Source organism: Saccostrea echinata, unplaced genomic scaffold (assembly GCF_033153115.1).
Source record: "Saccostrea echinata isolate AGI-Se365-2 ecotype Australia unplaced genomic scaffold, CSIRO_AGI_Sech_v1 ptg000027l, whole genome shotgun sequence".
In the NCBI taxonomy this organism is placed as follows: Eukaryota; Metazoa; Mollusca; class Bivalvia; order Ostreida; family Ostreidae; genus Saccostrea; species Saccostrea echinata.
The window spans coordinates 9,029,772-9,101,860 of record NW_026889776.1 but is presented as its reverse complement, the minus strand read 5'-3'; the positions used below and the strand labels follow the sequence as shown (position 1 = coordinate 9,101,860).

At 33.7% G+C, this 72,089-nt stretch overlaps 4 protein-coding genes across 4 annotated transcripts; 2 read left to right on the top strand and 2 right to left on the bottom strand.

Moving 5' to 3' along the window:
* Positions 1 to 2,820: 2,820 nt before the first annotated feature.
* LOC133193356 (thiosulfate transporter TsuA-like) lies at positions 2,821 to 17,570 on the bottom strand. Its single transcript, XM_061329296.1, has 11 exons — positions 17,221 to 17,570; positions 10,847 to 11,167; positions 10,088 to 10,171; positions 9,623 to 9,780; positions 5,667 to 5,715; positions 5,284 to 5,386; positions 5,054 to 5,177; positions 4,866 to 4,926; positions 4,243 to 4,412; positions 3,886 to 4,037; positions 2,821 to 3,737 (listed from the first exon to the last, which is right to left on the bottom strand). The coding sequence occupies exons 2-11, from the start codon at positions 11,106 to 11,108 to the stop codon at positions 3,590 to 3,592; spliced, it is 1,311 nt and encodes a 436-aa protein (XP_061185280.1). The 5' UTR covers positions 11,109 to 11,167; positions 17,221 to 17,570; the 3' UTR covers positions 2,821 to 3,589.
* A 6,519-nt stretch (positions 17,571 to 24,089) lies between these two features.
* Positions 24,090 to 30,724, top strand: LOC133193165 (uncharacterized). Its single transcript, XM_061329135.1, has 6 exons — positions 24,090 to 24,159; positions 25,385 to 25,436; positions 29,479 to 29,597; positions 29,844 to 30,017; positions 30,361 to 30,404; positions 30,580 to 30,724. The coding sequence occupies exons 1-6, from the start codon at positions 24,090 to 24,092 to the stop codon at positions 30,634 to 30,636; spliced, it is 516 nt and encodes a 171-aa protein (XP_061185119.1). The 3' UTR covers positions 30,637 to 30,724.
* Positions 30,725 to 39,522: 8,798 nt separating this feature from the next.
* On the bottom strand, positions 39,523 to 66,735 carry LOC133193472 (E3 ubiquitin-protein ligase arkadia-B-like). Its single transcript, XM_061329434.1, has 15 exons — positions 66,647 to 66,735; positions 66,410 to 66,545; positions 66,073 to 66,159; positions 65,592 to 65,795; positions 64,210 to 65,437; positions 62,891 to 62,961; positions 61,964 to 62,256; positions 61,519 to 61,774; positions 61,059 to 61,235; positions 59,859 to 60,051; positions 56,097 to 56,262; positions 55,541 to 55,666; positions 49,607 to 49,702; positions 44,259 to 44,341; positions 39,523 to 43,477 (listed from the first exon to the last, which is right to left on the bottom strand). Exons 1-15 carry the CDS (start codon positions 66,728 to 66,730, stop codon positions 43,351 to 43,353), a joined length of 3,327 nt encoding a protein of 1,108 aa, XP_061185418.1. The 5' UTR covers positions 66,731 to 66,735; the 3' UTR covers positions 39,523 to 43,350.
* Positions 66,736 to 69,511: 2,776 nt separating this feature from the next.
* LOC133193354 (uncharacterized) lies at positions 69,512 to 70,917 on the top strand. Its single transcript, XM_061329295.1, has 3 exons — positions 69,512 to 69,657; positions 69,908 to 70,013; positions 70,712 to 70,917. The coding sequence occupies exons 1-3, from the start codon at positions 69,564 to 69,566 to the stop codon at positions 70,839 to 70,841; spliced, it is 330 nt and encodes a 109-aa protein (XP_061185279.1). The 5' UTR covers positions 69,512 to 69,563; the 3' UTR covers positions 70,842 to 70,917.
* The last annotated feature ends 1,172 nt before the right edge of the window (positions 70,918 to 72,089 follow it).

Sequence of the window (72,089 nt, the reverse complement as noted above, 5' to 3'; positions counted from 1 at the left end):
TGCCTGAGAAGCGGATATCGTTAAGTGTAAAATATGTAGATTCTAGTCTCTTGGCATTCGATAAAAAGAGCAATAACTCGAGTAACTGAAATGGATCTCTGGAAATCATAGCGCTCACAGTCAGGCTCCGTGGCCGTAAAACTTATGATAAAACTTATCATAGATGAGCTCACTTTTGATCTGTCTCATTTTTCCACAATTAATTACTTTTGTAAAAGTGGGACGGACCAAAAAGTGATTCAGGAGTCAAGTCACACGTTACCGACCGCGGATCACATTATGGGTATTTAACAGAAAAAGTATGTATGAAAAAACTGAATTGAGATGTACGGTGAATAAAAATTGATTTAATACTGCCCATGAAAAGATGGAAGAGGACAATGATGACAGGGCTTTTGATAGAAAAAAAAATTCAGAGATTTTGCAAATAATTTAGGGATTTCAAAAATAACTAGAACACATATTCATTAAAACACTGCGTCCGTCTTCTTCCTATAAACAAATCATCGTCAGTTCAAACTTGTACAAAAAAAAATGACGTGGAAAATGCATAACACAAAATTGGTGTTTTATTTATATTTTATTCTATATACATATTGGACATTTAACTTTACATGATAGATATTTCCAGATTTTTGATGTCTGTTCGTGAAATACCAAACTCTGTCAGGTCGATATTTGAACACTGTAGAATGTTAAGTAAAGTCATTCCTAGACAATAAAACGTATTTCCATGATCCTCCTCCAGGAATTTGTTCTCTAGAAAATGAGCCAATTCATGCACAAAAGTACTAAGCAAATGAAGGTATCCAAAATGGCGGGCGAGGTTCATCCGGATAATGGCATCCTCGCCAAGAATTGTCTCCCCTAAGTCTTCTTTGCAATACGTTAAGTCTAAAATCAGGAATTTGTAGTCTGTTCTCCTAAATCCGATACATTTTCTATAAAATTGCCATACATACGCAGTCATTTTGCTTGCTTTGTGAATTTCTATATTTTCATTGCGGAATACAGATTTGTCCTCGGCGTATGAATACACTGTCCGATGATAAATATCGGTGATACATGACGTCACTTCCCGGTTTTTCTCGGCACATACTGCTCCTCTCTCCAAAATCTGGATCAGCTGAAGTTTCCGGAGCACTTCATGTCCTTCCCCGCTCCACAACAGGAAGTTTACAGAGTTCTTGGAGAAAAGAATTACCTGTAAAAGTAATAATACAAAAATACAACGTTTTCTGAACATGGCTGAATTGTATTATATGATTATCATTATGCCTCTTCACGTGATTGTACTACTTAGTATTTATACCTGTAAATGTACTACATAATGATAATTATTTCATTCACAATTCTAGTGATATAGTGATAAGTTCTGCTCTTTTTAAAAAATTTAAATACAAAATAAGACTTGGAACTTTGCATAAGTAGAGATGATTAAATATTTGTATAAGGTGGTACAGTAAATTAGTTGTATAAATTCTCTCTCTCTCTCTCTCTCTCTTCAAAATAAGGATTTTTATAATCTTTAACAGAAACCACACTGCAAGATTTTTGCATGTAAAATATATCATTATAATCCATCTTCATTATCAAATAACACAAATAATTCGTTCAAAAATATTTATGTCAACGTCTGTATATAGAAGTATAAATATATATAAATATATATGTATGAATAGCCTCACCTTTTTACTGTTAGTATGACCATTTTTAACATTATTAATCCAATGTATAGAGGGTAGACCAAACAAACAATTAAATTTACTGTCCACCCTCATGGTTAAATACAAATATTTACAAAAAATAAATAAATAAGTATTTATAGTGTGCCCTACTCCCATTATACATACCTTGATCAACATTAAGGCATATACCCGTGTTCCGATATTTTCAAAACAATAGAAATTAACATTAAGATTTCGAATCTACATTTCTTTCTCTTTTTTTCTTTTGATCGTCAATGCTATGAGCTGAGATTCAATAATTGTCCAGAGTTGATTAATGGCGTGATAGACACAGAGAAACATGTCCTTATGCACATCTAAATGCACATTAAACACCTGTTTTTACATCGGATACCTGTATGTTCCCGCTGATTCTCTGAATGATATTATAAAGATTTTATCTTCAAAAATTGTAACTGTATTTTCCGTCCGATGATAATAATGTCCCGGGGCAATGATATGACACATTTAACAGTTATATGTATATAGTAATTATCTCCTAATTTATGAAAGTCCTGTACTAAAGATGAATGTTTAAAAGAACTTGAACTTAAAGAACACAATAAGTATTTTACCTTACAAAGTTTAAATAATAGTTTTAATCATTCAGTTTACACTGATACAGAGAAACTTAATCAGTTTATTGTCAGCTTTCACTCTAGAATTTCAAATCTTTTTAATGCCCCTACATTGAAATGGTCTTTGGTACGTCGTCAAAGTTTTTTTTTTTCTGAATTGAAAACGAAGGGTAAGGGTTACGACATTAGTTACCAAAATAAATAAATGAAAATAAAGACTACTATTTTCTTTTTTGAAGTCGGATGTCTGCCCTGTCTCTCTCATTTCAAATAAGAATGATGAAGCCGAGTGTATAAGCTGATATACAGTGTCTTCTTGGAATTCGGCTGATTATGGAGGCAACATTATTATAATGATTTAACTAATTTCTTGTTGATGTTTTTTTTTTTTTAATTCAGATCAATCCTTCAAAAAGATAAGACTTATTATGGACCGTAAATACACAAATCAAGGAAGAACTGAATTCTCATATAACAAAGATTTATAAAGGAATCCATTTTTAAGGTATAACAACATAATTTATGAAACAAAAATATTCTTCCAAATACATATATAGTGATTATATAAAAATCAACAATTGTAAACAAGGGATACATGTTCAGTGCTATGCACATCAATTGAAATACGTGTTTATAAATGACATATGATATTGTACATGTATAGACGAGTGAGTATTTTGAACATTTTTCTATATTTATTATGTATTGATATACATTTATCTGAGGGAGACAACTCTTTGCTGAGTTTAAAGGAATTTAAATTTCTGTGCTTGTCACAATTTTCTACGAAAAGCTAGAGAAGTTAATGAATTTTAAACAAATTAAGTAATACGTTTATTGTACTGGGCAAAATTTTAGATTCCTGACAGTTGATTAAAAAGTTCTTAAGGAAACATATTGTTTAACAAAGAGTTATTTCCATTATACCGGAGGGTCGTTACCTCCCTTGACAAACAGTTGTTACACCATAAGTTATATCTTAACATCATAAAATATCAAACTACTTAACGATTTTCCAACAATATAAATTGGATTTAACTCCCTTTTTACATAGAATATGGCACCATTTTAATACTAATACATGTTTGTACGTGTATAAGAAAATTACTGATAGTAATGATGTATTGCTATGATGGTTTTTATTTAGATGACAGACCAGGGTGTGCTAGAATCACGGTGTGGTTGACAGATAAATCAAAGAAAATACAAATGTCATCAAACCAAATCAATCATTGTGTAGGGTTCGTAACGAAAATACATAATAAAATAATCCTATCTAGGAAATCACACTGCACCGGTGTAAGTAACAAAGTTATCTTTAACGCCCGTCAACTTCATCAGAAAAGCAGTTGAAATTCCCCCGGCAAATATGGAAGGCACTGCTAAAAGTGACAACCAGGCGAAAAGGCCCATTCCTGATATCCCGTGACCGCTGAAACGGAGAAAATCACGTCAAAAACTGAACAGATTTCTTTTTAACTAAAATCTTCTTTTCAATATTAATTTCCAGACATTATTAAATATGTTCCTCCATTATACGAAAGTTCACAGATGATTTTAATTTATAGTTGTTATAATACCTTGTGCACCCGGAAGCAAATCGTGATCCCCACAGCATGAGAACCCCACCAATTACAGCATCAGGAACGCTTACGCCCTCAATACTTCCGATTGACGATGACAGTCCCGCAGACAAAACAGCGCCACCTGTTACTCCGATTACTAGGAACACCTAACAAGAGAGTAAAATAAAGTAACGCAAAACAAGTTTTTGTGTTCATTAGGAGATGTTGTAATGAATATCATATTAAATAGAGAGGTACAGAATTATATGCATGTATTTAAATACCCAAGTCCTCTACATCTGAAATAGTTCGCCTGGTGCTGATTACATACAGAGCGCCTGCTAAATATTAGTTTTAAAACAGGTGTCTTACCTGCCACCAATTGCCCATACCGCCCCTACACCTGGCCAGGTAAGGAAACAGTTTCTGTAGTCTCTCCGTGATCACCCACTGGGATACTATAGTAGCATAACAAGAGGATCCGCCCAGCGTGTCACAAAGAACTAGAACCACCGGAATCTGACACAGTCCAACCAGGACACCTGTACAAATATTCAATTCAGACATTATTTCATTTTGATGAACTTAAAGGCACACGACAGTATCTCAGATAGTTACTATTCGTTCATCTTGCACGAAAGTATTTCAAGACCCAAAAGTAGGTTGCTGTGACCTCATTTTAGAATTTTATACAAGGAAAATATTTGACATCAATGAAGAATGCATCCTATGTGGTATTCGGCGCGTGTATTTTACTGTTTTTTATTTCATCTGTTGAAATTCTTTCTATCTCCTGTCTTGCCCATTATTTTACTAAATAAATCAGATATTATTTTACAATGATCTCTCCACTGACTACTGAAGGTTATTTGGCATTTTTCTCTATTTTCTTCACAGAAAAGATTATTTATTTCATGGAACACTAATAAAAACAAAACGAGAAGCCTCTACCCTTTACTTCCTTGACCCAGTAAACTTTCTTGTTAGAAACTTACCTGCAGCATATGGCGGCCAGGCAATCTGCTGCATGAAATTTTTGTCTGAACTAATTTCAATCTAGAAAAAGGGAAAAATAAATGAATATTAATTTTTTGACCAAGCATAATTAATTGCTAATCATGATAACGATTTTCAACAAAAGGAGCTCTGATAGTTGGTATTTAATTTTTGTTTCATTACTCACGTTTAAATTATCTAGGTCTTTACTCATTGGCCACAGCCACTCAAGAACGGCAACTCCTCCAGCCAGAAAAACTGCCATTGGAAGAGCTAGCACTACGTATGGCAGATTGAATTTTTTATAAACTCTACAACAAGTTTGAATCTTTGTTTTATTTTGTAAAACTCTCTAATGAATAATAAGTCACATATGTAGCTTTTTCCGGTTCTCTTTGAAAATATTGTTCTACATACTGGTGTACTGCAAGGGGTTTCTTTGGCTTGGTTGTTTTTTCTATGTATGGAGCAATAAGTCCGTACGTCAGAGCGCCGAATAATCCGCCGATAAGAGAGAATACTGTAAACAGAATAATTTTTGATATAATGGTACATACATAAACATAATGTGAAACATATGATGAGGCATAATAAAGCCTTAATCTCCCTCCTCCTTAAAATAAATCCGCTTTTTTTACATTTGTTATTTAATCTTGATTCTATATAATTGTGACTAATCATAACTTTTTAAGATCATAAAAGCCTTTTAAGCTTTTCCTCTTCAACTTGTTCAGATTTCAATTCTTTATGAATTCTTTCTGTATTATATTACAGAATTTAAAAAAAACGTTTTGACGCACCTGCGTTTGGTACAACACTGCCTATCTGCGCAAAGACCATGGCAGGACACTACAACACAACAAAAATTATAAAGATTGGTGACCTTTAGGTCATCATGAATAATTAATCTGACTAGAATTTATTGTTACAACAACGACAAAAGAGTGAAAGATCTCTGACTAGAGTGTCGTACATCTGCACAATTTGAATGAACCACGTAATTGATTCCTGAGGGTTGGAGACACCTGTAATTACTTTGTCGCCAGGTATCTAATCACATTCTGAATAATACCTGGTTGATGATGCAAAGTTTTTGCAAGTTCACGAGAGTTGGATTTTCACTCGAGTCATTCAGAGCGAGATGATAAATAAAACCTATAACCTACCTGCATTGTTAATTACATGAAAAAACTCTTTTAAGTTCTTTATCAAAGAGAATTTAAATACCTCTTAACATAAATAATGAATTTAATTTCATAAAAAAAAGTTGTTTTTAATGCTTCTCTCTTTCGAGCAGCGTCATTCAAGTGACTAGAAGAATGTGCGAGATTTACATAATGCACCGATATTTGATGAATGGGGTCAAACTTTGTAGGTTAGGAGTCTTTTTTGGGCTCAAGGTCGGAATGCTGGTTAGAATTATAAAGTGGAGGTCAGTGGCCAACAACGAAACCTAGGACTTTAAGAAAGAATCGTCTTCCTTACTTTCTATATATTTGTCATGGCTATAAGTTGTCAAATTTGAAGATGTAAAAATTTGCAATTTTCCTTGAAAATATTTAAAGAGATCATAGAACATATAACTGATTCAAGTCGACAAGTCCTCCAGAACCAGTGAACCAATTTTCAAACAAACCTGCTTCTTTAAATTATTGGATAAGAATTTAGTTTCCAGTTGCACAATTATAGGGCCAGGCTCCTATCAAGAAATGTAAAAGAGTGTTTTAAAAAATTTCTTGAAAAAAGGATTTTTTCAAAAATGAGTATAAAATTTGTATAAAGCATTTAGTTTGAATCATGAGTGCGGGTAGGATTTCATATTTCAGGTGTCTCACCTTTTACATGTGATGAACTAAGGGAACAACAGAGCTCTAACACGGTCCTTGGTTTACATACGAGAAATTAATTTTATTTTATGCTCTGCTGATTAAGGAGAATTATTTTATCAATAAATTTGAATGTTGCCTGAGCAAAACGATTAATAATAGAATTATTGGTGTAACTTTCTAAGTATATTACTATTACTATTTCATATTCAGGTAAACACAGTTATAATACGATGATTTCATTATTACAAGTAATTTTTTTAGTGTCTCCCGCTTTCGCGAAAGCGAGGCGACATTAAACTTCCATCATTCATTTCTCAGTCTGTCCGTCTGTCAGTTTGTCTGTCACAAAAAGTTTAACCTTGAATGAGAACCTCTCCAAATATACTATGATTTTTGACCCTTGACCTTGACTTTGAAGTTTGACCTACTTTTCAAAAAAATTTTCATTACTTTTACCTTGAACATGACTTTTGAATAAGAAGAGATAGGGCTTCATTATTTCACATGTGCATTACCTGTGACAAGACCTTTCCAAATATGATACGATTTTTGACCTTGACCTTAAAGTTTGACCTACTTTTCTAAACGTTTAACATTGTTTATAACTTTTGAGCGAGAGAAGAATAGGGCATTCATATATGACGTGCATAACCTGTGATGCTAACGTTTCCAACAGGCTATGATTTTTAAATTCTTGACTTTGAACTTAAAATTTTACTTAATGTTCAATATTTTTAACATCGGGAATAACTTTTGAATGAGAAGAAATAGGTGTTCATATTTGACAAGTGCATGACCTGTAGCAAGAAGTGTCCGAATGTGCTATGATACTTGACACCATAATCTTGAAGTTTGACCAACTTTTCAAAACTTTATCATTGCTGCTAACCTTAAGAGGAGCTAACGAAGGGTCTTCGTATTTGACATATTTGACATTACCTGCCACAAGACGTTTCCAAATGCACTATGATTTTCACCCTCATAACCTTGACCTTGAAGTTTTACCTAATTTTCAAAAATTTAACATTTCAATAACTTCTGAATGAGAGAAGAAAGGGCATTTATATTTGTCATGTCTATTACCTGTTTCAAGACCTTTCTAAATGTACTTCTGTTTTTGACCTCGTGGCCTTGCCTTAAAGTTTAACCTACAGTCTTTTTCATTTTTTTTACATCGGTAATACCTTTTGAATGAGAGAAAATAGGGCTTTCATATTTTACATGCACATTAACTATGACAGCTCCTTTCAGAAACATATATCATGTTTGATTTTATGACCTTGTCCTAGAAATTTAACCTACTTATCAAAAATTTTAACCTTGGCAATAACTTTTACTCCAGAAGAGAAAGGGCTTTCATATTTTTTTTTTCACATGTATAATTGTATCCCAATTACCGAGACACGGGGGACCACAATTCTTTGAATTTGCTTGTTGTTCTTAAAAATGAAATTTCTAACATATTTGAACTTTGCTCTTTTTTTCTCAGAGATCTTTCCCGTGTAAACCGGACCCAAAACAAATACAACGAAAGAAACAACTCACTGGGTCTACTTGTTTACTCTCAACACACGAGAGGCAGTAGTTATACATGAAGAACAACAAGAAGTTTGCAGTTTACATAGATTACACAAACACATTTGAAGGTTCTAAAATAAAGGATATCTTTGACATATGTAATGGTGTGTCAGCCTGTTGTCGGCCAATTATTTTAAAAGTCAGTCTGAATACAGAAAATGGCTCTGTTCCATAATTACGTTTATGTAAAATCGATATGTGTGACATTTAAATAATATTGTTATTGACCTCGATCGACTCAATATTCCTTTTTTATATTTATATAGTTTTAAGCCTGCAAATAACAATACATATTTGTAGTCTTTCTATCGCGCGAAAAAATATTGATCATTTACTCCCAGAATTTGGAGATTTTACCGGAAAATATGAATAAAACTTGATTCCAGTTTTATTTCTACTACAATGGTAAATCTTGAAGAACTGATTCTTCTGAAGAAATAAATAGATTCTTCTTCCCTTTTGCAAAAGACAAACTATGTATAATCATTTGAAAACGGACTGTAAAACGTAAAGCCCAGTACACCTGTTAACAAATGTACCCTTTTGATTGACGTATGAAGAATATACTTGGCATAGCTCGGTTGACGAAGACAAAAGGACTGTGACTAAATTGTCTTTTTATTATCAATATTTATTCAATCAAAACCAAAAATAATGTTTCCGAAAAGTAATATAAGCTATATTTGACAAGTTTCACAGGTTCACTAGAATTTTTACTTCAGATAAAATGGACCTTAAATAATTTCTTTATATTTTTCACAACCAAAACACCCCGAACCATTTTTATGTTAAAAAGAGTGTCTGAATTATTTTCAATCGTTATATATTTGAAAATATTTCACAGTAAAAATATTTAACAAAAAAAATTATAAAGCAGAAGCTGGAATTCTTGGACCGCTTGACTAAGCTCCTTCTAAAAACTGATAATTTGTCCATAAACCAAACATGTTTCCCTCAGTCAGTCCTCCAATTTTGGCAATAATCTTCCATCAGGTCCCAGAAATAATTTGTCGCCCTCATTTTCAGTCAGTAACTATATTACAACATAGCTGGTTACATACACTGTAGCCTGTCCTGAGCTATGTGTACATAACTTAATTGTACGTTGTACGCTACATTTGTATATATATCAAGATACGTATTGTAACCTTCACATCTAAATACGTATTGTGTAGTAACATACACCTTATTTCGATACATATTGTATCGAAATCTAGGTATCGATGACATGTACTGTTATATATCATATCGTGACAACTTTTTGATAGGAAATATCGAGTTCATGGAATATTGATGTTGCTTTAGTGCATGATCTATATATAGAACAATTATAATGGTATGATACTTACAGCACCACACAGGGACATGCCAACTCCGAAAATAAACGAACCCAGTACTGTAGAAAGAATCCCCTTCTGGACAAAGCAGGCAACAAACTGTTCAGACGCCCTCTCAAAGTACTGCTTCGTCTTAGGGATTACTGATATTATGGACAAAACTATTTGACCTGAATAAAAAAAAATGTAAATTACCTGCTGTATTTAAAATAGATTCATGTTATAAGTATAACTCTTCTATAATACATGTAGTCTTTGATCAGTACAATACACTGGTAAAACAGTTATTCGTGATATCATTTCGAAGGTAAGCTATATATCCTAGACATTCAGGCCTCTTAAATTCCCCTCCCACCCTCCCCTTGTCTACTTGATGAGGAATCTTGTTAATTTTTTCGGTGATATTTTTTTAATTTAGCAAGCTTGTATACATCTTCCAAGACTTAAAGCAAATTAAACATAAGGACAATACAGTACCTGCAGCCACCGCAGACAAGAACATCTTCAGCATGGTGAAACTTTCAAACACCATCTGATTCCGGACACTCTTAGGATCAAATACTGCAAAATAATTAATTTCTTATAATTTTTATAACTCAATTCTCTCATTTAAATAGCATATTTACCAACAAAATGAATTATCTTTAGATTCCCTATAAGCAAAATAATATTTAAGGAGGAATATTTGTTTTTGTTTTTAAGTGAGAAATTTTGGTGTGTTTGATTTTGTTTAGTTTTCTTTCTTCAAAATGTGATTTCGTTAAGGAAGCTCTGAACAATTCACACTAAAGAGTCCCAATCAGCCGTTAAAGTGATCCCCCGTTATATGTAAATTATAAGAAAGGGGAATCTACTGTTAATGACACAATTTGTAATAAAGATATTTTTCATTAATGACGACTCCTATGTTGACGTAAAAATGACGGAGTGGAGCGTGAGCAATCTATCAAACACTCTTCTGAGTACAACTTAATTTACCTGATCGTTCGATCAGTTTTTAAATCCATCAGTAACAATTTTCTGAGTACGATCGTTCGATCAGATTTTAAATTTATCGATAATAATTTCTGAGTACAATTCAATTTACCTGATGAGTTTTTTTTTTAATCCGAGTTACCTGTGCCAGTGGTCATAATTGTATTGTTAAAGCTTAGCAAAACTCCGCCAGGAAAAAGAATATTATCAGCCATTCAATTAAATTCAAATAAAATTAATATAAATCGACTGCACCATTACCTCGGGATTTCTCCAGGGCTATTCCTAACAGGACACCACTTAACAGGCCAGTCGCTATCTTAAGCATCAGGATTCCGCATTTGGAGCATGCTGATTTGTTTGGTGTCCGTCCATCCGAAATTTGCATGTTCTCTCGATCCGCTTCCGGTGGAACTTGAACTTTAAAGCTTGGACATGATGGAGTGTTCGAAACGTCCGTATTTCCTGTACATGTTGACGGCTCGTCATAGGATACTGAAGATACTGACACTTTTGACGGCATTTTACGATTTCATTGAAGTCCAGTTTTCCTACCAATATCTAAGTAATGACATTCAGCACCTACAAAAACGTCACAGTAGTATTATATTTGTTGGATATATACATCGTTAGTATGATAAAAAAAATGTAATTTCTCGCGAATAATAGAGTTAAAATTGTACATTGACATATTCACCCCGAAATTAAGAAGTACAATATTGATGATAAGTTTTAACGTCAATCAGTATGCTCTAAACTTGTCAAAGATTGATATTTATATACATTGTTGATAAATTGACAAATAGCAGGTTTTAGGAATCATTTTACAATAAAAGGTGACAGTTCTAAATAAACATTAATTCACCTAGAATGAGTCCTCGGTTCCTTGCAATTTCAATCAAATACTAAATTGTCGCTCTTCTGGTTTGTACTTATTAATAACTTAAGCACTTTTGGGTCCATTGAATTTTTTTTTAGAATTGTGTATTTTGCCATATTTTGCAAACATTTATTAATCAAAGCAAAACTGCACGACATTTACATGTACTTCTAAAACAGTTTCATAGATGATTCCGTTTTAGTAGACATCAAAACATCATTTATTAAATACTTGAAACTGATATACAGAATATATCATGTATCAAGAAGTAATTAATCTACTTGTGTAATTAGTTTTAGTTGAAATCAAACCAAACTTTGGGAGGATTACCATTTTAAAGAATATCAGACATTATTCTTTTCTTGGTTACTTTGACAACATTGATCACCAGAATTTGATGTCGATTGATAAAATTTTACATTTTGTATATACGAAATTTTATTTAAATCAGACCAAAGCTATAAGAGAAAGAATTTTAAATATATTCACGGAAAATATACATGTATAATTTCAACAGGCAATCAAAAACAGCGTTTTGTGCATTGAATTTCTAAAGATAAAGGATATTATAATCCACGGTGTGTTTATCGAAATCAAAAACTGATAAATAGAATTATAGATATTGGTGTATTCCAAAGGGTGTACCAAGCTTTAATGAAATAGGACCAAAAAGAAGGGCAAGTGTTTTTAGAGAATTCTACATTAATTTTATTTTCAGTGAATCAAAGTCAAATAATTGATGATATCTTTAAATATTTGAAGAAACATGTATCATCAATTCAATTATTGTCTGTATAAAACCAATTCTTTCTCTCATTAATTAAACTGGTATGCTCATCAATATTCAATTGATGAGAGCAAAAATTAATTTGATGAACTCAACAATTCAATTGATGCGCGCATCTGTCCGACTCTCCAGCACCAACATTTACAGTATACATGTATATATTTTAATTCCCCATTAATTACATGAAAAAATAACTATAATAATAAATATAAAAAGTCAATTATTCATTATTTCTTAATCTCTTTGCATGATGAATGAATTTCCCTGACCCAAGTAAAACACCAACATTATGACAGCTGAGTAAGATTGTACGTATTTGGAGACCTGAAATCATATGGGTGGACTATATTTTTTTCTTAAAGAGCCATATACAGGACATTCAAACAAAAAATTATATTCATCTTCGATACACTGATCATTACAAATTTGACATAGTCTACCGGTATTATACTTCTCTCTGTTTTCTGATATCTAGCTTTTTCTATGTTTAAGCAATGAGAAGAAATCCTTAGTCTAGAAATATACTATAGCGCTTCTTCAGCCTAGAATGAATAGGTTTTGTCAAATAGGCATGGATTGGGGGGGGGGGGGGGCGGTGTCACACACAAAGTGCTTATACAAGAAACATTTAGCTGAAATTTCCAACAACAAAAATTACAATCATAAAAGTAGATTTCCAATAGTTTTTCATTGCATAAAGATATACACTGTGTTGGATTAATAAAAATCTTGATTAATCCAAAAATTCCCAAGTCCCATTTGAAACAACTCTTGCCCGCTTAAATTTAGAATGTAATTTATTTTCAGCATTATGTAATGATAAAATACAATATAATACATTTTGAAATTAAGAATAAGGAGGCAATGTTTATCAGAAACTCCAATGTGTGAATATTGTACTGACTCTGTTGAAGATGCCTATCACTTTTTTGTATGTCCAAAATGTACAATTCCAAGAGATGTACTTTTCAATCAATACATAATATTATAAACTAAGACAATCTTTCTGAATATGAATTGTTATTAAATGATAGTCCTAATCATGGACTTAATATCAATATTCCAATATTTGAAGCTGTATATACATTTATAGCAACAAGAAAACGATTTATATAAACACTGGCATAACATGTATACACGTATGTTATTGTAACATTTTTGAATATTTCCAAATCGGTACTTCTTTCTAATCTTGCCTAATTTTCTCTGTAATTTTGATTACTTGTTAGTTTTCTTCTCTTTTTTTCTTCTTTGGTACATTATTACTTTTTGCTTTGTTTCTTTAAAAATTTTCATCTGTGACAAATTGCATAATTAATAATTTGAATCGGCAGAATAAGTTATCAATTTTTAAATGTTTGTTACGAAATCTCTTTTTAATAAACCTTGTGTGCAATACACTATTGTACATTAAAATAAACTTTTTAAATGCGCAATATCTATTTTGAACTCACATATATCGACTTCAAACTTGAAATCATTTAATGTATTGCCTGTTTTCTAAACGAAACCCATCGTTGGAAACCACAGTCTCGTCTTGTGAAGAGTAAAAGCGATCACCCGTGGGTATCCGATGATGAGCAAAACCTCGTTTATTCGTATTGAGAATCAAATTTATAAGCTAAGTGGCCAGGATGCGATTTGAATTTACTACCGTATTTTACCCACAACATTTATTTAAATTTATCTGCGATTTCGATTTTTAATCTTTTTTAAAGTTTTCCACGCAATGCTTTTGTTGATTTTATCGAAAAAAAATAAGGAAATTGAAAAAAATATCAAGCAGTAAATCAAGATAAATAATTGTCATTTTTACGTTTAAATTGATTAATTATTAAACTAATAACTATTGATCTTTCGTTAAAACCGTATGACACAAAAAATTAAAACGCGGAGTCATGGTATCGTGTTTTACCTCGGGAAGTACAGCAATTTGATGTTCGATATACCTATACTATGACAATGTTTTGTGAAAATTCCTATCCCAGAGGGCATATCAATATCACTAATTACTAATCAGCATCTCTCTCTCTCTCTCTCTCTCTCTCTCTCTCTCTCTCTCTGCATGGCATACAGAATTGTTGAAAATGAAGTACAGGGTACATGTAGATATAAAATAATCCATATTCATTAAAGAAAGGATCATTCATCTTCATCAGTTCATATATATATATATATATATATATATATATATATATATATATATATATATATATATATATATATATATATATATATATATATATATATATATATATATATATATATACAGAATTTCTTTTTAGTTTGTTCACATGTATCCATGTGTACTGTATTTATTTAAATTTTCCTTTTATATATAAAACACTTTATGCTTCACTCTGATATATAGAACTATATAAATATGAATGTGCACTCAAGGTAACGAAATGAGATGAGAAAGGAAAAGATTAAAGTTTTTTTATCAAAACAATTGAGAATAATTTCAAAATAATACAAGGTCATATTTTTTTTTCTAAATGATAACAATCAGGTCGGATGTAAAAGAAGAAATATCAGATTTAGTGTATACCAAATAATTCCGACATTTCAGAAACAAAGGTATATATTATTGCTTACTCATATTTTTTTATTTTTAAATGCAGATTTCAAACAAAATCCTGTTATATCCACCTTCTCCACTTAAAGAAAGAAATTGGAAAAGAAAATTGATCAGAATCTATACAATGCAAGAGGCATTATTGGTTAATTCATCGTAGTTATTAAAAAGTTCGGAAGAAAAAAATCTTTTATAATCTGCAGAGGGATCCAATAGACAGATCAATATCTAGGCTGTAAATCATAAAATCTTTCTATCAGAGAATAGTGGAGCTTTATTTTGCCTGGAATGCTCTGGACAACTGAATATTGAATTTTCCTGAAAACTAAAATATCTAACATCTTAAGTACCCTTTTTACTATGTCGAAACACTTACCCCCACCCCCCCCACCCCACCCCTCCCCAAATCGATTATAATTATGGTATACTTACATTCAAATTGTTTAAGAACGATCCTATAGGAAACCTATCCAAAATAGATACATTTCATTTATCAATGCCAGAATTCATTCAATTTCCCTCTAGAGAATGGTTTGTTCACATATATATAATCTATCTAAAGAATTATTTAATATAGATAATATCTTGCTGTTCTGAGGTCACGTTTGCGATGGCCTTTTTGGCGGCATTGAGAATATGACTCCAAAATTTCAATCCATGTTCGCTTTACTTTGTTCTCGCTCTACCCAGCAAATCAATACGACACAATACTAGAATTTTAAGTCGCGGCTAACGTGCAGTCTTCTGCATGCACCGCCCAAGTAACAATTATTAAGCAATTATACCCTGTAAAAAGAAAGTTTTTTAATCAAATCCATGATTTATTTGTATACAACTAGCTAAATCGTAAACGATTAGCTTTGATACCGGTATTGAAAATAGCCAATACACATGCGCACGCCAGCAAAACAAATATTACCTAAGTTCTGCAAATCCATTTACTTTTGTTCTGAAGAGCTTTTGGCAATCTTTTATGCGCATTGATATCCTAAAAGTTTAATCAAACACTGCCATCTTTAATTTCCCTACCCTAATAAATGGCAAGATGGCAACAGATAAGCACTATGATTGAGAAATGTCTGTCAATCCATCAAGTACTTAAATGCAAAAACAAAATAACATATTAAGAAGATTTACTAAAATTAATTTATTAAAGTGACTATTGATTTAATAAAAACAACGACGTAAAGTACTGGGAAATAACAAAAATGAAATGCATTGATTAGTTTTTGATTGAGGAGGCCTTTGGGGGTGGTATATTTCCTTGAAATGTTCCTAACCAAACATGCTGAAGGTCTTAAGTCTTACAGTTTTATTGTCAAGTATTATTTTCAACGTTAAATTTGAAATGTCGTGTTAGCATGTTATATTTTGCAGGCTGTGGTCGAGTAAACGTGCAGACCTAAGTCTGGGAAATAGAAAATTGAAAGAAAGGCCATTAATCTTTGTTACATTGGTAGGAATGTAAGTAAGGGTGTTTTCATGATCATTAAAAAACGGTACAAAAACAGCCCGGGCATATCTTTTATTGTACCATTAATTTACAAAAAAAATATTTTTTGAGTGTTTTTTATTACAAAAGGATAAAAAAAATTTTTTTTATTTTCACGTGGTCCTACGGCCTGTAGGTCATTATCACAGTTTTAGGTCATATCTGGTCATATCTCTACTGGACACCACGGATAGGTGACCGCTCTTTGTTACTTACCTGAATAACCCTTGAAGTTATTTTTATTTCATTTATTTTATTCTGTTTTTTATTTTTAATTATTACCTTTATTTTACCATTTTGTTTTATGCAAAAATATGCAGCACCTCGCGTTAAAATACTTTTTTAATCAATCAGTTCCTTACACATGTACATGCTATATTTTCTTAATTTTTCAATTTGTTAATTGATATATATGTAGGTCAAAAAGCAAAACTTGAAAAACGATTACAATTCTACAATATAGGATTTAATTAATTTAAAATGATTAGAGAGACAGCAGAAAGTTATATCTCGACCTTAACAGAGATAATAATGGAACACAGAAAGTCTTTGACTCGATTTTAAAATGATGACATATATATATTTTTTTTAATTTTAAAACAAACCAAAAATAAATAAATAAATAAATAAAATAACAAACTAAACAAAAACAAACAAAATAAAAGCTAATTAACTGATCAGGAACTTAAACGTATAAGAAATAGGACAATTTAGATTGTTTGTAAATTTAATAATTGAAAATTTAAAAAGCAATATATAGGAATTTCACCGACGAACGTCACCAGTGATCAAAAGAATAACGGTAAATAACATGCATTTAAAGTACAATATAATATAATGGAAAATAAAATAAAGTTTGCAAATAACACTGCAGCAAAATAATTAAATTGAAACTTACATGTAAGGAATTAATTGTCCACAAATTTTACTGCTGATGCGCTCGATACACCCACACTTCAACAACGTTCGATAGTTTTCTGTGTATTGGAGTTTATGTTGCATAGAATCATTATTTCACCGCCATGTGACTTGTAACAATAGTCAATGAAGGTCTTCAGTAGCTCAAATAATGAAATATGCACACTAATTAATAGAAAAAAAACTTTCTCTTTCTGTATGACTAGGTATTTATATGCCTCATTTACGATGTGTGCTATATCGTTTGTGATCTATTTCTATTTCACGAGAGCTTAACCGAATATTTTTTTTATCAAAGCTTTGTGCCTTGTCATGTTCTTCTTGAATTCCTTCACCTTATGAATGAAGGAACTAACTATGTTTATGTTTTCAAGGTCGTAACGCATGCGCATGTCAATGTCATTGGCACGTCTGCTTGCATAGCAGTGATACAGCAAATTTACCTGAGACCAGCCGATCAATTTCCGTAAAAACTAAGTATAAAAACATTATATAGAAGCAAAAGTCAAGCAGTGAGACATTCAATAAGTTAGCGGGAAAACCTTTTAGCCTTTCTCGGATCGGAGATTCACTGAAGTGGACTGAAATTGAGGACCATGCGAAAACTTATATTTTTCCCTACTTAAAGTTTTAAAATCCTTTTTTTAATGGACTTGGTATGCTAACGTAGGGATAGCAAGAGATATATATACACACATTTAAATTCTATATAAGCAATTGATATGACTGTGTATTGGAGTTATTTTTTTAAGATGAATAAGTTTGACGTGTTGTTTTATTTAACCCATGTAAATAATATGTTCATTTTGGAATGATCTTTTAATATGTATTTTCAGCAATATTCTCTTTATTAAAAAAAATCAATTGAAAAGTAAGGATAGAGCCGAATCTGAACCCTCTTTTCAAGAAATCAAAATTCACTTCTAAAGTTTTAAATGAAATACCATGCGCGGATCAAGGGGGGGGGGGGTTCAGGACCCCCTGGAATTTGCAGAGTTATAAAAAGTATACACTGAAGCAGAAAAAAATTACTTTGGACCCCCTCCCCATAGAAAACGTGGACTCCACCATTACTACCACGAAATAGGTGTTTTTCACGTTTGGGAAATGGATTTTACGGGGGGTTTTTTTGTTTTGTTTTTGTTTTGTTTGTTTGTTTTTTGTTGGTTTTTTTTGTTTTGTTTGTTTGTTTGTTTGTTTTTCTTTTTTGCTTGTCAAGAAATTTTTTGGGTTAGAATTTTTTTTTTTTTTTTTTTGGACTGGGATGCATGGACCCCCTGGAAAAAATTCCTGGATCAGCGTCTGAATATGGAGATATAAAAGTTCATAATTTAGAACCCTTTGATTTAAACATATTTTATTGATACATAATCAACTGAATTGGACAAAAGTTTTTCCAACTTAGATTGTCCTTTCCAATGCAAAGAAAATGAACAATAAATACACATGGTGAAGAAACAAACAGATGTACATAGATACATTAGGTGCAAGGAATTAAAGGGAGAGAAAGAATGAAAAAGAGAGAGAGAGAGCAGAGAAAAGGGAGGGGAGAGGGTTGCAGAAGATTGGAATGGTTACGCTGATCATTAAAATCTTTTCGTTTTTTTTTTTTTTTTTTTTTTTTTTTTTTGATGACGTACTTGTGCACAGCTTCACCGATGTTTTGGTGGCCCACATTTGGGTCCCCAAATAAAATTGTTTCAAGGGCTAATATTCCTTTTATTCCTTAAGGTGAGGAATAAATCTGATCTTAATTTATATGTGGATTAGTTTCAACCATGATTTTCAGCCACAGGGGGTAAAGAATTTGAACATTTTCTTTCAGACTTATTTTCATTTTAATGAATTAAAAATTTGTGATTACTTTTTAAAAGACACAGTGACGCAAGAAAGCGAAAAATGAAAAAAATGTAATTTTTCCATGACCTATGCAGATTTTATTCAATTCTTAAAAGTAAAAAGTTTCATAAAATTTCTTATGAGGAACTCTGAAACTCTATTGTTTGGAGAAAAAATACTTATTGTGTGGCCCATGACGAAAACATTGTTAGTCTTCTTCCTTCTTGTTGTACTCATACGCAGAAAACATGAGCAAGTTACCACAGTCCCAAGTCAAAAGAAATGGAATATTGGTAGACGAAGGATTTTGAAAAAGATAATCATACATGGTGTAAACGAGTTTTCGCTATAAATAAAAATCACGTGACGTTGATGTTTACGAGAGCAACAATGCGGTAAACACAACCCTTGCTTTTCCGGTACTTATTAGTTTACATCTACTTGCTTTACAGGGCAGTTGAGTTTGTTAAATCTTAGCTATACTAATATATTCGATGAATCTTTCGATTTATGTTACAAATATCATAAAAGAAATATGTGATTTTGACTCACTATGTCCCTTTAAAAAAAAGAAAGAAAGAAAGCTCAAAATAGCATATCTGAGATGTTTGTATACTAGATTAATCTAATGCTATTGTGTAAACTTTGTAAATGTAGTAGGCTAAACATTTGTATTTTCTAAATCTATATTTGTCGATTATACATCCAAAATTGCATGAAAATGCAATAAAAATGAAAACATTTGAATTTAATTCTCTTTTGCATTATTATACTTTTCCTTTTTTTCATGCATTACATAGTTCTAACGAAACAAAGTTCACGATTTTTTAAATGAATATTCTTTGTAAATGATCTGTGTAAAATTCTCCTATATCTGTTCTAAAATTGTCCAAAGTACGACAGTATCTAATGGATTTCCATGCATAAGGATATTGAATTTTCCTCTCGCCTTTTAATTTTTTTTAATGTTACACAAAATACTTGCATCTAACAGGATGTGACCTAATATTGTTCCACATAAAAGTATTGTAGAGTGACTTGAATCAAAGGAAAACATTAAGGCCTTTCTATTTTTGGTGTTTTTCTTGACTGTAAGTAATAGGCCTTCAACACTCGGGCAGCGTCAGAGGACTTCCGAATACTCTGAACAGAAAAATGGTTAACATAGGTCTAAAAATTCTGATAGGAAAAATGGAGAAGGTGTACATGCATGAGTATTTGTGTGTTTTAATTATAGTCTGAATTAAATACATCTTCGCACATGTGCAACAATGGAAAACAAAATTATATATATATAAGTTGAAATTAAAATAGTAATTTTGACGTTTTTTGTCTATCACTTCAAAGTAAATTTATTCTTTAAGTTTGGTGATAATGCAGTTTCTTTCTTGTAATTAAAATGCATGAACTGTAATATTGCTTTTCAACTGCAAGCATGGAAACATTACAATTCTGAAAGCACTTTATATTGAATATTAAGCATATTTTTGATGGCTAAGAAAATTTATTGTTTTGTGAGCTGAACTTTCGTCATCATGGAAAAAAAATGTACATCGCTGTCAATCAAATAGAAAAAAAATCCTCCACCGCACTGAATCCTATTAACTTTTGTAGATAAAACAAATTTCAAAAAATTATAAAAATTAGTATGGATAAGAGATTCCTGGAGTATAGGAGTGGAATATTACATTAGATTTACTAACAGAAAGATTTACTTATAGAATGTACAAGAATTTTAACGTCAGTAACTTTTGGAGTCGGCTTCGGGAATATCTGACGTATATTGCTCAGCACTGCTCCTGTTACATATTTAACTGGTCAATTAAAAGATTTTCAGTTCGAGTTTTACAATGCCCAAAACGTAAGGGGTCCTAAGTCAACTCAGGACCCCTGACGTTGTAAGGAAGGAGTTTTACATATTGCTAATTATGCCCCCGTATCGAAGATTCGGGGTTATATAGTTTTTGCCCCGTCCGTCCGTCTGTCTGTCTGTCTGTCTGTTTGTCCGCAAAAACTTTAACCTTGCCCATAACTTTTGATTGGTTGAAGCTATCGCTTTCATATTTCACATGTGTATTCCTTGTGACAAGACCTTTCTTTGGATACCACCATATTTGACCTTTTGACCTTGACCTTGGAATTTGACCCACTTTTGCAAAAATTTACAAAACTTGAACCTTGGCCATATCTTTTGAACGGTTGGTGCTAGGGCTTTCATACTTCACATGTGTAATCCTTGTGACAAGACCTTCCTTTGGATACCAACAACTTTGACCCTTTGACCTTGGAGTTTGACCTACTTTTTGAAAACTTTAACCTTGGCCATGACTTCTGAACGGTTGGTGCTAGGGCTTTCATACTTCACATATGTAATCCTTGTGACAAGACCTTTCTTTGGATACCAACAACTTTGACCCTTTGATCTTGACCTTGGAGTTTGACTTACTTTTGGAAAACTTTAACCTTGGTCATAACTTCTGAACGATTGATGCTTCAGCTTTCATATTTCACCTGTGTATTTCTTGGGAGAAGGCCTTTCCTTGGGCACCATTAATTTTGACCATTTGACCTTGACCTTGATGTTTGACATACTTTTGAAAAACTTTAACCTTTTCCATATCTATTCAATGGTTGCTGCTAGGGCTTTCATATTTCACAGGTTTATTCCTCGAGACAATGCCTTACTTTGGGTACCAGCATATTTGATTTGCATTTGAGAAAGTTTAACCTTTGCTCTAAGTTGCCATACGGGGGCATCAGTGTTTCACAAACACATCTTGTTTTTTTGTTTTTTTTTCAGTACTATCACTTAGAAAGCCTTAGATTTAGGACACTTTCCTTACAAACTTTTATTTTTTTAACGAACGCTTATCTATGATATTCTTGATCGGATGATTCTAAGTCTATACATTTTTTGTAGGAATTATTGAAATCATAACATTGTTTAATGCTTTTCGGTATAGGAGAAGAAAAACGGTATCAGTTTTCATAATATATTCTTTATATGGCTTTTGCTCACAAGCTTTTGGATCGCTTAAATCCGACTTTAAAAAATTTGGGGTGTACATGTATAAAAAAAGATATTTTTTAACACCCAATTTTTTTGTATGTTGGTTAAAGCGATCTAAAGGCCTGTGCTTTGACTGAACTCTCTTCATCACGTGAAACATTACCGTTCACCTCTGTCATTAATCCAAAATTGTTATTTCTTCATTACTGTCCCTCGCTCTCGCGAAAGTGAGGTGACATTTAATCTCATTCATCTATCAGTCTGTCCGTCTGTCAGTCTGACATAAAAACTTTATCCTTGATCATAACTTTTGAATGAGAAGAGATAGGATTTTATATTTCATATTTGTAGACTACCCGTGACAAGACCTTTCCAAATATACTCTGATTTTTGACCCCTTGACCTTGAACTTGAAGTTTTGAAAGAGAGAGAATATAGAACATTCATATTTGACATGTGCATTACCTGTAACAAGACATTTCCCAACATGCTTTGATTTTTTATCCCGTGACCATGAAGTTTGACCTAATTTTCAAAAATTTTAGCTTAATTTTTCTCTTATTCATAACTTTTGAATGAGAAGAGAGAGAGAGGACTTTAATATTTCACTTGTACATTACCTGTGGCAAGACCTCTCCAAAGATACTATGATTTTTGTCCCCTTGACCTTGAAGTTTGACCTAATTTTTCAAATAATAATAACATTGTTAATAACTTTTGAATAATAAGAGATAGGACGTTTATATTTGACTTGTGCATTACCTGTGACAAGACATTTCCGAACATTTTATGATATCTGACCCCGTGACTTTCACACTGAAGTTTGACCTAATTTTCAAAAAATGAACATGGGTGATAACTTTTAAATGAGAGAAGAAAGGACGTTCTTATTTTTACGGGTGCAGAATTAACCTGTGACAAAACCTTTCCAAATGTCTTATGATATTTGACCCAGTACCTTGACCGTCAAGTTTGACCTAACTTTAAAAAAAATTATCATGGCTGATAACTGTTGAGGGAGAGAAGATAGGGCATTCATAATTATCATGTGCATTACCTGTGATAAGACGTTTCCAAACTTACTATGTTTTTTAACCCCCTGACTTTGATCTTGAAGTTTGCCTAATTTTCAAAAAAATTAATATCACTGATATTTTTTGAATGAGAGAAGATATGGAATTTATATTGATATGTGCATTACAATATGCTATAAATACCATAAATAGTTGCTTCCCAACCAAGACACGGAAAGCGGGGGGCCACAATTCTTTGAATTTGGTTGTTACACTTTAAATCAAGTTATGAAAAGATATGTTTATTTACACCTAACCTTCCAGGTAAATTGACCATTGTTTGTTTTCTTTTTTTCCCCTGTGTACACTGATTGGATCAAAAGTCGAATGATCAAGAACTTTTATTTTTATTTTGGTTCCGCCCTTGTCACTGCGTTGGGCTAGGAAAGCAGTCAAGATATCGATGGTAAGGTTTTCTTAAAGAGATTGTATCATTTAATCATTGATTAAATCATGTAATAAAACAATTATTGGGTTTTTTTGTCAATAAGATGATTTAGCTACCTGAGGAAAATAATATTCACCAAGCCCTTTGCTCCAAGGCAAGGCCATGTTAGTCGTATTGATAATGGAGCATCCCCATGGTGTGTGGATTCAGATACCCCTTAAAATTAGGATGGGGCCTTAATATGGGGTCACAACTTTTCAAGGGAAATAAAAAATCTTTCAAAAATCTTCTGAAGAGCAGCAGAGCTTAAATAATTCAGGTGAGCGTTGTGGCCCATTGGCCTCTTGGTATAATTCTGATGGAACAGATATCTAGCAAAAATTGACTTGCCCATTATTTCTATAATGTTAGGGTACCAATTTCTGCAACTCCTCCTACACCTGAATAAAATTTCACAATCTTTATTACATAGTGCCATTATGCATCTCCTATTTAAGGTTTCGATATGACAGGTAGTTTGTAGTTTCCCAAAGCAAAACATGGACTTTGCCACCGAGCGACAGAGATCAGAAGAAGCGGGGGCATCATTTAGTGAAGTCAGTGCTCACAGTATCTCTAGTTTTGCATTATATTCCATACTGCCTTAAATACGTAACAATGAATGGTGGACTAAGGTGCGAACAGCACTATTTATTGCATGTTAGCAATGATAAGATTCTCAAGGTCACAGTCAATGTCATTTGAATACAATTTCTATTCAGGTAGAATATATCTGTGACAAAATATTTTATTTGTTCGAGACAAATCAAAATCTCAAAATCACAGAGAGAGAGAGAGAGAGAGGCCGAGGCCCATGTGTAAATTGTTTACATTGTTTATCATACTTATCGTCATCATCACTCCCTTTTTCGTCAAATTCTCAACTTCTTTATTGCCTTTTTTACCATACTATACATGTAATTACAATCATTAATCTCTTAAGAATTATAGATACATGTAATTCATTCTCCTAATGGAGGTTTGACATCAATATTTTCCGAGATTGCAAAGTTGTTTTTTTTTTTCATTTTCCATGTTTTCCTTTATATGTAGGTTTAGAAGCACATAAAAAATTGACATAGGTTTGTCAATGTCATGCACATTTGCAACAGGTGGACAAGTCTCAGGATCATGAAGGAATTTTAGACTGAAGTTAAAATATGTATACTGTGATATAAGAATGAATCATAAACAACATACAAAATTTGAAATGTATATTTTCAATTGTTTCCCTTTCATGTTGTTCATTTTCATTTAGTGTAATTTTACAATAAATATTCATTTTATGATCGAAAGACTGAAATTTTGTCATACGTCCAAGACTCCTTCATGATCTTGAGTCCAGGGCCATGACCAGAAAATTGATTGCATGGGTTGTAAGAAAAACCAAGCAGGAACTGTCGTGCTCGGTCTCCTGATTAACACGTGTAAGCCCTGTAACAATCTGCACATAGACATACGGACGACACAAAGATAAGCGTGTCCTGTTGGAGGAAAGACTTCAAAATGTGTAAGTAATAAATGAAAAGTAGAAAAATAAACATTACATTAGAAAGTTTTCTACATGCTGAAATATCAAAATAGTAAGGATATTCTTCAAAATTGATTATTGCCAACACAATTTTATTTTTTTCTTCTTTGTTTCAATCTGTTATTCAAATGTTTTAGTTAAACATGTTAAATATAATAAAATATCATCCTTTCACAACGAATTAAATTTTGAAAAAATAACGAAATTGGTCTTAATTCTATTTACTATAGTAATTGAAAGTTTTCATTATTCTTTATGTTTCAGTGGTCCAGATTGTCACTGCCTGTGTCTTATTAATTGTCCACGAAGTCCTTGGGTCAGTGCCTGGTCAAGAATATTTTTATTTGTTTGTAATCCCTGAACTAACCTTCCATCAGTTAAAATCCCAGTACTACACTTCAAACAGTTTGTAATCCCTGTACTACCCTTCTAACAGTTTGTAATCCCTGTACTACCCTTCTAACAGTTTGTAATCCCTGTACTACCCTTTTATCAGTTTATAATCCCTGTACTACCCTTTGTAATCCTTGTACTACACTTCTAACAGTTTGTAATCCCTGTACTTTGCTTCTCTCAGCTTGTAATCCCTGTACTTTGCTTCTATCAGTTTGTAATCCCTGTACTATCCTTCTATCAGTTTGTAATCCCAGTAATACCATTTACCGGTCAGGGTAGCCTAGTGGTAGGGCGTTCGCTTCGTGATTGGGAGGCCTGGGTTCGATTCTCCTTCGCTGTGCCGCGTCAAACCTAAGACGTAAACATAGTAATGACTGTTCCCAAGTGGCCAGCATTAGAAGTTAAAGTATATTAGACCTTAAAAACAGAGGCCCCTTGTCACGGTAGGCTTTGGATAAATAATGAAACATCACTGCTCAATGGCCATGAGTGCCGAGTCTACCCTTCCAATGCAAGCTTTTGTAAAATCTGTACTACCCCTCTAATAGCAGCAATTATGTAACCTTCTCTGATATTTTTTATCTGATGTTTTCAGGAAAGGTCTCCCAAACAGAAATCGGAGAGGGATACATTATTGCAGCTACCCTTCTAACAGTTTGTTATGCCTGTACCTCCCCTCTAACAGTTTGTTAGCAGACCTGTTTTTGTATTCAAATGAAGCAGAATTTATTTTTTTTAAAAAAGAAATCTTCTACAAAAAAGGAGGAAGTCTCTTGCTGTGGCTTCAATTCGACATTAAGATATATCGAAGATGTTTCATTTAAGAAATAAATAACAAGTTTAAAAACTTCAATGGGAATTGAAGTGGGTCGGTCACGTGATCAAATCCTGTGAAGGCCGAAGGCCTTCTCAGAAGATTTGATCACGTACCGACCCACTTCAATTCCCATTGAAGTTTTTAAACTTGTTATTTATTTCTTATATATACATTTGAGACGGACAAATGAATGTAATCGAATATGAATATTGCACTAACTGTGCGTCGTAGATTTTGACAAATTACGCTAGGTGTAAATCGGCTTGAAAAGCGGTTACGCTTCAAATTCCTCTGGCAAAGGATTCTGTTTTGAAGGGAATATTATGTGAAAGGCTACTTGTGATCAATTATAGTGAGCATATTGGTGTCTGGGAATTTTTGTATTCATGAGAACCGATATTCGATGTTAAAAACACAAGAAACACGTCCGATGTTTGATAATAAAAAGTTGGAGGAATTTCGGTCGGAAAGGGATGGATGGAGACACTTGTCCAGACCAGATAACTTGAAATCAAGTACAAAATTTGATCAAAAACATAAAATCTACGATTTCAGTAAGGCATATTTATTAATTTATGATGTTGACACGGAGACACTGGCGACAGCTCACATTGTTAAGACAACGTCATCTCGATGATGGAGGTGTGCCTACCGAACTTCCAAAGTGCAGTGTTTGTCAGCTGTTTGTGGCGTGATTGCATTACATTGATATTTTTCAACAGATTTTCAAATTTATTGTGAGTAAAGTTTAATGAAAAAAAATTATAGCATTCAGAGGTCTACGAGAAAAATAAGGGTAAACGTTGAGACTATGCAGCTCAGACATGAAACTTATAACACGTAGTTTTCTATTCTCTATGTAAAATCGATCAAGAACTGTATTAAATACTCGTTTACATTGTAAATAAAATGATTATTATTTTACTTGCGTGTTTTGTACATTTTTATGCATGAAAAAACATGCTATATTGCTTAGTGGAGTAAGTCTTTTTATGTAGATATTACTGCGCTGTGTGATTAGGTCACGTAATGACCTATGACCTTCGAAAAACTTCATACAGGTATGAAGATATTTGCTCTCTGCATGTTTATATAATAGAGAGATACCACAAATGTATATATTAATTAACAATATTCAGTTTCATTCCTCCGTTGATTCGACATATCCCATTGAACTCAAAATGGAAGACACCATAGTCTGGTCCATCTGTTTCATATTTGATGTTTTATTAAAGACATTAATTGCAAACTGACAACTAAACTTTATGATAAACCTGATCACTTTAATTTTTCTATCGTAACTTCCCTCATTTATATGGCAATATTCCATTATCATCTGCCAATGGAGTTTATATCTCCCAATTTCGATACGCAAGAGTATGTTCTACGTACGAAGAATTTCGAAAACAAGGCGGGTTGTTAACAAATAAGTTGATGATAAAAGGATATCAACAATCTCATTTCAAGTCAACACTTCGCAAGTTCTATGGACAATATATACATTTGTGGTATCTCTCTATTATATAAACATGCAGAGAGCAAATATCTTCATACCTGTATGGAGTTTTTCGAAGGTCATAGGTCATTACGTGACCTAATCACACAGCGCAGTAATATCTACATAAAAAGACTTACTCCACTAAGCAATATAGCATGTTTTTTCATGCATAAAAATGTACAAAACACGCAAGTAAAATAATAATCATTTTATTTACAATGTAAACGAGTATTTAATACAGTTCTTGATCGATTTTACATAGAGAATAGAAAACTACGTGTTATAAGTTTCATGTCTGAGCTGCATAGTCTCAACGTTTACCCTTATTTTTCTCGTAGACCTCTGAATGCTATAATTTTTTTTCATTAAACTTTACTCACAATAAATTTGAAAATCTGTTGAAAAATATCAATGTAATGCAATCACGCCACAAACAGCTGACAAACACTGCACTTTGGAAGTTCGGTAGGCACACCTCCATCATCGAGATGACGTTGTCTTAACAATGTGAGCTGTCGCCAGTGTCTCCGTGTCAACATCATAAATTAATAAATATGCCTTACTGAAATCGTAGATTTTATGTTTTTGATCAAATTTTGTACTTGATTTCAAGTTATCTGGTCTGGACAAGTGTCTCCATCCATCCCTTTCCGACCGAAATTCCTCCAACTTTTTATTATCAAACATCGGACGTGTTTCTTGTGTTTTTAACATCGAATATCGGTTCTCATGAATACAAAAATTCCCAGACACCAATATGCTCACTATAATTGATCACAAGTAGCCTTTCACATAATATTCCCTTCAAAACAGAATCCTTTGCCAGAGGAATTTGAAGCGTAACCGCTTTTCAAGCCGATTTACACCTAGCGTAATTTGTCAAAATCTACGACGCACAGTTAGTGCAATATTTATATTCGATTACATTCATTTGTCCGTCTCAAATGTATATATAAGAAATAAATAACAAGTTTAAAAACTTCAATGGGAATTGAAGTGGGTCGGTACGTGATCAAATCTTCTGAGAAGGCCTTCGGCCTTCACAGGATTTGATCACGTGACCGACCCACTTCAATTCCCATTGAAGTTTTTAAACTTGTTATTTATTTCTTAAATGAAAGTGTATGCAGATAAAAAGAGCACATGACGGGTGTGACCGGTCTTCACGACACTTTATCCTACCTCTTTTCAGAGGACCTTGTTGGCTCTGCTTATTATTTGTATATCTTAAATGGAATGTTCGTTATCTTCAGATTTCATTTTAATCTAGACAAGAAAAAGTATATTGTCAAACGTAAAGCATCGCAACTAAAGCATCACGTAACCTCAAAAAATGCAAAACGCATACTTTAACACACGTATCAGCGATGATCGTGACATTGTACATATGGCATTTGATGAAAACGCAAAGGAGGGTTAAATGATTATATCATTTTATTTTTAGTTATTTTAGAAGAGATATAGAAGAACTGAGGTCACAACAAGTCACAGTTTAAAATGAGTGATTTACAAACAAAATACATTTTGTTATATGTATAACGATATTGAAAGAATAGTTAACCAGATCAGCTGAATATTAACACTTCTAAACTTTTTCTGCAGTGGCTTTTCAAATATGCTTTTATATCTTTATTACGTTAACGATAGGGCTGGTTTGACACTGGAGCAAATGGCGGCACAGGTAGTTCACAGAGTGAATCCAAGGGGTTCCCACGTGACCTATGACCAACTACGTCACTTCCTCAATGTCAACTATGACAAGAATCGTGAGAGAACAATTACATAAATAATTAACCTGTGTGAAAATAAAAGTAACCTTAGTTAAACTACATTACCATAATCTTAATACGTACTTTTGTTTTAAGGCAGCGAGTACATAAAGTCCGGTTTCAAGTGGAAAAATAAACACTGCGTCTGATTAGAATTAAAAATTATTATAATAAAGTTTCAACCATTTTCGTATGGTTGTCAAAATTTATAAAATGATTTAAAATCTTCGTGATTTTATACAGATGACGGGTGTGTAACTTATAGTGAGTTTACGGCTGTGTGGACTGTTGTTTACCACGACTCCATAGAAACATCCACCAAATTCGTCACGAATATGGACATGGACCACGACGGCTGTCTAGATGATATCGAGGTTCTGGTCAACGGGGCCAGAAATAATCATCACCTTAAAATAGGTAAGGGATTTTCTCACTATCTTAAAAGCCTTCACTGTATAGATGCAGTCAGGTTATTTTTTATAGACTGCAATGATCGCCAACCAAAAGGGACAAACAGAATAAGAATCTTTTTATGAACTGCTATTCTGACATTGTAAATCGGCTGTGGTTATACATTATACATTTGCATAAAATTTGAATCTGACTTTAGATTTTGAATACCTAACTGTTTTCCATGTTGACAATATTTACCAGCACACGCTAATCAATTACATTTAGGGATATCATAAAAAGTTAGGAAATTTCTCAGAACCTTTTATGCCACGTATCACGTGACCTGATTTGTCTGACATGTCTGCAGGTTATCCTTTGGGAGCCCATGACTTTGGACTTGTATTGGAAGTTGTAAGTGTTTGCTAACAACCAATCTTTAATATATATATCGAGTATTTGGAGGAAAGGATACTTAAAATATATTAACTTTTATGATCAGTTCAAAATTTACCTACTGAACAGTTTTAGCTGTTTGATTAAGGAGAAAGTATTTTGGCTGCATTGATTGCAAGTTTATATCACACAGTACCATCCCACGGTGAGCGCAGTCGGGACTTCGCCAGACCCAGGAGTTGTAGGTTAACATCCTCACGACAAACAAAAACTTCACTGGAGGAATTCAACGGCTAGTGAAACGCCTGTATCAATCAAAAATAAAGATTTTTTCACTGCTCCCTATTACCAGTAATACATTCAAATGGCCTTCCGTTCCAATATGTAGTTTTCCTCAGGAGTTCTTTCGTTTGAGTGTCTTTGCATGCCCTCGAAGATTCCTAATGAACGTTTTCTGACCATGCATAAAGCCCAGGTCTATAAAGTATTGGGGGACCCAGCCCAACTGAAAAAGATAGTCATGCTTAGAGGTAATTCACAAGTTTGGCTATAAAATCTTTACTCACATATATATGCTACTGTAACTAAATAATACTTGCTTTTAAATCGACGGCAAAGAACCAAACAAACGTGCTTCTGTCGGGGTTGTCTTTATTTGGGATAAACATCATCCCTGATGGATAGAGATGTCCACTGGAAATGTGTTCATATTGATAGTTTAATTAATGACTTCTACAATAGATTTTCAATATTTTTGCAAGAAAGTTTTTTTTTCTCAATTTTTTAAAGCATGACATACATCATGTCATATTAATGAAGCTAGTTCTCGATTGAACATATTAGCATTTAGTGACATATTCCAAACCTTATCATAGAAATAGGTACCGTATACTGATATATATTTTTCTTGCGGTTTTATTTTTGCTAAAAAATATTAACACCATTTTGAAAGTTAGCTATAGGCAGATAAAAATGAACTTTAAACTTAATTTGTTGGCAAATAAAGTAAAACCAAAGCTATGCATAATGTATTTAAAAACTTTTGCAAATACGTGGTATACACTTAATAACCTTTTTATTCGCGAGAATTATATTTTCGCGTATTTACGTAAAACTGTCTGCTCCCAAAATGATCACTCTTACGTATACTTGTAGTTTTAAAGACTATACGCAGCAATGACCGATATTCGTAAAATTGCTTTTACATATACAATTATACATCTTGCAAAAATAAAGTGTCGCTAAAATTTAGTGATCTACAATAATTGTGTACTTGATATACAATATTACGTCACAATGTCCTCTGGATCCGGGTATTTGGGAGACACCAGTGATGACGTTGCAAGATTAAATTTTCCATTCCTCTTTGACCACTGTCTGGCCAGAAGTAAGGAACGAGATGACATCAGGCCAGCGATTTCATGCATCGTCTGACGAACTACATCTGTACAGGAATTCACCTGTTCTAGCAGCTGGAACAAATTTTTAACCTATTCTATAACAGGCGAATTTCATTTACGTCTTTAAAGAATGTACATAGTGATACATAGTGATAAAAAAGCATAATCATGCGTTGAAGCTAGTATACCAAATCTTAATATACTAACTGTAGCCCAGCATTTCATAGAAAGTCGAAGGAAAATGGTTAAACTTTCATTGTTACCTCGACTTCTTTCATGTCTTTATTCCAGCTAGCTGTATCATTCACATTAATCACCATATCTTCCCATAACACGCGGGCACTGGCATCAACATCCGCCTGTGAAACAGAGGAACTTATCTGATATATTCTTACTGCGTCAATGTTATCAGCTATAATCATACAGAGTGATCAGTGGGATTGTTGTCTTCCATAAAGGGTTAGCTTACTGTGATACAATAAATTTTCAGTATGTATTTGGTGTGAATTGTAATATTCTCTGTTTTACTTACTGTTACACGATAGATTTTCAGGTCCCACTTGTACATGTACTTGGAATGGATTGTAATATTTTCCGAGGTGTCATCATCCTCTAGGGACCATTCACTATTGTCCTCATCAAGCTCCACCAGTCCATTGGTCGCTTCTACTCCAATCTTGTAGAACTCCATCTTTTCAGCATTCAGGTCTGTTTGAGGACATTTTAGAGGTACATTCCACTGCTTTTTGTCGTCTTTTGAATATTTTGTTGGTGATATGGTTTTTTCATACTGTGTGATGCTTGTCTCTGTTGTTGTAAGTTGTATGGTTCTTGTGCCTGAATGAGCGTTTGCAGACATTTCTTTTCTCGTGCCTGTTGGATCAAACATTTTTTGTGAGGTTGTTTTCTTTGTTTTCTCATCTGCTAATGACACCTGAACATTAGAAACTACCGTTGGTCGTGGTGTCTGTGTCTCTATGGAAATTTCCTTTCGCTTGCTTGCTGGAATTACTTTGAAAGTTGATTCTGATGCAGAATTTTCATTTCTTTCGATATCAGTTGAATGATTGGGATCTAATCGACTGGAAACAGAAGTACTGGTGGAGAGTTTGGAAAGTTTAGCTGCAGTCTTCCCTTCATTATTCACCGGAGTAATAGAATGATCTGATGAATTCGTTTGTAATTTTGAATATAGTACATAAAATTTACTTGAACGATACTTAAATGGCGTCCTAGGAGTTGATGTAATGGAAAAGGGATTTTTAGTGGATGACGTTGGGGGTATTCCCTTTCCAGATATTGTAACCTTAGCAATTCCTTGGGATCTGGTTGAATATTTCTCAATTTCCAGAGCTTGCGTTAAGAATGAGATTTGTGAACTAGTTGACTCTGAAACTGATTTTGATGTCAGCATCGCTTTAGATGGTGATTTTGCTGAAGTGTTTGATAAGCCGGAAGTAGTCCGTTTTACTTCTGTGCTTATTCTTGTAGATACTGCATTTTGTGTCACTGGATATTTTCTGGTAAATTGAGGTTTAGTTAGTGTTCCCTGAGTTGACAACACCGATGACTGTGATACAGAATTGGTGGACTTTATAATTTGAGGGGATAAAGGTGAGGAGATTCTTGATTGTGGAGAGTGGGATGATTTTTTCTTAGAAACCTTGTTTCTTAACCGTGTTGTCGGACCTTGTTCTACAGATGTGTTCAACAGTGAATAAGATCTCAACGTTACATCGTTATTGGGCTGTAAGGATGATTTGGCTGTTATTATTGTATGTGCTGTTGGAGTTACTGTTGATTTGGTTGTTCTTGGTGTTGATGGTGTAATTGATGATTTGGCTGTTGTTGATGTACGTGTTGATGGTGTAATTGATGATTTGGCTGTTGTTGATGTATGTGTTGTTGGTTTTATTGATGATTTGGCTGTTGTTGATGTACGTGTTGATGGTGTAATTGATGATTTGGCTGTTGTTGATGTATGTGTTATTGGTTTTATTGATGATGAAGCTATTGATAATGTATGTATTGTTGATGTTAATAACGATTTGGCTGTTGTTGATGTATGTGTTTTTGGTGTTATTGATAGTTTGGATGTTGTTGCTCCATTTGTTGTTAGTGTAATTGGTAATTTTGTTGTTGTTGAAGGTCTGATTGTTTGTGTAGTAGATGGTCTTACTATTGGTATTGTTGTTGGTTGTTTCAAAGGTTTTCTTGAGGATCTCTTGGTTGTTAATGATAATTTTGTTATAATCAATGGTTTTGGTATTGGAGTTCTTGTTGATCCTGTCATTTTCAAAGACTTTTTTGTTGAATTAGATGATTTTATTGCTGGTGTTGTTGATAATTTTGATCTTGTTTGCATTGATAATGACTTCGCTTTCGTTAATAGTGATTTAGTTGTTAGTGTTGATATCGTTGGTGTTTTAAATGATTTTCTCTTTGATGGTTTTGTAGTTGATTTTAATGATCTATGTCTTGATGACCATATTGTTATGAGTATTGATGATTCTGTTTTAAGTGATAAGGGCGTTAATGACAATATTGCTGATGATTTAAGTGATCTTTGTGTGGTTGTTGATGATTTTATTGATGTTGATGGTGATAATGATCTTATCACTGGTTGCTCTGTTGTTGTAAATATTAATAATTTTGTTGTTAATGATAATTTTTGTACTGATGATGTAGATAATTTAGATAAATTCTCTGAATCTGGTGGTGATGTTGATGATTTTATTGATGATAATCTTGTCGATGGAGATGGAGATATTGATGTCCTTTTCACTAATAATGATGATTTTGCTGTTAATGTTGAATACTTTTGAGGGGAGAATGATGTCCTTTGTTTTGGAGTTGACACTCTTTTGTTTCCTTTTCCTGATAGTGGGGGAGACTTGCTGTCTATCAATACTCTTTTTCCAGATTCGGATTTTGTTGGGTTAGTTATGAGGGAGGAAACTAACGTATATCCGTAAGTGTTTGGAACTGAATCAGCTTTAAATGATTCAGAAACTTGATGAACACTGTTTTTTGTTGCCGTGTTAACCCTGAAAGTCCGTGTTGGATCCTCCAGTACAGAATCTTTTGCATTGGTTACATTAGGTAATGTACCATGTTTCGAAGAAGATGCGGTGAGATTCTCGTTTGATTTGTCTTTTATCTTCTTGTCACTTGTGTATAACCGCTTTGTTGAAACCGTTATTCCCTGTTCCTCTATCGACTGTAGGCCAAGATTAAAGTCATTTTCCTTCTGAAGTGTGTGCTGTTGGTATGTTCTGAAAAGTACCATATTTCAGTCACCAAATTGGCGCTAAAGATACTGTAGCTGTACTTTTGTGTTACTATTGCGTATCGAGAACTATATTGAATTGTTTGAATGAGAATTTCTTAATTTTGTTTCGTTTTTGTGGATGATATTCATTTTTTTTGCCAAATGCCTTTTCCTCTGTAATCTTAACACTTGTAACAGTTTTATTAACTATTCATTTTAGTTTGTGTTGATTAAGAATATTTCTTACGTTTTCAAAATGTTGATTATTCCAAACATGACGGCGGCAATTGCAATAGATACAATGATCGCAAGTGGGATCCATCCTAAACAGCAAAGAATTAAAATATACGTTAGAATGCTGATCAGTGCAGTGATTAAAAACAATACTTATATGATCCATTTACCTTGTAGACAGTCTGAGTTGTACTTATAATTTTCTTTTTTCTTCTCAAACGGGTAACCATCTGGAATAGAACGAAACACATAAGTTTGTAATGTTTCACAATTTTATACATAAGACATATTAAGTTTGTGAACACATATACTGACGTCATAACTATATTAAAATGCCCACTGAACAGCTTACCAGAAAATCATTATTCTTGCACAAAAATGAAGTAAAGTGAATCAAGCATTTTGCCGACTTGTAATTTTTTTGTCTAGTGTCACTTTATCGTGTCAATGTTTTCATAGATTATTTACATTCTATACTTATCTACGATCTTTGGAGATTTGTAATGATTGTGAGGTACATAAGATAAACTTTTATCTGTTAAATAAATTCAGTAGGTCAAGCCACATAGCTTGACATTATATAACAGTGTCATACACATATAGGAAAAAAGAGAGTTATATTTTAACATACATGTCATTGGTTTAGATACACTCGGTAAATCTAAAGTATATAATGAAACATGATATACTGGACACGATATTCATATTTAACTTCAGTACAATGGACATTACATAAAATTAGTAACCTTTTTCCTCATACAAATTTATAACCAACGAAATTTATAATTTTCCTGCATGAGGCATTAGGAAATACAATGATTTAGATATGTATTTAACCTAGTCATTCTGCCTACAATGTTCTCTGTTAGGTTGAAATAGCATGAACCTAAATTAAAGTAAGAAGGCCACAGCCAAAGCAGTAATGCTATTTTTTGGTCCTTTTCCTGACCTTAAATAAAATACCGGTACGATTCTTTAATAAAAAGAGATATATCTATATATTTAGCTCCGTTTAAGAATGTAAAATGCAATATATTCGTAATCGTATTCAATAATGAAAATCTACTCACCGTTACGTTGTATGAAGGGATCGGTCTCCCCGGGTACCTGTATCACTGTTTCCTTTGGGGGCTCCATCATTAGATGACCCTCGTTCTCATTCCTCATCATGTCCCTCTATGGGGATATTTCTGGTATATGACCAATGGTAAATTAATGCCGTGTTACCCACTTTCATTATTTAATGATCTTCATTTGGCCTTTATTTCGTTATCATCACTATTGTACACTGAATGTTTACTCAGTGATAAAGAAGTGCTAGTCTTTACCAGTTATTAGTGCACTCATCAATGAAAAATTAAATCCCGTTCGTTGATCTTTCTTAAGAAGGCTGGGGGATTGTGGCCATTTTCAGACTATATTGATCTCCTTTAGAAGAAGAGCTCCATATAAAGATATACAAAAATGATCAAATTTTAAAACTAAAATTTATGAAATTTTTCCTTGCCAAATTAAAGTTGAAAGCTTAAGATATCATACCTAAAAAATTAAGTTATATCTGATGGTTAATTTGTTGACCTCCCAGCCTCCTTAAATATACACCCCATCACCAACTCTTTTCTTCAAGGAAAAGACATTGCATTCGATTATCCTTTAAAAATCAATAACACTGAATAGACGATATGAAATTATACAATTCCACAGCACTTCATATTTCTACTCTGCCCCTTTTCTTTCACCTACTGAATACAATGCAAAGTTTATGAATTGCATTTGATGATGTCTAAAACATTCCAAAAAGTGAAAACCATGTGTAGAAAAAAATACAGGGAAATCTTTCTTAATTTTATTCGTTTCAAGTTGGATCAAATGAGGCTTTAAAGTTACTTTGAAATGAACCTACTCCAAAAAACTTTAACTTGATCATTCATTTGGAAATGTAGGCCAGATACTGTCTGGTAGTAAGCATCCCTAAATGCATCATCTATGCGAATTCAGTCACCATAAGGCTTAATGTCTCAAAAACTTGAATCTGTTCAATTATCCAACAAATGTGGATCAAATCAAGCAGACATGCTCCAAAAAATTTAACCTTGTCACTCAACTGGAAAATATAGGTCATATCCAGCACCTGAAACATGTCTCGTAGTGTGCATCCTTAGATATATCATCCAAGCAATACTGGTCCAGGAAAAGCTTACAGTAACTTGGTAATGGACCTGTTCCAAAATGTAAGTCAGATCAAGCATCTGAAGCAAGTCTGGTTGTGTGTAATCCTAGATGCATTATTTATTGTACTTTGGTCAAGGTAGGTCATATAGTTATTTGTGAATGGACCTGCTCCAAAATGTAGGTCAGATCCAGCATCTGAAGCAAGTCTAGAAATGTCCATCCGTACATGCATCATCCATGCAACTTTGGTCCAGGTAGAGCTTACAGTAACTTGGAAAGAGACCTGCTTCAAAATGTTGGTCGGACCCAGCATCCAAAGCAAGTATGCTTGTGTACATCTGTAGATGCATCATCCATGCAAGTTTGGTCACCATAAGGCTTACATCTATAGTTTCCAGGGAAGGGATCTCCTCCAAAAAGTTAAACCTGGTCACTCAACTGAAAAATATAGGTCATATCCAGCATCTGAAGTACGTCTGGTAATGTGCATTCAGATATGCATCATCTATGCCAGTTTGGACCTCCTCAAAAAGTTAAATCTAAAATGAAGGTCAGATCCAGCATTGAAGCAAGTCTGATTATGTGTATCCCTAGATGCATCATATAGCTTTGGTCCATGTAGGGCTTATAGTTACTTGGGATTAGACTTCCCCAAAAAATTCTTAACTTGGTCACTCATCTAGAAAATGTAGGTCAGATCCAGCATCAAAAGCATGCATCCCTAGATGCATCAAGTTTGGTCACTAAAGGACTTATAGTAACTTGGGAATGAATCTGCATAAGCTCATCTCGACTTCATGAAGGTGAGCTATAAAAAATCCTTACAACAGAAAATTCCTTAAGTAACAGAGTTCATTATAACAGTTTTACTTCATATACATAATTCACATATCACACTCACCTACTCTATAACTCTGAATCAATTTATTTCTATTAAATTTTGGATTAAATATATTATAAGAGTAGTCCTCCTTTGCTGTTCTAGACATTGTGCATTGTACAAAATAAAAATATTTTAATGTTGCCTTTCCCATGGTTGGCAGTGTCCGACACACGGATATTCTTATGTTGGGGTCCTGAATTTCCTGTTTATAGATATATTCGTTGGATATACCAGTTTTTTACGGTACAAAAACTGAATTTTTCTAAAACTATATGCATGTATATGTGTATGTGTGTTGAGTTTATTCATCTCATACCTTCCTCACAATCTTTTCATATATACCATTTTTGCATGCACAGCTTTTCACAAGTTATCTCTCCTTGCCCATTAAATGAAATTCTTATTCACCAAGAAAATTCTTTACAAATCCTAACCATACATAGATTACATAATTCTGGAATCATACTCACTTAAACAATGTTAAGCGAGTTAAACCCTGCCAAATAATTCCAAAATCTACCGAGATGATATATGGATATAACAAACAGCAAACAAGCTCAAAGTCCATTGAAACAATACAAATCAGGAGCAGAGCAAACACGGACCTCTAAAAAAATCAGAGGTGGGATCAGGTGCCATGGAGCAGTAAGCATCCCCCATCCACCGGTCACACCCATCGTGTGCTCATTGTCATGGTCTGGCAAACAGAAAAATCTGCAGACAATTCAGTGTTGAAATGATGGCTAACCATACTTCAATGTCTCTATATGCAGAGTTGCCAATGCCATCATCATGAAATGAAGACTTATAAAAGGGTCAGAAGGCTGCTTAGGCCCTGTCTTCTAAGTTTTCCTAGAATGGACATTGTAGGCGCAACTTCTAGTCCTAATTTTGATTTGTATTCATAAATGATGATAGTGGCCAAAATGCATGTAGGCAACACCATTTGTGATTTATCTGTTCTCCAAAATTGGGAGTGCCATATAACCTGCCTTCTTCTAATGTACATCAAATAAAGTTTAATCATTCTATACCTCAAAGCATTCAAGGTACCCGAACATAAAAAAACAGATGGAAAGACAGACACAAAAAGATGAGCATAAAAAATACTCATAGTTGCAACAGTCAAAGGAAAATAAATCTCCATCAACTTTGCTGTTGGGTATAAATTCATCATTATCAAATAGGTATTTTTATTTGGACATGTTAATTGACAATATATAAATGTAAATACATCACAAACAGATCACAAAAAAGGGGGGGGGGGGGGGTACAGTAAAAGTGTGTATATAATAATAAGCTGTTCATTAACAAGAAAATATACATGAATTAGTGAAAATTTATAATCTCTGTTGATTTTATCTAATGCACATTAACATCATTATAATTTTATGCCTTTAGAAGGCTGGATCATTTTGTAATTTACACAAACATTTATAATAAGATGTTAACATATCATATATTAAAATTTTCCTTTTTCAATTCCTACTTACAGCTATACAGATGAGGAAAGCACAACAAGCTGTCACAAATTCTAACCATTATCAATTATTGAGAGTAAAACTTTGTTAATATACAAACAATCAAAGAATCTTAACAGTATATATTAATATTATTAAAATTAAAAAAAAAATTAGAAAATCTGACACTTGTCTAAATTCTTAACAGATACTTAACCTAGAAATTACGCACTACAAAATTAATATTAATATTCAAATAAAAAATAAGATTTTAATCCAAGAAATCACTCTGAGTTTTTACAACTTTTACCCTAGAATAACTAAAAAATCTTTTGCTTTGAACTTTTTTCTTCAAAATTTATGGCACCTAAATACCATATCGAAGGACACATTCGAATACTTGACTATTTAGACCCTGAATGCACAAATCCTACGCCTCCTCAAAACAAATCCCATAGAAATGTTAACAACTGCACAACAAATTCATAATGATCTTACAATATATAGCATATAACATGAAATAAGCTAAAATGTTACACAGATTATTGATAGCTGATAGACATTGGCAAGGACCCAACATTCACTCCTGGAAATGAAGATTTCAGGAAGAATACATCACATGCATACATATACCAGATGTGGTACAAATCTCAACTCTACCAAACATAAATACTAGTAGGAATTGTGTTTACCCATAACCATATAGTTTTGATATTAAAATCACTAGCTATACCACAACAACTATGGGTACACTGCAATCACCATCATATAAAAAACAAAATAAGGTGTTTATTAAAGGTTATATTTCTAACAATACTTTTATTGGGGTAATAAAATCTGAAGGTCAGATAAAACATGAAGGTTGAACTTCAGATATTTTTTTTATTGACAACCCATACATTGATTACAAATCAATTCATTCAAAAATAAATACAAGCTTGGAAACAAAGCAATTTATCACAGGTGGTGAGACCATCCTTGCTAGGGCTGTATCAATATATCGATATATCGATACGTACCAATATTCAAGAATGTACCGTATCATAACTTTCAATACATATCGGGAAGGAAGTGTTTCTTAAAATTCTTTGAAAAAGTTGGGAATTTCATTCACCAAAGATTATATTTAACTGTTTTGAATTAAAACTGATCAATAATGATATAAACATTAAGGAGATCACAAATCTTTAATAATTATTACAAAATGCATAGACAACTATATTGTAAAATGTTGGTTTTACAGTTAAAAGTTTAAATTTGAAATGTACTTTATCATGACAGTGAGACAAGAACTTCAAAATGGTTATAAAACACTCAGTTTTTATAAAATTTATGCATTAAATGATTTAAAAGATTTTTTTGTTAGACTTGTTAAAGAATCCAATATATTGCATAATGCTTTACAAAATATCGTATTGTATCGTACCAAAATTTTTTGCTCAATACACAGCCCTAATCCTTACAAGCCCCAAGAGAGAGAGAGAGAGAGAGAGCAATTGGATTAAAAACCTGTGGTTTCCAATGATGGCAAAAGTCATACAAAAGAACATACAGATATTATTAACCTATATTCAGGGATAAAAACTATCAAGACTTCCAATTAGTAAACACTGAAACAACAAAGCAAGGACAGGCCTGAATATTTGGGAGGCAGGTCTACTGTACCCTTCCCTACCCAATTCTGAACAGCCTCTCTACCCAATTTGATTATATGCAAAAGAGGTATATATTGTTTACTACATATTCTTAAATTGAATTCAAACTTACTTTCTCAATGGAATTTATAAACTTGAGAGGTAATCTACACAAGTATGTAACAATCTGTAAAACCAGACCAATAACTGCATCATGCTTAAAAATAGAACGCAATTTTTTTTTTAAAATTACTGCTACATTACTGGGACAATATCTGCCTTTGAATTGTCAGATAACCATTCCTGCAATTTTAGAACTTGCACGAAGTTTATTGATTTGTCTGATTTAAATTTGCCATGGTGAACAAGAAAATGCAGATATAATGGGGGCCATCATTTCTCTGTGATGTTAAGAGGTAGGAAGACTAAACATATAAGGCAAATATTTCTACACATGAAGTGATACATCTTAATCAAGTGACAGGGACAGAAAAAAACACCAAAGCCACAGGTGACCATACCTCACAAACCCAAATCACTGCTGACCATAGCTTAGAGACTCAAACCACAGGTGTCCATAGCCTAAAGACCCAAACCACAGGTGTCCATAGCCTACAGACCCAAATCACAGGTGTCCATAGCCTACAACCCAAATCACAGGTGACAATAGCCTGAAGACCCAAATCACAGGTGTCCATATAGCCTAAAGACTCAAACCAGATTTGACCAGTTCAACTCCTCAAACCACATGACACCATGGACAAACTGTGGGTGATAATAGCTTAAGCAATTAAGGATGCAAAAAATGTGCTCTTATATTAGTGATATTAATTCTGTGAATATCAATTATATCTTAATTAATTAGCACCTCTTAATAACAAATCAACAGCCATTAATAAAAGGAATTAAATGCAGTTAATCAAATTCATGTAAATATTGATTCATACATGTATAGGCAAAAACCTCAATTACACATGATTACTTCAAAGCTGGGCATTGTGGAACATTTGTGTAACGATTGAACAATGAATAATAAACTAAGAAGCCCTCCAGTAAGCCTATAGAACACTCTGTTTATAAACTGTAGATACCTAGCAATCACTATTTCTTAACTACACAGGTTAGTATATCTTTTTTTTCAACATTTGTAGCATGAATCCAAAGTATTACAAGAAAACTCAAACTGTTATGTACAGGTTTCTAGTCATTTATAAAGAGGAATTTGTATAAAGCTATGATTACAAGAACAGCGGTTAAGTAAGGTAGCACTTCAGTTCACTTGTTAGTAGGTGCGGAATTATCATAAATGTATGTAAAAAAAATAACACCATTCTCTAAGTATACTCTTAACAGCAAATATTTAACAGAAATTTGAGACTACCATATATACTCGCCTAGAAGTCGGTCTGCCTATAAGTCGCTTGTATTTTTTTGAGCTTATATTAGACAGATTGACCCACTAAAATACCAATATTCTTATAACTCGCATATAAATCGGACAAAGATTTTTGGACTAAAGTTTAACTCCCAAAAAACTGACTTATAGGCGAGTATATATGGTATTTCATTTTTCAAAAAATTCTTTTAAACTTTTTGGCATTTTCATTAGAATATAAGCCACAATCATAAAAAAATCAATTTTACATTACAAGTAACACACAGTGCACTTTCGGCTATGTGTAAAGGCTCATTTAATTTGTTGATAAAACAGGCTCCTTTTCACTCCTCAATACCAACAAGCGACACCCCTTCAGCTGTCAATCACTGATAAGCCACATCCCTTAAACTGTCAATCATGGTAAGTCACACCCCTTCAGCTTCAATCATTGATAAGTCATGCCCCTTCAGCTGTAATATTTGGTAAGTCACACCCCTTCAGCTGTCAATCCATTATAAGTCACTTTTGACTGTCACTCATGTGCAATGTGTCCCTTGCTTCCAGCCTCTATGTCAACTCGACAGATAGGACACTTTTTATTTGTTGTCAGCCACTGATCTACACACTGAATGTGGAATAAATGCATACATGGAAGTCGTCTGGAAAAGAGAAAACAAAATTACCAAACAAAACCACTTAAGATGAATGCTAACTCTTGATTTCCAACTACATTTTACACAATCACAATGCAACATGTTTGGCAATTTTCCTTAAGTTTTTTTTTTTAAATGCAAAGTAGACTTTTAGCATAAGTGTTTAATAATTCTAATACCAATAATATACTGTCAGACTGATTTTAATTACAACTCTTTTTGACAAGGGGGTATAAAATTTTGTCCTTTAAACGTCACTGAATTTTAAAATACTAATTACCACTTAATCTTTCAATATGTTTAACGTCTGTAAAATCAACCACATTAGATTCATATCGTAAAAATTTTGTGGTTGGTACTTCATTCACATACGTACCCTCTCCTTTCCCCCAAGAAAATATAAAGTTTTAATTGGTATGAATTCGATACATAAGAATAGTAAAAGATATGAAAACTATTTTCTGTTTTCTATTGATTTCTATAGTAAAATACATGTGTTTTACTGATAATGAAAATATGTATATCTTTCTTAAAAATATTATACAGTTGTAAATACACTTATGTTAGCAGTAATCATATTTGTAGCACCTTAATGCTGCTTCTTGCCTGTCCTATTTTAAGTGCTATTATGTACATGTTCTTATTCATTTAAAATAAGGCCCTGTTTTTATCCAATCATGCTTCAGCATTGTTTTGATCCTACAGATGCTGATGTCACCAAACTTTATTGAAATTCGTTGCCAAAGAAAAACTTATAAAAAAAAAAAAAGGTGGGTGTGACATTTACCTGACATCTTCCTCCATTTCAAACTCACTCAGACAAATTGTGCACTTTTCCTCTTGTTGGTCATCATCCCCATCCTTCTTCATCTACAATATCAAGGCCATTCATTAATTATTTCACCAATTCATTATAAGTATTTCTAGTTCCTTTGTGCTCATTGCAGCTTATGTTAACATCTGGCTTTCTTAAAAATAGGTAACCATCTCAAAGGACAGCTTAGGTAACAAAGTGGTTCAAGAGGACCATGGCCTAATAATGCTTATTGTTTTTTGTTCGGTCACCTGAGTAAACTCAGGTGACCTACTGCTATCTGTTTTCATCCATCATCGTCCGTCGTGTGTTAACATTGAACATTTTCAGCTTCTTCTCTGAAACCACTAAACCAATTTCAGCCAATTTTAGCATATGGCATCTATGGGTGAAGGGAAACAAAATTTTTGAATTTCATTGTCCCTGCCCACCTGGGGCCAGAGGGGTAGGGCTAAAACCATCAAAATTAGTGCTATCTTTAAAAATCCTCTTCTTTACTCCTTGACATCAAGCAGTCAAACTGTTGGCATGATTGTAATAAGCATTGAGCCCTCTACCAAAATTGTGAAATTCCTGGCCCAGGGTCAGGGGTTCTGGTGCTAGGGCAGGGCTCTATTGAATTTATAGTGAAAATGCATTATTTCTTAAACTAGATGTGTCATTAACACCAGGAATACCCCGCAAGCAGCCAAAATTTCAAATGCAATATTTGATTTTAAATTTATATTCAAAAATTAATATTTTTAATAATTATTAAATTTTGAGGGATAACTGTCAGAAATCATCTGACCATGACCAAATTCGAACTTGACCTGCATATTCCTATGACTTATCCATATATCAAATTTGAGTTGAATGTGTGCAACTGTTGCAGAGATAATGAACGGAAAGTGAATGATGACCAGTGATTTTTCTACACCCAATTTAGGTCTGAATATCGGCCCTTTCCCCTCTCAAAAATTACTGATTTTTTCCCAATTTCAGTTGCTTTTTCCCCCAAAATAAATTTGCTGTTGTTTTTGTTATATTGAAATTTTTACGTATGACTTATCTAATATGAAACGCTATTGTTCTTGGTCATGCAGACTCTTAAATTAATGGTGAGGAATAGCAGATTATTTTGTGCATTTACAAGTTGTAGAAACACATATGTTGTGGAAAGATGCATGTGAACTGACAAAACATAGCTTTATTTGTAAATCAAACTAGTAGTAGTTCTACAACATGCATCCCTGATTCCACAAAAATCAAACAGTTTCTACACCCGGCAGATGCAACTAGTACTGCAGAGAAATTGCGGCAATATGATAAGGGTAATTCATAAAGCTTTAATCAGTTAATAATTTGTTAGAAAAATAAATTATTTGTCATTAATCATGTCAGATTATCCCATCTTCAATTGCTATTACGAGAAGGATTTTCTCTTATGTCTACTATTATGGCAAAAAAATTGAAATATAGGACAACTTTCAAAGATTTTTTTAAAAAGTTAAAAATGTAGAACTGTGTCTAATTTGTTATTTTCTAGCAAATAAATTTAATAAATGATGTAACATTTACTTATATATTTTATTTTATCTTTTAAAGCTAAACACGATTCGTAAAAGGAATGTGTCGGCCAACTTAGTCACTGTTCAGTGTAATCAGTCGTCACCTGTGTAGACGGACGTATGCTATACAGCACTCAGTAGCGACGAAAAAATAACTGTATACTTCTTCTTATGCAGGAAAGTAAGATATCAAAGAAACTTACAATAGTTGCACAGGTCAGTGCAGTATACAAACAAACACAAATACATGTAACTGCAATAAAATGTAAACAAAGGTAATGCAAGATAACCAGCACGAACACGTGGGTCGCCATGCCACGCCAATACCCATGACAATAAAGCAGTCGGGTGTAACAAATGCAAGGAGTATACCCAGGTGCTGATATCATAGATAGTAACATAGGTAATCAGAAATTACAGAGCTCACCTCAATGAATATTGTCTTTAAGTAAGGCAAAGTCCCACACTAAACTAATAATCTAGGAGTGTGCATCCCTAGATGCAACATTTATGCAATTTTGGTCTGATAGGGCTTGCAGTTACTTGGGAATAGAATTATCTGAAAACTTAAAACTAGTCACTCATCCAGAAAATGTAAGTCAAGTCCAGCATCCGAAGCAAGTTTTGAGATTGTTCGTCCCTTGATGCATCATCCATGCAAGTTTGGTTCAGATAGGCCTTATAGTTACTTGGAAATGAGATCTGCTGCAAAAACTTTAACCTGGTTACTCATCCGGAAAATGTAGGTCAGATCCAGCATCCAAAGCAAGTCCAGTAGTGTGAATCCTTAGATGTGTCATCCATGCAAGTTTGGTCAAAATAGGGTTTATAATTACTTGGAAATGACATCTGCTCCAAAAACTTTAACCTGGTCACTCATCCGGAAAATGTAAGTCAAATCCAGCATCCGAAGTAAGTCCAGTAGTGTGCATCCTTAGATGTATCATCCATGCAAGTTTAGTCAATATAGGGCTTATAGTTACTTGGAAATGACATCTGCTCCAAAAACTTTAACCTGGTCACACTCATCCGGAAAATGTAGGTCAGATCCAGCATCCAAAGCAAGTCCAGTAGTGTGAATCCTTAGATGTATCATCCATGCAAGTTTAGTCAATATAGGGTTTATAGTTACTTGGAAATGAGATCTGCTCCAAAAACTTTAACCTAGTTACTCATTCGGAAAATATAGGTCAGATACAGCATCCGAAGCAAGTCCAGTAGTGTACATCCTTAGATGTATCATCCATGCAAGTTTGGTCAATATAGGGTTTATACTAGATACTTGGAAATGACATCTACTCCAAAAACTTTAACCTGGTCACTCATCCGAAAAATATAGGTCAGATTCAGCATCCGAAGCAAGTCCAGTAGTGTGCATCCTTAGATGTATCATAAATGCAAGTTTGGTCAATATAGGGCTTATAGTTACTTGGAAATGAGACCTGCTCCAAAAACTTTAACCTGCTCCAAAAACTTTAACCTGCTCCAAAAACATTAACCTGGTCATTCTTTAGCTGAAATTGCAGCATCTGAAACCTTGACTGGTACAATAAAAAACACTAGAAGCATCCTCCATGCATCTCTGACTAATATAGGCCATAGAAGTACTTGAAAAGAAAACTGCTCCAAAAACCTTAACCTGGGACGCCGATGCCGAGGGTATTACATAAGCTCCCCCAACTTCAATATAAAAATTTCCTATTTATGAGTCGTGTTCAGCTTTAATTAAGGTTAATTACAATTTTATTGATTTTTCCCAATTTTACACAAATGTCAATGATTTTTCCCAATTGTAAAGGCCAAGGCCCCTTTTAAAAATTGTAGAAAAATCACGGATGACAGAATGAGGGAATGATGGAACAGGGTAACACTATATGCCCCTGCCATTTCATGGTGAGGGCATAAAAATCTTCTCCTCTGCTCCTGGGAATTTAGCAGATAAACTAAGTGCATGGCTATGATGATCAAGGATGCCTCTTCTTCTGAAATTGTGATATTTGTGGCCCCAGGAGCAGGGTGTTCATGTTGGTGGTGGTGGGGGGGGGGGGGGGGGGACTATTTAATATATATTGGAAATGCTTTTTTTTTTGAAAATTTTCTTCTCTGCCCCAGGATATTTAACAGAAAAACTAATTGCATGGTTTTGATGAGCAAGGAAATCTTTTCAGAAAAGTTGAAATTCATAACCAGGGTCAGGGATTTTGGTGTTAGGGTGAGCTCTTTTGAATATATAGTAGAAATGCATTATTTCTTTTAAAATATTCTTTTCTGGCCATTGTTATTAAGGAAACATAAAAAGTGCATAGTTATGATGAACAAGAGTGCCTCTTCTAAAATTGTGAATATCTTGGCCCCTGGGTCAGAGCTTTGGTATTCGGGTGGGGCTACCGGTATATTGAATCTATAGAAAAATTGAATTATTTCCTAGAAAATCTTCTTCTCTGCTCCTGGGCATCTAAAAGGCAAATAGAGTATATAAAGTTGAAGTAAGCAGGGGTGTTTTTACCACATTTTGAATTCTGTACCCTTTGGTCAATTTATTAATTTCTACTGAAAGAAATTATTCTCCTTTGCTATTCACCTATAATAGTTAAATGTAAATAATGTAACTTTTAAGGTCAATTGAATAACAGAATTATACAAGAAATTTTATAATCTTTAATACAAAAGTACTTTCATAGTTTTTAATGGTCAGGTTAACTTTTAAGTAATAGATAAACGAAAATGGGACAAAAATACCATATCTTTGTACAATAAATAATCTATTAAAGACCAAGAGAGGCCAATTCAAGGGGGGAATAAAATGTGTTAACTAACAGTGCTCTAGAACTCATGTTTTTTTAGTCCACATGAGGACAGTGACAAATGAAGGAAAATACAGGCAAATAAATAGATCAACTTTAAGATCTGTTATTGAGTACAAAATTAATGTTTTGCTGATCCCTGTTTATCCTATTTCTCTTGCTTTTGGGCAACATAGCTTTATTTATCAGCTTATTTTGTTTTAATCTATGGATTGTTACATTATACTCAGGTGACAGTTAAGGCCCTTGGGTCTCTTGTTTATTTTTTTTTTGTCTTTTTTTGGTACATTGAACCAAAACTAGATCGAGAACTTTCAAATTGATATGATAAGTTATGACAAGTTATTTCACCTGCACCCAAACCCCCAGGTGATCGTAACATTTTTTCTATATTGGACCAAAAATAAAATAATCTTGAAATTCCAAATTATTAGAACTGGTTATTATTTTTTTATTTTATTCCTGCTTCTCACTGTGTTCACAGATGTAAACAATGAAGAAAGATGGCAGGGTTTGCTTAACAAGTATATATCATATAGTCATAAAACAATTATTGCTGGGTTCTTCTTAGTAAGACAAGCATGATTTTAGACTTCTTCAAAGTAATCCCAGATATAAAAACTAAAAATCACTAATAGTATGTGAATTTCTTCATTCCTATACTAAGCATCTTTTATGTCACTTACAGGTTTTGGGATTTTTTAAAAAAGTTTCTACCAGAAATTGTGTAAATTCCAGAGAAAATATGATAATTCCAATAAATCATTCCTTTTTATCTCCAACTTTTATCAAGGAAAATGACTAATTTCATCATTTTCCATTAGAATTGGTAATTCATTATTTTAAAAATCAATGCCTTTCAAAAGTGAACAACATTTAGTTTTATAATTTACATATCATTAGCAATGCTTTATTTAAACCAAATAAATACTCAAGCTGACAAAGAGCGGGTTGTCCCGAGACTCACCTTTTTGTACTTGTATGGAAGAGTGTTCATCTCAATGATATCCTGAGTGGCCCCTCGGTTCACATTACCAAGTCTTTCCTCCAAACTCAAGAGCTCCTGTAAAATAGCACTGTTTAAAGCCATTTGTGCAAAGCCCTTAATAACCTTACTGATTCAGAGGAATAAATTATCACTTACAGAAAAACATTCAGTGTAGTACTTTTAACTAACGTAATCACAATATAATATATTGAGGCAAAGCATCAGATCGACAGCAAACTATTCACATGCTGATCATGTTGTCAATGACTTCTGCAGGTGATGCTGCACAGTGCAATAATTTGGACATCACAATAAATGTGAAGAGTCAAAAAATATATAGTTGGGTCAGTAGCATCTGTAGCAAATTCAGAACAAAATTTAGTCCCAACTTTTCTCTTTATTTAAGTACTGTAATTATCCGGAAACTTGTATCGAGTTGCTTAATTAAGACTTCTACATTACACATTCCCTTTCTAGGGAACACTTTTGTACAATCAAAAATTAATATCTGATTAAAAATGACAGAAATACTGAAACGCATTAATGACAATAAATATCACATACACATGTAATATAAAACAATTTTTAAAATTGTTTCATAATTTTTGTGCATGCTATCAATAAGGAATTACTGTATACAGGGTTATATTTGTCCCATATTATTTTCACCCTTTCACACTTGCAAACAATTTTGCCCTGTTTTAGTTAGATAATGATTTTTACTTTGAATTTGCCCCTTTTAAATTTTGTGATGAGGGCAACAAAAGGGGTGAAAAAAAAATGGGGATGAAAATTTCCCCGTCTATAGTATTCTATCAAAACAATAAAAATATGAACGCTTCATTTCCCCATGTGCACATTCTTACACAACCACAAACAGATCCGCTGCGCTGCGGACATTAATCAACATTCCTTAACTTCATTAGTTTGAGGAAGATGAACAATATATTATATATAACCAGGTTAACAGGTATGAGAATATCAGACAATTTATTGAGTGTCAATGACTCAATGGTTAAAGCACTGGCATGGCACACCAGAGGCCCAAGGTACAATTCCTGGATGAAACTTCATTTTTTAACACCTATGACATACACATCATTTTAGCATATAACTTTCAAAGGTTTGCACACCACTTTTAATTTTTTGGATGTCATAAAATACCTTCAAATTGAAAACAAGAGGCCCATGGGTCACAACGCTCACCTGAGTCACCTTGGCCTTACTGTTCTTCTTCAGATTTTTCTAAGTCTTCCCCCCCCCCCCCCCAATTATAATCCACTGAAAAAAATTTTCCCCCATAATATGACCCCATCCTATCCTCAAGTGGTCATGGCTTATTAATAAACAAACTTGAATCCATAAAACATAAGGATTCTGAATATCAATGTGACTAAACATTTAGTATTACTTACACTTCTGCAGAATTTTTAAAAAGTTTTCCCCTAAATACAATAAAGCTTGATTTGTATAAATAGTGAATTTATGGATAAAGCAAAGTTTTTGAGGGTCCCCGCAACATCTGAACAATTCCTCATAAAATTTAACTCATATCATTTTATCTCCCATTTGAAGGGAGTATGACCCTTCATTTGAACAAATTTTAATCCCCTTCACCCAAGGAAACTTTGTGCCAAGTTTGGTTGAAGTTTGGCCAATGTTTCTGGAGAAGAAGAGAAAAATGTGAAAAGTTTACCACAGTAACAATGCCAACAGAAAACAGACATGATGTCAGAAAAGCTCACTTGAGCATTTGGCTCAGGTGAGCTAAAAAAAAAAAAAAGAAAAAAAGAAAACAATAGTCAGCTTTGTGACAATCTTTATTTAAAAATCCTTTTCTTACCTATCCAGGACATGACATTTGATAAATACTGCAATTAAATTATCACATTCTTGAAAGAAAATAGTTCAACACTACATTTCCAGGGAACAAGGATAAAGCAAATTTACACTTATAATCAAGTTTTTTTTGGTCAAAAAAACCCTTCTTGATATCTCTTTTACGAGAAATTTATTGAACAAATTCTGATTTGACTAACTATCAGTTATACCAAACTGATTTATACTCCTCAAATAGTTTACTGTCATCATATCCTCTTTGTTATAACCAATTTTGAAGAATACATACTGGTATCCTTTTCATTGTTTCACAGTATGTCAGATGACTTTGTCAGCAAGATCTGGCTTTTATCTTCTCAAATTTGTAATTCATTGGTAGGATTTAACCTTTTCAGTCAGATTCATAGATTTGTGTATTTTTACTTGTACATGTACATCCATATAAAGTATAGATATAGCCAGAACTAAGGAGTAGGTCTGATATTGTGTACATATTCATATAATTTTATACCTTTGTATTTCCTTTATTTTTTTTCTTAATAATTTTTAGTAAGTGTTCAAACTATATTTCATAGCCAAAGAAACATTCATAAGTCATCACCATAATGCTTTTTTTTAAAAATCCAAAAATAAGAGAATAACATCATAATATACAAATTCTTCTGTTATTTTTTTTTTCTGTTAACAGTTTTAGAAACACTTTGGTTACATTTGTTAATCTCAATAAGCGGCCCTCTTTGATGTCACCTGAGTATCATGAGTTTCTCTTGATATGACCAGCTCAGTTCCACATGGAACTGGAACTCTGGACTCATGTGACACAAACCTGCAGTATAGTGCCTTGGAGAATACAAGTGTGACAAACAGCTACATGTATCAACAATGCAGGGAACACTTAGATTTTTCCTTTCTTTAGTTCTTTCTTTTTTGCACTAAGTTTTATTACTATGAGATCAAAACTGAGAAGGCAAATTTTGAAGAAAAAAAACAAATTAATTTATCTTTAGTAACCATGGCAACACAGTTGAAGGGAATCAAAAATCTGGTGTATTAGGTACAGTGTATCTTGTTGTCAACTTGTTATCAAAGATGAATTAAAAATATAAAGCATTTGCAGTAGGATTTACAATTTGATCAAGTTACTGAAAGGTAGTCTGACAGTTAATTACAGAGATGAACTAATGAATGACAAACAAAACTGCATAAACTTGTCTTTAGTAAATATTTACCTTATCTATAAATTATGAGTGTACATGTTGTATATCAATATGCACTTCTTGGGGATTCATTTTTTTTTCACATGCCCAGGATTTAAAGAATCACCTATAGAAATTCCCTGTGAGGAAAATTTCCAATTCCAAACAGAGTGTTCTTAGCTGGTAATATTCTATTTTTAAAACTATTTGTTTTGGTATCAGCCAAATACTGTACAGGGGAAATAACTCGTGGTGTAAAAATTCTATATATTCACGGTGTTGATAAATCCGTGAATTCAAGAGACAGTAAGTTTTCAATAAAACTTTTAATTTCTTTCATTTATTTTGAAATTTGAGTCTAGACTACCAGTAGATAAATATATACATAGTCATTCAGTAATTACAAGTGGTACTTGTCATTCAATTATTTTAATTATCATTATCTTACATTAAAATCTGAAAATAATGACCTGTATTTATTGTAAAAGCCATTGTTACTTGTTTTTGATCAATCAAAACACAAGGGTCAAAGGTTTTGATTACCATGTGCATTTTCACCTGATCATGTGTATTCATTTTTATTGACATAATATGACTTTTTAAAAAAATACATATATTCATTCAAATAACTTCCAAACTTAAATTGTTTTAGATGCAGAAAGCTATATATATATATATATATATATATATATATATATATATATATATATATATATATATATATATATATATATATATATATATATATATATATATATATCAGGGTTCGAAATTCACTATATACAACTCACAAAACGCGAGTTAGAATTCCTAAATTGCGAGTTAAAAATTAGGTAACTCGCAAAAACTTGCGAGTTGATTTTTTTTTGCATTGAAACTGTAGCAAAAATATAATATATAATATGACAGAACACAATGCTTTTGATTTAAATCAGTAATTTAAATAAAAGTCACACTGTAGTTGTATTTTGTGTATTGAACAGTAGTTACTTTTTCCTTAAGTTACATATTTAATTTACATAAATTTAACTTTATATGAAAATTGCGAGTAGTCTTATAAAATTGCGAGTTCACTTTCTTGGTACTCGCAATTATTTGCGAGTTGTAATTTTAGGGAGTTTCTAACCCTGTATATATACAGTCAAACCTGTATTAAGCAGTCACCTGCGGGAACCATTAAAAGTGACCTTTATAGAGAGGTGACCTTTGAAAAGAGGTTAATCTTTTTCAAGAAAAATTCTTTTCTAATTTATGTAAGTTCTGTGTCTTAAAATACTACATCATAGAATATTAAAGAGAGATGTGTTTTGGACATCAATGGTCTCAGTTAGATTTTTTTTCTAAATTTAAATAGTCTCAAGATTAAGTTCAAGATATATTTGATGACTCCAACTAAAAATATTGAGTCTACTAGGACATTGCATCATCCTCCCTCCAAACAACTACAAAACTTTCTTTTATTGTAAGATACATTATCATGTTGTGTCATGAATAAAATAAAATGTATTTTTTATCTAAACTGCCTCTAAAAAACAAGTTTAGTTAGTCCTTATAATTGTATGTTTAATAATACATAAATAGTAGTGTAATAAACAGACAAGTCATTACATTCTCAGTTTATCAAAGCAGTGCATAATACAAATGATATCAAATTCACAGGTGTTGTGAGCAATGAAGCGTGACTAATCCTAACGGTTGTCTTACCCAGTTGAAAATCACGAGATAATCAGGACACACATTCAGTATACAAAACAGTTAATTAGGGTTTCTACAAATAATACATTTCCTATGTGTAAAAAACAGCCTGTCATGCGTTTACGCAATTACACCTATCGGAGTCGGGCATACCAAACATGAACTAATAATTAGGAAACACCTAATTATTGTTTTCATTAATAGATAAATAAGGATGCCTTGTGTATCACTCAGTATTTTTTAAACCAGATTCCAATTCAATAAGATTAAGATTCTCATAAGTCCTTTTCCTCATAACCTTTTCGGTCACTAGTACCCTTGTTTAGTTTTGTTAAAAAAATAAATAATCCAATATTTTAAATGGTTTTAATAAGGCCAATTTTTTTCCCATGATCTCGCTACACAAGACCAATTAATTACATTTGTGACAAAAATTGGCAGTCACCTGACTTGAGATCTGGTCACGTGATCGGACAAAATGGCCACTATATACCAGGGAAAACGGCAATTTTACATGAAATTTGATGACTGCTGACCACGTTACGCAGGTGACTGCTCAATAGAGTTACATTATATAGGAAAATTCATTGGGAGGAAATAAAATGACCGCATAGGACAGGTGACCGCTGGATAAAGGTGACCGCTATGACAAGTTTGACTGTATATATATATATCCGTCCCAGACACAATACAGTAAACTCAGATAAATAAATATGGCCAACAAGTGAAGGAAAAGTGTAGCTTTGGTAAAAGTTTAGTCGAAATTGGCTCAATGGTTCTGGAGAAGAAAATGAAATTGTGAAAAGTTAATGACAACGACAACAACAGACAATGGAAAAATTTTCATCGAAAAAGCTCACTTAGGCCTTTGGCTCAGATGAGCTAAAAAAAATTATACTGAAATCTAAATTGATGACTTCATATTTGCAAAAATAATATTAGGCAAATCCCTTAGACTTTCTGGTGTTCCTAATTTCTGAATCAGAATTAGTCCTGGGCATAAGGCATCACGAATTTGAACTCTCTAATGTGTATTTACAATCACACCTCATACGTTAGCCATAGGCATTCAGATTGAGGAATTTGAACCTCCATGTGTACGTTTATGATCAAACCTTACAGATTAGTCCTGGGTGTTGGGAATGAGGAACCTAAACCCCTCAGTGTGTGTTTAAGATCATACCTCGTAAGTCGGTCTATGAGGCATCATCATGCGTCCCATCCTCAGCTGGAAATTTCGGTTGAGGTTTATATTTGGCAGGTATGTAAACGCTGGTAGAGGGTGCGGATGTACTGGAGGAATCTGATGCTGAGAATACACAATCAGTGAACACTGGTAAAATATATGGTCATGTTTATGAGACACAAGAAATTCTGAATTCTTGTTTCTGTATTAGTATAAAGAGATAGAAACTGCACTTGTTTTATGGTTTGATTCTCTAACAAACTGTGACATAGATAGAACCTGTAAACAGAGCCTCTAAAATACAAACAGAAACTTCAAACTGATTCCTTAACATACTAGATAAATGCTGTAAGCAGAATCACTCCTAGAACCTGCTGAAAACCTTTTATAGGAAACAGTGACAGTGTGAAAAATCAACAATAATTCAGAATCATAGATTTTGGTGTTGTTCTCTTTTATTTTTCTAATCCTTATTTAAGCAGCAAACCTTTGCCTTAACTTTAGAAAGTAAATGCTTAATATACATGAGGGTATAACATGTAAAGCTACTTACAATAGGAGCAAAGTCTGAGGGCATCCCTGGAGCAATGGGGAAATGATGAATCCTTGGCGGATGATGATAATGATGAAGATGATGATGTAGATGCTGATGAGGAGGAGCTGGGTTCATCTGATGAGGAGGGCCTGGTGTAGGACCTGGGTTCATCTGGTTCTGACCACTGTAAAACGAGAAACAGAAGTCTCTGATGAGACTGTAGCTCTACTGGTGTGTACTTTTACTAAAGAAAGATATATCATATGCCCTGTTCACATCACTTAATTATTTGATTCCCAGTACAGTGAAACACACTTATAATGAAGTGCCAGGAACAGATGATTTTGCTTCGCTATAAGCATAATTTGTTATATCTGTTAGGTTTACAATATATATATAAAAGTCATGGGGAATGAAAATCATTTCGCAGTAAGTGTCAATTCGTTATAAGCATACATGTGATGAAAAAGAGGGAGATTTAGACCTCAAAAGAGGTAGAATTGCACGCGTTGCTTTAGGCATCGATTTAAGAAGATATATATGTAAATATTGCCTTAATTGACCACTGCAACAAGCATTCTGAGAGTATTGCATTAGCAATACTAGTCCCCTACCGGCAAGTGTAATCTGGTTCCTGTTAAGAATTGAAAATGCCATAATTCCATCAAAAATTAATGAAGCGGGACGAAATGCAAACTTGATCTATAACTAATCAAGGTAAAGCCACATACCAAAAATCAGCTCAATATCTGAAAGCGTTTAGAAGAAAATTGCGGAAAACCCCTAAAAATTGAAAAGGCCGTAATTCCGTCAAAAATCAGTGAAGCGGAACGAAATGCAAACTTGATCTGTAACTCATCAAGATACACTCACATACCAAAAATCAGCTCAATATCTGCAAGCGTTTAGGAGAAAAGTGCAGAAAACCAAGTGGGACAGACTGACAGACAGACAGAGGGACAGACAGACAGACAGACAGACGGACAGACAGACAGACAGACAGACGGATGGACAGACGGACGGACAGACTCAGAGGAAACCTATAGTCCCCTCCGGTTTCACCGGTAGGGGACTAATAATTAAACTCAAATATCAACTGCAATGAAGAAGACAAAAACAATTTTAACATAAATTATATATACAAATATAAATATTTTTCATATTGCTCATTATTTGGGCTTTGAATGGCTGCTTATTTAGCCTTTTGAAGAGTGATCTTTGTTGATATGGCCTAGCTGGAAGCAATAATTCTGAATGTTCATTCAATTGTCAAATACAGCAAATAATTACACTATTTAGCCTAATTCAGAATTAAAACTAGTGCTTATCTTTCATAAAAAAAATTGGATTTCCCGCAATGACTGAAAACGAAAGTAGAGATGCAAAAAAAGTATTATAAATGAATGTTGATTCCCTTTCTTACTTTACTCAATACTGAACAATGTCAAAGGTTTTCATCCACTTCTAGAATACTATATCTCCCTTTTTCTTGGCGGGGATGTCGACGAAATTCATCGTAACCAATGTAATCACCGAAAATTTGTGCACCTGTCATTGTCAAACACGTGTTTGAAATATGTGTAAACATCGGATAAAAAAAAGGTTAGAATGTTCCCAGTTCAAATCATGACGATATCTATCCAGATTTTATGATGAGATCAAAAATCGCTACCCACGCGACTCAAAAATGGATTTTGTAGAAAAGCTGTAGATTTACAAATAATAGCGGTAGGCGGGATATGGAATAAAAAAGCGGTAGACCTCCGCCTAAATAGTAGAGTTAACATGTATGTATAAGGGTGTACACTATAAGCCAGTTTTACTGTAAATTGATCTGAAGTAAAAGAATCAAATAAAACTAACGCAAATCGAATTGCATTCACACGACAGTTAATGCAAAGTAAACTAATGGGCATTATAACTTTATTTCTACATTAAGGCTATTCAGTAAGGCTATTATGATGTCATTTTCAAATCAAGTAACCTTATGTAGAACAGATTCATTTGACACAATGTCATAATATTTGTGCACATTTTTTAACATAGTTTTTTTTTTGGGGGGGGGGGGGGGGGGGTTTCATTCAAAAATAGTATAAGTACCTATATCTAACCACCAACATCTGGCACGTGACTTAATTTTGTCATTCATCATTATTTTGTCCTTTGAATTTGAATTAGCTTTGCTTAGCATTCATATGGAGCTAATGCGAAATAATTTGATCCACAGTAAATTTATTCAAATTAATTAATCTAATTCGCATTTAATTCTCCATGTGAATGCACTTCATGTTTAATTCACAGTAACATTTAATTCAAAATAAACTATCCGTGTGAACAGGACATTAGTGTAGTCTACTTTTGCTTACAAAGTCTACTCTGACCAAACTGTAGAAGTATTTGAAGAAATCTCTATTTTTAGTTACTAAGTAAAGTGGTGATCTGTTTTATGTCTTTTATGACCTTTTATGATCTTTATGTCTTATTATATAGGTTAAATTTTTGGTTACATCAATTTAATTTGTAAACTTGTTTGTATGATGATATCAAGATTTTATAATAGCACACCAAGGAATTGTATAATTTGTTTAGAGTTACAAAATTAGGTATCAACCTCTTAATTACAGCAAGCAGTCTTTACTCTTTCTTAAATGTCACGAATATGTTAAACAAAATATCTATGCTTTGTTGAAGGTGACCTTTTCAAAGATGTCTTACATTATCTGACCTATATAAACTCATCAAACAAACCACATCATATACCCAGTATGTAATCATTTGGCACACAATATATGGAATTCACCCTAAACAATCTTCAGTTTCTCAGCCCAAAAGTTCAATATATGACAGGCAGGTTTTTCTTTTTTTTTCTTTTCTCTTTTTCAGTTTACCTCTCTTTCTTTTGTCAACAGATGATGATACTCATCTTAGCCTTTTGTACTTCATATTATCTGATGCTTAATGATGCTAATAATGATGTGACTCAACTCTTATTTATTAGTGTGTAGATTAAATATCATTATAAAAAGCATTATACCGGGTATTTCATTGAAAATTGTTATTTTGTAAGTACGGGGGAAAAAGAAAATCATTTAATTTTTGTTTTCAACTTGAACAAGATGTGTTTGTGAAACACTGATACCCCCATATGGCAGCTCAGGTTTAAGTTTCTCAAATTCAAGTCAAACTCCAAGATCAAGGTCAAGAGATAAAAAATGTTGGTACCCAGAGAAAGGTCTTGTCACAAGGAATACACATGGTGAAATATGAAAGCCCTTGCAGCAACCACTCAGAAATTATGTTCAAGGTTAAAGTTTTTGAAAAATAGGTCAAATCCAAGCTGAAGTCATGAGGTAAAAAATGTTGGTACTTAAGGAAAGGTATTGTCATAAAAGCCCTAGTACCTACAATTCAAAAGTTTTGACCAATGGTTAGTTTTTCAAAAGTAGGTCAAACTCCAAGATCAAGAGGTCAAATATGTTGGTACTTTAAGAAAAGTCCTATCACAAGTATGAAACCTAGCTCCAACTGATCAAAAGATATTGGCAAAGTAAAAGTTTTTACTGATAAACAGACAGACAGACAGACGGACTTAGCAAAACTATACGCCCCAGAATCTTTTATTATGGGGGCATAAAAATAGAAAATTGATTTATTCCTCTTTTCAATATGTGAATAAAATTGATCAAAGCATGCAAAGACTGACCTAATGGAACAGTGCCTGAGAAAATATAGCTTAATTTTTTTCTTGGCCTTACATAGCAAGATGAAGGTTAATCTTACCAAGAAGTCGGCATAGCTTCTGGTGGGTGATGAGAATGGGGGTTAGGTGTAGCCCGCTGACTGGTGAAGGATGCCCCACATTGCCCGGGGGTCATCTGAGGCTGAGATCTGGGCCAATTCATCATTGGGGGAGGGGCACCATTTTGTAAACAGCTGGCAGAACTGATTGAATTGTGTTGAAACAAAGGCATTCCTACAAATTTATATAAATATGTACATTTAGAGGATAAAATACATGTACTTTATACTAATGGTAACAAAAAATTTCTTATTTGATATATTGGTACATGGCTACATGCTAATACATGTTTCTATGCAGTATTCATTGAGTATTTAGAGGAATTTCTTTACAATTTCATGAAATTTCCATTCAATTTTCATTTACTGGCAATTGATGTGCTTGTTTCACTCTTTAAGTCTACGAGACATAAGCCTAATAACAAGAGCTCACATGAGTTATATTAAAGAATATTTAAAGTACATGTACAGTGTATGTATAAAATCCCTTAATGCTCTTCCAAACAAATCTAAAAATTATGCATTCAGCCCTTTAAATAGTATGCACATGTTGATTCTTGCAAGTTAAATTAAAACATAAATTCAAATATGATGTCCTATCCTCTCTCCTTTAAAAGTTACCAGCAATGATAAAAGTTTTGAAAATGAGATCAAACTTCGAGGTCATGGGGTTAAAAATCAGAGCAATTTCAGAAACATCCTGTCACAGGCTACATGTCCTATCTCCTCTCATTCAAAAGTTCTAACCAATGATAAAAGTTTTAAAAAGTAGGTCAAACTTCAAGATCAGGAAATCAAAAATCATAGTGCATTTGGAAAGGTCTTGAAACAGGTAATGTACATGTAAAATAAAAGCTCTCTCTCTTCTCATTCAAAAGTTAAGACCAAGGATAAAGTAATGTTAATTTTTGAAATGTAGGTCAATCTTCAAGGTCATAGGGTCAAAAGTCATAGTTTATTTGGAAACATCTTGTAACAGGTAATGTACATGTGAAATTAGAAAGCTCTATTTTTCCTCATTCAAAAGTTATGACCAAGGTTAAAGCTTTTGCGACAGACAGATGGAATGACAATGAAATGAGATTTAATGTCCCTCACTTCCGTGAAAGCGGGGGACAAAAACACAGCACATTGTTCTCTGCTCTCTATTTCCTGATAGGAAGCTGAATTTTGTGTACTGACCCTCAATGTTCCTAGTTGACATATCAGGCATGGGTTGCTGTGGTAACAGGAAGGGCACCACTCCTGCAGGGAGGATCGGAGGGGGGTGGTAGTGGTGATGGTGTATGTGGGCTCTTGGCGGTTGTGGGGGTGGAGCTGGATGGTGCATATGAGGTGCCATTCCATGGGTACAGTTAGCTAGGAATAGAAAACATTCAGTTTAGTTGACAAGTCAAGGAAGTCTACTGCACATAACTGTATCCCAGACAAATTGGGATTAATTATAATCGATAAACAACTGAAATACTTGCAAATGTTCCACTTTAGCCCAGAAATACAATTTTAAATTTACAAGCAAAACTAATTTTTGGTATATGGAAAAAGAAAAGAGATATTTTCTTGGTTCAAAAATCTCACTTATCAAACTTAAATCTGAAGTCTGATGTTGGTTAAGCTGAAATCCATGATTGTAACATTGTACCTCCACAAGATCCTTGGGCTCCATGGGAATGACGCTGTAGATGAGGGTGAGGATGCATGCCACCATGGGAACGAGACAGGTGTCCTGGTAATGAAGAAGGGTGTCCATGGTTACTGTGACTGGCACCCATGTGGGCGTGTCCTGGGTGTGGCCCTGACATGTGACTAGGATGGCTGACATTCATATGGGGGTGACCATTCTCATGGAAAGCACAGCCTAGACGTTCTGAACAGGGAAGCATATGTGCTGGTGGATGCTGTAAATAAAATGTTTCAAATCACTGTTTATGAGACTTATTGCTGCATAAAAGGATGTGTTCATGTACAAACATTAGTATATACACTGCAGAATAACATTAATCCTCCCCCCCCCCCTCCAAATTATTATTCAGGTTTGAAATCAAACATTTTCAAAAACATTTCTTAATCTCCTTCTCTTCTCTTACCTGATTACATCCATGCCCACTGCAGGCCTGACCATGGTCATGAGATCGACACATAGGTGCCATGGGCATACCAAAGTTAGGATGCACATGAGCAGGTGGGGGCTGTCTGTACCCCCGGGAAATGGGCTGGAACATTGAGGTCTGTGGAGCAGGTGCCCCAGCACCGGACTCAGAGTTACCAGAATTACAGGGAAAACTGGCCGCAGCACTAGGTTGACGATTTTCCACTGGGGCAGGTTGGGATGTACGGGGCACATTGAAAGATGTGAAGTTGGATCGGCTATTTTCTTGGTCTGAAATACATAAGCAATTTAAAATCTTAAGTGGATTTTACTTTAATCAGTTAGTGATTTTACTGGTCTACCGTTTGAAATTAGTTACAATATCTAACAAACAAAAATTGGATATAATGTACTAATGTATACAAGTCTCATAGATCATATTTTTCATGTTCTGGACTTGAAATGTCATTAGGATCATCTATGACAATGTCTTCCATTATTAAGATGCAATGACCAGCTACAAATAATTCTATAAACATTAATTTTGTAAAACCTTGAGAAAACTTTACAAAAGACAGTCAAACTGTTCTTAATAGCTAAAACAAATTAAGTGAATTTCTTTCACCTGTAGAATCGAGTCATTCAAGGAAAGATGCAAACACTAATTTGCATTTTTCATCTACCTCAATATTCACTTTCATACTCTATATATTGTCTGAAGCATCTAAGTTTATCACCCACTCAGTTATATTATCAGCATTTCAAAGTAAAGAAAAGTTTCTAGAAAAGAGTAAAAAATTTCATATCTATCCATCTAAGAGAAATGATCTTACTAAATCAAGTTTCCCTTTATTTACTGAATTGAAAACACAGAGTATATCCACTGTTTATCAGAAGGAAGACAATATGAACGAGTTTGACTTACCGTCATCAGACTCTGTGAGATCTACTACAACTGTCGCTCTCCCTGTTGAATCCTGCATTGTACGAGCAAGTCTAAAAGTATACACAAAAATAACACAATAATTATGCTGTTAATATGCTTCTATCAATCTTAAATTGAAAATATATACAGGTAAACTTCGTTATCTAGACATCGACGGGACCATCGGAAAATGTCGAGATATCTGAGGTGTCGAGATATCAGAGTTGAGACTTGACGTCCAAGATTTCATTGCATACAAAACAGACAAGCTTATTGCAATGTATATGTACATGACTTCAATATACACTGTAGCTCAACATATTTCAGAATTCCCTCTATTTTTATTAAAAATCTAAGAAGTTATCTTAAAAATCTTCTTTATAAAACGTTTTTTATCGAAATCTTTCTAAATTCACAAAGTCACAGCATTCGCATGTAACTTGCCTTTTAGTCAGAACAGGATATGAAATGCGCTCTATAAACTTCGAACCGCATGAAGTCAACATCCGATATACAGAAAAAATTAAATGCGTATTTTTTTCTTATTTAATTCCGGAAGAATGTACATTAAAATTAATTTTTTAAAGAGATTTGTGTATTTAAACTAACGTAGTGATGTTACAGATGCATGAATTATGCCTGATTCTGTCAATTGTGTCCTTAATTGGATTGTTTCCTGTTGCATACATTTTAACTTCAAAAGATCATTAAAACATCTTTAATTCCTTACTTTGAATTATTCAGTGTGTTTGTTATTCATTGTAATTTAGTTACATTTTTCAAATTTAAAAGTTATGTTAGGTTTCGATATAAATAACCGTCTGTACATTTACGCAGAATCGTGTAGATTTAGCGATGATATTACCCAAGCTGAACATTAAGCAATTAACTTCTCGTAGACACCGAGGGGGCTTGGGATTCACATACAAACACAGTCTATAGAATTAATTAAGCAGCGTGCAGTCAAAACAAGGGTGTGAAAGGTGTGAAATTTTAAATTGACAACGTTGAGATACCTGGAGTCGTCCGTGCGTGACGAGCGACCCTATCTGACAAACAGTTAGGTTCAGTAGAGCAGAAAATTCATTATTGCCGATGTCGACATATACCAGGTAAATTTTGCTCTTGGGACTGAGAATATTTGTCAAGATAACCCGGGTTGTCGACATTACCGAGGTCGATATATCAGAGTTTTTGCAAATCATTTATATAGAAATTCTGCCGGGACCGTGGAAGGACGTCGACATATCCCAGGTTGTCGACATATCCGATGTCGAGATACCGAAGTTTACCTGTATTGATACATTTAGTTCTTTTACCTTTCCCCATTGTCCACTCGGATGACCTCCACATCACTGTCATCAGACTGATAGGATGTGCTATGGTCATCTGTGTCAAAGGGAAGAATGGGGGCAATGGGAGAGTGTCTCCTTTCTGCTCCCTCTCCTGTGCCCCTCTCTTCAAGGTCAGACTGGGTCAGGTCAATACTACCAAGCTCCTCCCCTTCACTGTCACTATGGAGAATGTTCACACTCCGACAACCTGCCACAGGGGCACCTGTCTCCTTTTCATATGTAACAGTGACAGGTCTCAGTAAATCACTGACCTCTCGACCCTCCCCCTCTGACCTGTGCTCCAGAACACTGACCGTTCCTGTCGCCCCCATCAACTGCTCCCTCTGAGGTTTGGATTCAGCCTGCAGTACATTTTGTCCATTCATTATTGCACTTGTGGAGTTATCCCTGGGGGTGGAGCTTGAAGACAGGGAATGGTCACAGAATGGGGAACTTCTGTCATTCAGTGTGTGGGCATGGGTGACCCTTGCACAGGAATGTCCACCTATCCTCTGATTCCTCCAATGACCACCTCTATGGTTTGGACAAGGATGACGATGCTTACTAGACCCTGCTGTAGACTTATGGCTAGTCTGATACGATCCTGCACAAAATCTAGAGTTACATGATATTGGATCAGCCTCTGTCTGCCTTTCATCATCTCCAACTTCAAGATTCATTTCCATTCTGTCCTCTAGACGAGCTCTTGGGTCACCTGTCTCAGCTCCTGGCAGAGTCTCTGGTCTTGGGAATGAAGTATTTGGAATTCCTAAAGTCACAGTCTCCATCTCAGAAAGGGGAGCCACTACAATATTGTCTCCATGGGGCTGCGATCCCACCCTCACTATGGCTGGTGGGGAGCAAACTCGCATCCCAGGGGACACCCTACCAGTGGGTACTGGGGGAACAATCTCCCTGGGAGCAGACCTCTCCCTAATTGAACTGTGGGTAGATGTGTGTGATGGATGACGTCCAACACGCCTGAACCCTCGCTCATGCTCACGTGGTGGCAGCACCTGTGTTCGGTAATCAAAGCCATTAAATGTGGTGGGTTGCTGATGAGTGGCTGGTGTAGGAAGGTTGAATAAGGCATATGGGTTGTGGGGGTTATACACATCATAAGGATTTGTCTCGTCTCCCCACGACCCAAAGGATCGTCTGATAAAGCTCGGTCTCCCGTTGTTGTCCTGAGACAGCATGTCACTACCTCCATCTGTGCAAATATATTACCAGATTTGTTTGAAAATTTCTGCATTTTCAAAAGACTTTTTATCAACTTTAAATTTCTAAATGAATTCTTATTGAAATCGAAAAAAAAACCTGTATAGTCATATGTTATGTTATAATTCAGTACTGAAAATATGGACCTTCATTGGTGCCCTGGGTAGACGGGTTACTATCCAAAGATTCATCTGAAGAAGAGCACATATCTACAGTGTTTCCGTGGTTGTTAGGTCGCTGCCATGGTGACGAATTACTTTCCTGGTCAGGGGAGAGATGAGACAGATGGTCCATGTAGGATCTGAAGTTGTCTGTCATGTTTCTGTCAACTGCCAAATCCACCCCTCCATCTATCAATAATGGCACATGGTAATGTACATATATCACATTATGATGATACGGGTATTCTGTGGTACATTGAGTACATACACATTGTTGGAGCATGACAAGTTAATTTTGTTTTTAAAGCTTGATATACAGTTAAACCTTCTTATCTCAACAGAAAATACAGAGATATCCAAAGATTCAAGATTAATACAAAGAAAATGTGATTGGGACTTCCATCTCACTTCGACACATTCTATTTACATTGATGTTCAAGATAAAGAAGTTCAACTCTATTTATACCTGGTACAGGTGTAGGATTAGAAGACATGGTTTCCATGGAAACAACATCACTGTCCTCATTCCAGCTGTCATCTTCTTCAGTGATTGCTTAATAAAAATGATATTATTAGTTATACAGGTCCAATCAATGGTGCATGGGGACTTGTAGAAAAATAAATGGACCAAATTAAAAAAAAAAAAAAACAGTCATGCTTTGTAAAATTTGACCTATGGCATACCTGAAAATCAGAAAGATTTTAATTGCTCTTATATGCTTTTATGTACTGATGTTCTGCATTTTGCTATCTATGTACATTCTTTAAAGCCTGTAGATGCAATGAGCACCATCCAAACTTACCAATGGTTTGTTCAGCTATGACCTCTGCTTGTACCTCTGTCTGTATCTGGAGGGGCCCACAAAGGGGACCATTTTCTACAAGCAGAGGTGAAGCTTCGTCCGCAAGGAGAGGAGAACCGGGCTTACTTCCTTCACTCTATAAGAAAACATGACATCAACATCCATCAACAGTTACAATGCATTCAATCCTCTACAAGCCAAGGAAACATTAAATACATGTGTACAGATGTAAGATACCTCAGTCTTAAGCTGGGAGAATGGATTCTCTTGGGCCCAGGAGGTTGATGGAGGGGCCTCAGGGGACAAAACAGCAGAGTCCATTGCACCTATAATACAAAGCAAGAAACTCAATGTCCAAATTCTATAAATAGAACTAATAAACTTTCTAATATATTTCCTTTCCATCAGTATTGACTTTATTTCTGATTTTTATGTTTATTATAGACGTAATCAGTTTAATTGCTGTTTAATTGGTACTGTAAATTATGAAACACTTTCTCTGTTTTGTTTTTTTTTTCAAGGTTCGTATTACATGTATGTTTTGAAAATAATAGAGGAAATTGAGAGTGAAGTTAATCATGTTAATAGGCCATTTTAATTGGGGATGAGCAGCTTCTGAGCAACGGGTTTATTTTTTGAAGAATCTTTTATTCTCAACTTAATATAACATTATAAAACATTACCAATAAATTAATGAGTATCACATCAATTACTTAACAGTTTCTTTTATTTCTTCATCTATACTAAAAGTTCAAGCATAATAAATAATAATCTAAACAGAAAAAATTCATGAAATTCAATAAAATCAAAGGAAATTACGAAAAATTAACTGACCAACATATAAAGAACAGATATTGAGCGAACGAGTTTTTGAGCGAACGGACTCTGGGCGAATGGCGTCAAGGGCGAACCCATTTTAGGGCAAACGAATAAATATTCATCAGTCATTGTAATAGTAATACAATAAAAAAAAAATATGTTTTCTTTTGTTGTTGGTCCATAGAAATTAAGTCAGGTCCACAGAGTTTGAAATAACAGTAAATGGATTGTCTATAGCACAGAAAAGTTAGTTTCATAGTAAATGAATTGTCTATAGTACAGAAAAGTTAGTTTCACAAATGCAGTTATCATTCCTTTGTTCTCTCTCTCTCTCTCATGTTCAGCGAATAGTGTGCATTCCAGTTCTTCAAAATCTAACTTTAGCAATTATCGAGCAGTCATGTTGTTGTTAAAACTGTAAAGTTATATCATTTTTTCTTCAAAATTTCAATATGACATACTTAAACATTATTGTAAGGCAAGTGACAGAGGATAATCGTGGAATATTTTATAATCTTCCTTGATGACACATTCCGTTTTTGCCCCCAAATAATACGGAATTTTGTGTAGATTCGCAGGACAATTTCGTCAGAATTTCTTCCCTTCTTAACAAATATGTACCAAAATAGATTCTCAATGGTCTAACAGCTATGTAAAAACCTACCGTTTGCTGTTATTTTGGTGGTATATATATTGTTTTTGTTTGCGAAAATCAATTTCCTGTGCTCTCCATTTTGACTGACTGTCTGAAGTGAAGAAAGACACGAATCTGATTGGTCAATAAAAATATATCAATGTCCAAAATATTTGTTATTCATTTTTTGTCCAATTTATAAATATCAGTATTTTAAAAAGAAAATAAAACCACAACACAAAACAGAATATTTCTTTTTTTTTAATTATCACGATACCTAAAGATAGGGACGCAGGGGGCGGATCCAGGAATTTTGTCCGGAAAATGGGGGGGGGGGGGGGTTCCACCAAGTTTTAAAAAAATCCAACTCAGAAATTGCTTGTCAAGCAATAAAAAGAAATAAAGAATTTTAACTGTATTTCAGAAAATACGTATTACTAGTCGACTATACTACTACTAGATACTGCTCCCAGCATAGTATCTCTCTCTCTCCTTACACTTGGCAAAAAATAAAGGGGACTCCAACTTCCGCCCCTCTCCTTCTAAATCCGCCAATGGGTAGTGTGTGTCCTCTAGTACATTACCCATAGGCGATAAGGTAAATAGATTTTTGTTGACTGCTCACAAATCTAACTGGAAAGTACACCCAAAAAAATTCATGTATGAATTCATAGATTTTTCATGTTATTTACAATATGAATTTAGGTCACGCAGGTGTCTTTTATTAATTTTCAATCTAAAATTGAAAATTATTACATTAATTCGTCATGTAATCATTTTCAACTTTAGATTGCAAATTACTAAATTAAACTGTTAAAACACAGAGGATATTAGAATTTTGTAAAAGACTGTGTATATAAGTGTGTACCTTTTTAAAATTCATTATCCCCAGGGGCGGAATCATCATTATATAATTATATGACATACATGTACGAGTATATCATAATTACATTTATCCAAATCATAACATATTTGGATCTTGATCCCTTCGCCTCAAATATATATATTTTTTACTTTGATTTGCCTTAACTTAAACATACAAGCCAATATCTTCGAAGCTATAGACAGTTTTTAAAATTGTATATGTTCATTCCTTTGTTTTGAAAAAAAAAAAAGGACGCAATCAAAAGGGAAAAGGCACGGATTTATTGATCGTGAGCACAAAGTTATACAACATTACTCATTGCTATGTCGATAGTGAAGATAAACGAGATATTTTAGAGTGAACTCTCCCTGGAGGAAATTTTTTACACTATGATTGATATACTTATACGTGTAATGATGCAACAGCTAGACAAAACTACGAACTTAATTAACACCAGGAGCTAGCTTAATTACTGCACAGGCCCCCTTTTAGCCATTTCATTTTCTTAAATTTTGAAAATATATAAAATGTTTACATCCTCAAACATCAGTTAATCAGTTGTGTAGAGATACTGTAACCATGCAATTCGGATCTCGTATTAGAAATTTTCATCAGAAATTTTAGGAAAGAAGAGATTGGTAGTATTGACTGGATCCTAAAAGAGAACGATTATATAAAGAATAACCGATTCAAACTATTTACCCCCACACACTGGCATGAGTAATTATACCAACATCTGGGATAACCATAAATCATAATGAGGCATATAACTACAGACACTTATCAATGACATATTATTGCGAGGTCACAAGTTAAGTCATTCGAATGCCGCCAAGATGAGGGGAGTTTTCGTTGTGTTATTTGGCTGTGGGTTTCTTCAGTTAGTTTCAAGCCAGTGCCGTACCATACAAAAGTCAAACGAAAACTGGGGTAAGGTTCTTTTATCTTTTTGGATGAACCGGGAATATATTGTCGATATTGCTTGTCCATGAAAGCATGCATGTATAACGTTCTCAACATATTTTATTAATTTCATATGGAAACCGAAATCGAAGTCCTCTGTGGATAGCAAAAATAATGTTACTAAGTATTCATTTCAGACAAAGTGTATTATAATGTTCCTATAATTCACAAATCAATGATTTCTTGAAAAGTAATCCCGCCTCGTTTTCTCTTTAAGGTTGTTTTTATAATGGGGAGGAGCTTGAGCCGGGGCAGTATTTCGAGGATCCTGATACCTGTGACGAGTGTACCTGTTTAGGTGGGGGATATCTGTCCTGCTGTGCGTAAGTAGACAGTTTTGGATCTCTCTCCCTCACACACAACACAAGGCATTGTATTCAAATACAAATTGTGAGATTTAAAAAAAAATATCCAATGAATGATATTCACTGGATATAGATGAGTTTATGTGATAAATGTGTATAATGTAAGAAGCAATAAACATGTTTAATATTACAAAAAATGCCCCTATGGCTTGAAAAATATATTTGAAAAGCCACTCGAAAATCAAGTTCCAGGTCATGTGATCATTTCGTTAAAAGCCCTTACACTCATATACATACAAAATAAAGGTATTACATTAAGCCTTGCTTTCAACGATCGTACAAAACTCTTTTAATAAAAAAGTCAAACGTCTATTAAAATTATGTTATTTTAATACATACAAAAACGGTATCCCTCATGGTTCAAAATGTTACGTACATGTATATCAACGGATTGTATAAAAATATACCTAAAAAGTACGTCAGCGGTGAAGTAGAAGATCAAAATCAGTAACTCTAGGATGTTCAAGCAATAGAATCGCTGAAGATCAAATTTCTACCTCTTTCCACTCAAGGTACACGAACAGCTATAGATAGACAGACAGACGGACAGACTGCGGAGCAGTTAGCACAAAATAGATCTGATTTTTGACCAATGTAAAGTAGAAACACCTATTCTTTATTTATCGTTGCTAATTAATTTTGTCCTGATTTTCCAGCAATGATGTGAACTTCAGTGATCTGTCTCCGGACTGTGTGGTCGTCAAGGAGGGGTGTAAAGCCGTGGCGGTGCTGAAGAGCGACAAATCCAAACTCTGTCCAGAGGTCGCCTTTACGGGCAGGAAATAGTGAAATCAGACAGTCTACAAATTCTACATCTGTATGAAGTACATATTTTGTAACAAATAAAGAGTTTATAATTGTGCATGCATGTGCAATGTTTATAATTAACTCAGATCTGAGTAGGCTAGCTTGTATATAATCTGTAGAGAATGAGTTCGATCACTGTATTGGCTATGTCAGTCAGAACCAAATATTTTCGGGGGGGGGGGGGGGAGGGGCTATCAAGCAGCATTCCTTGAAAAGCAAAAAAAAAAGGGGAATCAGACGTTATTATTGAGGGACACAAGCATAAAGTAGCTATGTCTTCTATATTATATTATATATCGGCAAAATTATTGGGGAGGGGGAGGGGGGCACGCCTTCGTACTTAATACGTGTGTGTGTGTGTGTGTGTGTGTGTGTGTGTGTGTGTGTGTGCTACAACATATGTAGTATTTCATCATTTATGAAATACTGTCAATAAAATTAAATTTTGGGAAGTCCAAAAATGACTTTAGTGTCATTACAATTCAGTAAGTGATGAAATTTGATAACATTTATAGGGTTCACAATAAAATAAAATATTAGGAGCAAGTAAAACAAAAAGCACATTCTATATGAAATGTAATGGACTTACTTTTTATGGAGGAACAAAGATCACAAAATTGGTCATTTTTGTCAACTCTTCAGAAACGATTACCGATTATTAATTAGTGGTTCATGCATCTAATCTTACATAAAGCCTTTCTCTCCGTTGGAAGATAAACTGAATATTCAATATACAATTTTCTAAATTTATATAACCCATAATTAAGGGTTTTTGACATAACTTCTAAAAAAACAAGATGTGTTTGTGAAACACTGATGCCCCCGTATGGCAGCTTATGTCGAAGGTTAAAGTTTCTCAAATGCAAGTCAAAATCCTGGCCAAAAGATAAAAAATGTTGATACCCAAAGAAAGATCTTGTCTCGAGGAAAACACCTGTGAAATTTGAAAGACCTAGATACAACTGTTCAAAAAGTTATGGCGAAGGTTAAAGTTTTTTAAATAAAAGTCAAACGTCAAGGTCAAGGTCAAAGTGGTTGATATCCAGAGGAAGGTCTTGTCACAAGGAATACACATGTAAAGTTTGAAATCCTAAGCACCAACTGTTCAAAAGTTATGGCCAAGGTTAAAGTTTTTCAAAAGTAGGTCAAAGTCCAAGGTCAAGGTCAAAAGGTCAAAGTTGTTGGTATCCAAAAGAAGGCCTTGTCACAAAGAATACACATGTGAAG

Bases quoted from the DNA above. Each gene is read 5' to 3' on its own strand.
- LOC133193354 (XM_061329295.1), top strand. From the start codon at position 69,564: ATGAGGGGAGTTTTCGTTGTGTTATTTGGCTGTGGGTTTCTTCAGTTA. The intron at 69,658-69,907 runs GTAAGGTTCTTT...TTTCTCTTTAAG, and splicing joins AAAGTCAAACGAAAACTGGG to GTTGTTTTTATAATGGGGAG. The intron at 70,014-70,711 runs GTAAGTAGACAG...CTGATTTTCCAG, and splicing joins GGATATCTGTCCTGCTGTGC to CAATGATGTGAACTTCAGTG.
- LOC133193472 (XM_061329434.1), bottom strand. From the start codon at position 66,730: ATGGACTCTGCTGTTTTGTCCCCTGAGGCCCCTCCATCAACCTCCTGG. The intron at 62,257-62,890 runs GTAAGTCAAACT...TATGTATTTCAG, and splicing joins TCTCACAGAGTCTGATGACG to ACCAAGAAAATAGCCGATCC. The intron at 61,236-61,518 runs GTACAATGTTAC...TTCTATTCCTAG, and splicing joins AGCCCAAGGATCTTGTGGAG to CTAACTGTACCCATGGAATG.
- LOC133193356 (XM_061329296.1), bottom strand. From the start codon at position 11,108: ATGCCGTCAAAAGTGTCAGTATCTTCAGTATCCTATGACGAGCCGTCA. The intron at 5,716-9,622 runs GTAAGTATCATA...GTTGTGTTGTAG, and splicing joins GCATGTCCCTGTGTGGTGCT to TGTCCTGCCATGGTCTTTGC. The intron at 3,738-3,885 runs GTATTATAACAA...TCTCCGTTTCAG, and splicing joins TTTGCTTCCGGGTGCACAAG to CGGTCACGGGATATCAGGAA.
- LOC133193165 (XM_061329135.1), top strand. From the start codon at position 24,090: ATGGACTTTGCCACCGAGCGACAGAGATCAGAAGAAGCGGGGGCATCA. The intron at 29,598-29,843 runs GTGAGAGAACAA...GATTTTATACAG, and splicing joins TGTCAACTATGACAAGAATC to ATGACGGGTGTGTAACTTAT. The intron at 30,405-30,579 runs GTAAGTGTTTGC...TATATCACACAG, and splicing joins TTGGACTTGTATTGGAAGTT to TACCATCCCACGGTGAGCGC.